Below are 72,089 nucleotides of genomic sequence, written 5' to 3'. Positions count from 1 at the left end.
AGATATGGGAATTCTCTGTACTATTTGCTTAATTTTTCTGTAAATCTAAAACTGTTCTAAAAATAAAGTCTATTAATATTTAAAAAACATGCACACTAACCACATTCACCGATTCCTGGTAAAGTAACTAAATTAATGCTGTGACATTTTAGAGGGATTCTAGACTAGTGGGTAAGAGAATTAGCATCAATTTCACAGTCCAAAGGTTCACTTCTCCATATTGCAAATTTGTATTAAAATGCCATACATAAAATATTGCTGTAAAAAATCTCTAGTTTTGTATTTCTATTTTGACACTTTCTGCAGCTTTCTGGTACAAAATCGTAGATTTTTATGTCAATTCCTTAGGTAAATTAAAGAAAAAGCCCCATTGTTTTCTAAGGGCCAGATCAATAAAAAAATAGCTTTCAGTTCCATGTTTCTAGAGGAACATTCTTAGAAATATTGTAAGTTTCTTTTTTCTTTGAGGGGGAGATACAGTCTTGACCTATACTTAGGAGCAAATTTTGTGCAGTTAAGCATTAGAGGTTGAGTCTTTTTCTTTGTCCAAACCCAAATTTTGCAGCCTCGGTATTTATATCTACAAGCGAGTTGCCGAGGTAGGGAGAGACCTTCATTCTCACTACCTTTAGCACAGGCTCCCCTCTCAATCGAGGCAGGCTTGTTCACTCTCCCTAACTGCCCTGGGGTACCTCCTTTTATTCACTTTCTCATGATGCAAATTCATATCCATCATTCATGCATGCTAAAAAAGAGGCAACAGTGTATTGCTTCTTAAATTGTATTCAGTCAACTCCTGAACACAGAAACTAGGACCCAGTGACACACTTTTGCCTAGATGTCCTCTAAGGAGAAGTCAGAAAGGTAAAGGACACCAACAATTATCTGTAAGATTCTACCAAGTGAATACAAAAGATTCTTGTCTTCATTTTCTCTCAAAATCAAACAGTGGGTTAATAAAACATACCTGACCTCAGCAGTAAAATACCTGTGTTTGGATCGAAGATTACCTTAGCATGTATTAAAAAGAGGTTAAGGAAATATTGTCAAAGAGTAGGCATCAGGAGGCATGCATTTTAGAAAAAGGAGTATTGTTGTATTGTTGCGTGGCGTTTATGTGAGCTGTGATGTTAGCAGTATGGGCCAGTGGACAAGAGGAGGAAGATGGGGCTGGATAGAGCTCAGGCTAGGATCAACAACTCCAGCAAGTGAGGAGTCGGTCTTTCCACACACAGGGTCTGAATGGGGTCACGGTCTTGTAGAGACGTGTCAGAGTCGGGTGGGGGTGTGCTGCCGCACCCCCAGTATCAGGAGTTTCTGGAAAGTGTGATATCTACAGTGTGATGGGTGGAGACACTTCATCAGTTTCTTCCTGTGGAACAGGCCCATCTCTAGGGATCAGGCTCCAGGGGCCAGTGGGGAACTGGACCACAGGTCAGGAAACAAGGCTAAGCCAGAGAATGACTGTATCTTGCAAAATGGAGGGTCTCACAACTCAGCGCATGGACTCTAGAGACCAGGATTGTAGCAGCAAGACCACATCCAGAGCAGCGCTCCTGCTTTGCCTGCAGCCTGTATACAAGGATTTTATGAAAGGGGCTGGGCAGAGCTTCGGAGATGGTGCCACGGTGTCCACAGGAACTGGTACTAACTACAGGCTCTAGTGATACACGCTTGCAAACATTTTTATGCTTTATCTGTTCCTACCCATCTATATATCTTGGTAATAATTTCGGATAATACTTTAACTTCCACAGATGTAATTAATCTGTGTAAGTTACTTCTGGAATGTCTACTTTTAAGTTTGTCTTTATTCATTCAACAAATACTTAACCAGCCCTCATTGAGTGTGGGCCCTGGGCTGGTCCTGTGACCCAAGATGAGTAAAAAAAGAAGGTCCTTGCCTTCCCAGAGCCTGTAGGTGTGTGTGTGAGAGACCTACACCAATCTAATAATGTCAGTCAAGGTACTTGCCACCAAGTGATTTTCAACTAAACAAATTCAGTTGAGTATGACCTCCTAATGACTAAATACCATCTTAAGAGCATGAAGTGGATTCTAATTAGGTCTCGTTGGTCATAATTAAGATAAGATTTCCCAGGCCCTGTGTCTCAGGAATAAGCTTCTTCAAGAGATATCAGTTCTCCTTCACTTCATACTTTAAATGGTCACAGTGTCTGCATGACCTTCAGTGACAGTTGGCACAGTAGAGAGATGTCAGTTGAGGGAAAGGTAGACTAAGTGATTCTTAACTTCTTATTTAATAATTCTATAGTCTAGCTATTCAGTAAGGCTTACAAGACAATCTTACAGTCTCAGGACTTCCTCTGATAGTTTACTCAAAATATATCCTATTAGTTAACAAATAACAAAACTACGTAAAATATTTCCAAGTGGAATGAAACACATACGGAAACGAGTTTAAAAATTGATAGCAATAAACTACGAACATCGGTGATGGTACTTTTCAGAATTAACAATGTAAGTATCTGGTTCAAAACATATTATCCTTTCAATCTTTAGTGCTACCTGGGAACTTTAAACCCAAATTCAGAAGATCGTGGTCTCTGAATTTAAAGTGGTCCATTTGCTTAAAGGTACGCACTTACACATTCTGAGAAACTGTCATTTCTTTTACAAATTGTCTGACATTTGCCATTTCCTTTATAATCTCAGAAAAAATAAAATACAATATTCTAAAAGTAAAAGTTGCTTGAAGAATTAAGTCCATATGTTTTTTCTTATATGCGCAGAGGAAGGAATATAATACATAACAAAACTAACACATTTTAAGAAATGGCAGCATATTTCAAATTTAGGGAAGCATGAAGAGCTGTGAAAGCACCTTTTTATGCAAAATATTTATATGAGTGTAAATAAAATATGCACTACAAAGTAAAATAAAATAGAGTGGGACATACAGAACACAGCCAATATGACTAAGCTTGCTGAAAAAAAAAACCACTGGATTTTTTAAAGCTTCCATTTCACAACAGGGTTGAGGGAGGGGGCATTGCACACCCAAAGGCTCACTTCCCTATGGCATCCTTGTAAGCTAAAGAAATGAACATGAGACTTCTGAGAACCCTTAAAATATGTATTTATCAACCTGGATTTGCAATTTTCAAATTGGCGGTGCAGAACCATAAAGGTGTAATTTTTGCGGCTCTTTCTGCACGCCTTTATCTGGAAGATTCCAAAGGTCTACCATACGGGTATTGCTACTTGAAAGAAATTTTCCAGTAAAACAAGATGTTACTTTTCCTATTCTTTAGAGATGTGAATAAGGGATGGCTTCTTTTGAAAAGGACCTGAGCTTTCCTCAATTCTGGTTTAAGATAGAAAACAATCGCACATAAGCCTTGCTCTTCTTGGCTACAGTTTTAATGTGAGGAGTTGAAATATTTAAGAAGGACAGAATTGGTAAACCGATTCGATTTTGCATTTCATGGATTGGAGACAAAATATTGCATTCGTCATTTCACTTGAGTTGCATTTTCACTGTGAATGGCCTATTTGCATACAAACAAAAGAGATTATTTTTAAAAGAGGTTTTCTTTGTTTTTGTTTTGGTCCTTTGGGATGATTGTGGTAAGAGGGGACCAAGCCATTTTCATACCTTGGATTTCAGATATTGTGTTTAAGTCACCCTTCATTTTCTCTTCCTCACCACCCACTTGCAATTTATTGGCCGCTAGTTTTGTGGTCTTCGTCACCTCTTATCTGGACTATTGCAATAGCCTCCTGATTGGTTCTCTCTCACTCTCCTTTACCCCACTACTCTTTTTCATCAAAAAGAATCTGATTACAAAACATTCTTGCTTTAAAGACTTGCTCTCTGTTCCTCATGGGCCAGTGGTCACACTTCTTAGCAAGGCACACAAGGCCCTTCATAGACTGAATCCAATTTTTCTCTTCTGCTTTTATCAATCAACCCATATAATTTACCTTCTAGTCATACTTGTACTGTTCGCTATTTCCTGACCCTTTCAGTCCTTTTAGACTAGGGGTCCCCAAACCCTGGGCTGCGGGAGGTGGCCTGTTAGGAACGGGGCTGCACAGCAGGAGGTGAATGGTAGGTGAGTGAGTGAAGCTTCCTCTGTATTTGTAGCCACTCCCTAGTGCTAACATCACTGCCTTAGCTCCACCTCAGCTCACCAGGCATTAGACTCTCATAGGAGCACCAGTCCCTGGTGCCAAAAAGGTTGGGGATTGCTGTTTCAGACTTTTTGCCTTCTTTGCTTTCAACAGCTGTTTCTTCTGCTTGGAATGCCTTTCTTGCCTTCTCTATCTGCAAAACTCGATTCTTCTTTTGAGATCCAGATCACTCCACAGTTCACAATTGATACCTTCTCTGCCATCATCCCCTCCTATTTTCACCATATCTGTATCTTTCTCCTTCCCAAATCACATTGTTTATTCTTCCCTTATAATAGTTTCCTCATTTGTGTTAAAGTTTCACTGCTCATGTGACTATCCTGTCCTGAGTTCCACAAGGGCAGGAAACATGTTCCACTCCCCTTTGCCTTCCTGGTGTAGTAACAGGTGTCCAGTAAATGTTAGTAAAGTTAATATCTGTTAGCAGATTGCTTATAAGCTAGGTATTCTGCTAAGTACTTCTAACGAATTACTTTATTTAACCTATACAATAAACATACAAAGTTTTACAGATGAGGAAACTGAGTTTCGGAGAGGTTAGGCCACTTGCTCGGGGTCACACAGTTGGTGACCTGAAGGTTTCAGCAGGATATAGAATTGAATCGGTTTTAATTTCTAGCCAATAATGTTATATAACTATCATTAGAATATCAGATACATGTCAGCATACTTTTATGGTGTACTTTGGCACTTTCTGAGTAAGTCTCTCCACTCTGCCCCTTACTAATTGTGTGACCTTGAGTAAGTTACTAAACCTCTCTAAACCTCAATTTCCTCATTTTTATTTTTCAGTGGGGGAAAACGATGCCTAGTTCACATGGTCATTGTAAGGATTCAAGGGCAACACCTATGTAAGATTCCTAGCCCCATGCCTGTTCATCACAGCAATCATTTATTCCTTACTACTCTGAGTCATGCAGTTAATATTTTTCCATTCATTCACTTAGTCCTTACCCTCTGAAAATTTGAAGCTATTAAAACTTCCAACAGATAAAGAAATTGAGGCTTAGAGATGGGTTTGGTCCAGTTACGAGGTCACCTTTCACCACCAAACGTTTTGCAGCAGTGGTCTATCTGCTGTCTCCGTGTTCTCAGCTCTCTGAGATCTACTCCTTCTTTTTAGCTGGGAGTGTTCTGCAAAGGTCATCAAAGGCCTCTGGACTGACATTTTCAGTAATTCTCCTACTTCACCTTTCTGCAGAATTTGATGCTGTGACTATCCTCTGCTTTGCATGTTTCTACGCCCAAATTTCCTCTTCTTTATAAACTCACCTGAGTCATCTTGGATTAGGGCCTACCCCAATGACCTCATTTTAATTTGATTATCTCTAAACACGATCACATCCTGAGGTACTGGCGGTTAAGACTTCAACACGTAAATTTTGGGGGACACAATTCAACCCTTAGCATTTAGTCTCTAGAGTCACTTTTTCTGTCATATCTCATGTGCTCAATGTAGAAGTTTGTCTTTTCATGGACATGTCCTCCTCTTTCTTGCATCTCTCTCCTCCCTTGGTTTCTATGACATCACTTTCTCCCGCTTTGCTCCAATATCTCTAGTCCCTCTTTGGTGTCTATTATGGACTTTTTTCCCTCATTTACCTCCTTAAATGTTAAAATTTTACAGGTACCAGCCTTGGTTGCTTCTCGCTCCACCATTGCCCTCTCCCTGGCGACCTCACTCACAACAAGAATTTCAACTTCAGCTGTATTTGAGCTGAAGACTCTTAATATCTATTCCAGCCCATACTTCTTTCCTGAGCTTTGCACTTGTATATCTACTTATCTATTTGCACATCACCATCTACCTGCTCCACAGGATCTCAAATTCAGCATGCTAAAAAACAAACTCAATTTCTGTTCTCTTTTTCCCCCTGGCCCAAACCCAACCCATTTCCTATATCCCTCACATTGTAAAGGATGTTACCATGTACTTAAATCTCTCTTTCCAAGCTCTACATCTGTCAAAACCCAAATCCTATCAATTCTAGTGCTTAAAAATCTCCCGAATGCATCCTCTCCTCTCCAATTCCACCATAATTACCCTGGTTCCAATCCTCAACACCTCTCCTTGGATTATACAATAGTTTTCTAAATGTTCTCCGTGTCGCCAAATCAGTTTTGCACTCTGCTTCCAGAGAAAATTTTTAAAGCAAATTTTATCATTACCTTTGCTTGTTTATGACTTTTCAAACTTAGGCTATTACTTTAGGATAGTCACGACAGGATGTCTGGGCTCTGAGGCTTTATTGTCCTGGTCCCTCTTAGTTTCCACCTTATCCTCTTTTATTACTACCTGTCAGGCATCTTCTGTATAGTTGCAATTCCCCCACATACCCTATTTGTCTATTTAATCACCTAGACCTTGGGTCTTTAAACCATGTTGATCCCCCATAAAGCCCACAGCTGGTGGTCTATAAAAGCCCCAGCAGTGTCTCTGACTCATCTCTTATCTCTTGCACTAGGTCTTTGCTCCCAGCTTTATCCCTATACCTAACCAGGCTCTTGGCTTCCTTAGCTCACTCTCCTCTCCAGCATTTGGTTTCCCACTGTGATGGAAGTCATTCCCTGTAAGTGGCTGGCCTTGTCCTTGGGCTCTGCCTGTTTCAGGTCAGCTCTCTTTGGAGCTCAGCTTGGGGTTGTCCTGACAGGCTCAAGTGTATTGAACGCTTCTGCTTGAAAAACCTACCTGAATTTTAGTCCTAGCATTGCCATCAAGTAGTTGTGTAATCTTGGATAAATCACTTTCTCTCTAAAAATCTCACAACCACCTTATGACAAGTCACAATTATCCCAATTATACAGGTAAGAAAATGAGAATTACAATCGTTAAGCAACTTGTCCAAGGTCACACAGCTAGCAAGTGGGAGAAACTGGGATCAAATCTCAACACTCAGGTTCCAAAGTGTGGTCACTTAATCACTACACTGCTCTTTCACTCAACATGCAGCTTACTCTAGAGCCATGCCATTACATTGAAAAATAAGGAAATGAGAGCTCCAGTCTCTTGCACGTGGAATATGCTATGAAAACAGGCCTATTAGGATCTAGTGAATTATGGGTTATTGGTTTATTTTTCTGAAATATCTAATTTCTTTCTGCCTACAGATGTAATCCAAGTTTAAGTAGTAGCACTGTATTCTGCTTTTATTCCCTTAAGCTAAACACATTAAGAATTGTTCTGCAGTAGAATTTTTAATGATTGCATGGCATTCCATTGTGGATGTTCTCTAATTAACCAATTACCTATGTTCAGACATTTGTTTGTAAGATTTTTCCTATTAGAAACAATGGCAAGAAAAACATCCATGTCATTAAAACTTTACAAACATATATGATTATGTGTCCTTATAATAAATTCCTAAAAGTTGAACTGCTTGGTTAAAGGGCATATACATTTTGAGGGCTTTACGTATCGTCAGATTATTGTCCAGAAAGATTATATTATCATCAGCTGGCAATGAAGGTATAAACGTTCCTCCCTCCTTAGAAACATGCAGGATTTTTGCTTGCTCACTTTTTAAACAAAGTATTTGCCACTTTGATAAAAGAAAAACATTTCACTGTTTCAATTTGCATTTCTTTTATTTCAGATAAGATTAAACATTATATACTGGCTATTTATATTAAAATTTTTTTGCTTGTGATTAATTATTAGGCATTATTAAACAAAAAGAATCTTAAGAAAAATATAGGCAGTGCCTGTGGTTCCATAGACATCTGGTAGTATTAACATAATTAAGTGGTACCACTTCTATGGTTCCACAAAAATTATAAATTCTGAAAAATTTTTTTTTCTTATTTATGTAACAATTCAAAATTCCACTGGAGGGAAAGGAATCTTAACTTGGATTTTCAATTCTAATCTTCTGAAATAAAAGCAGCAAAGCTATTTCCCAAACCAGTAAACACTAGGTAGATGAGAGTTACTTCGATTTTCAAAGAACAATAATAAATAGTGACTGGCCTCCCTGCCACCATCGAAAAGAAGGGTGGGTGTAACTCCTTTCAGTAAGTCACTGTCATGAGAACCCGGTGGGCATGGAGAAACCTTGTGATGTAAAGTGGCAAGAAATGTTTAAGCTCTCTCCTTATAAGCAGTGTGAACTTCGGCTGGTTTTTTAGCTTTAAACCAGAGTTACCTCATTCATAAAACACAATGATGATATAATCTGCCTGAGAGTCATTGTGAAGATTAAAATTCAATGAAGCAACACTAGTAAAATACATGCACATCAAGCATGTTCAATACCCGGTAGCTAGTTAAATTACTCTACTTCTTTCCACTACCTCGCTCTGCTCAGAAACTCCCAAAGACCTGTTTGTGACTCATTATCTGGGTTCTGAAATTTCTTCTTAGATTTCTTCTACCTCTTACTTTTCCTTAGCCTATCTTCTTCTACCTTCTCTATGCCATTATCCCATCCCCAGGCCAAATTGACCTTGAGTATACACAAAATTTGCTTCCTGTCAATTGTCATACGTGTTCAAACATTTTGAAATTTCATGATTCTTAAAACTAACAATTGCAACATTGAAATATTTGAAAGACAAATTTACAAAATCAAAACCAATCACTTTTTAAAAACCAACAACCACTATAATTTTAGGGAGCTCAATAATTCTCACCTTTGAGTGGCAGTCAAATGTCTTTGACAGAAATTTTTTAAAACTCTTTTCTGCCTTGGAGCTATGCAATCAACCTAGAGTGGATGCTCCAAGAAGAAGAGAATGGCTTTGGGATTTTAGCTAATGTTTTATAGCGTAGACCACTCTTTCTCCCTGGTGTTTCTACTTTTGGTTTCTGTATAAATATGTCTTTAATACATATTACCATTCTTGGGCAGGAAGTACAGAAAACAGAGCACCATCCTCAACTTTACCCTGCTGCCGAGGTCACTTAACTCAACATTGCCTTTTGAAGAATAAGAATGATCACTCACCATCTATGATCCATCTTGGTCACATCTACTGTTGGGCTAACAGCTGGGAATGACCTTGCTTGTCTGTCTGTCTGTGTTAGTCCGTGTCGCAGTGAAAGGAGAAGCAATCCCTTCCACGCCTGCCAAAGTCTTCCTCTTCAATGACTGTATACTCTGTGACTTTTATGTTCCTCTTTTGTCATATTTTGCTGACACGTGTGGAACAAATTTAACCCTTTCTTTCCATTCGAATTCGTTGACACAACACTAAGACGAGGTGGACTGAAAATCTCACCTTTGGAAATTCCTCCTAAAAACCTAGAAAATAAGATAACTAAAAAGAGAAAATGAAAATCACTGCATCTCTAAGACAGAATAAAAGAAGCTTGTATAGAGTTTGGTAAGACAATAAAAAGTGTGATTTATTATGAACGTGGATTGGGAGTGCTGTTGCAGGACATCTCCCTACCCACTGCTGATTCTTACCACCAAGATGATGAAGGATTTCACTGAACTTCAGGGAGGGGATGAAGGAGATGTCCTTCTGTGAAAGCTGCACAACCAAGGAGGCCAAACAAAACTACCGCTTTTATCATTTCATTCTTACTATAGCCAAAGATTAAACTGGTTAAAGAGAAGATTCCTGAAATAGATGTCTGAAAAAAAAAAAAAAGCAGTATTCTAAAATTGAGAGATGTACTTGAGAGAGAAACATAAAATTCATCAAACAGAAACTACCACCAGAGGAAAAGAAATTTCTGCACAGGAAGTAAAAAAAGCACTCTTAAGGAACTCAAAGGGTCAAGATTGTCAAAAAATATATATAAAAATATATTTTGGGGTAAATATTGTGAACATTTTAAATTTTAAAGGCAAAGAAAGCTATAAACAAAATTAAAAAGTAAGAAGACTATAGAGAAGGATACACCAGTTTGGTCTCTTACTCAACTCTAAATGTTAGAAAAACACAGAACCATATCTATAGAGTTTTCAGGTAGCATTTTCTATGCAGATAAGGTGCCAGTTAAATGTAAAGCCAATAGAAACATATTACCAAGCAGACAGGAAAAAAAGAACAACAAAAATACCACCACCAAGATAACCTTTCAAAATAAAGATATGCTCTAAAATAATAAGAAATAAATTAAAATCGAAAGCCTAAGAATGGAGGAGCTATGATTTCAAAAAAATAGTGGTGAGCTTGAAAGCTAATCAAACATATAACATTAGACTAGATAATTGTTGTAAATTAGTTTAGAAGATCAGAATGTTAAAAATTATTATAAATAGGTTGCCTGTATTATTTTTAATGAGGTTTGAAAATAACAGGTGATAGGATTCTGAGAAGATGGCTGAGTAGGAAGCACCAGAAGTCTGTCTTCCCACCTAGACAGTTGCATTGGCAGAATCTGTCATGCACTTTCATGTTTATTGCAGCAATACTCATAATAACCAAGATATGGAAAAAAACCTAAGTGTCCATTGAAGGATGAATAAATGAAAGAAAATGTGGCACACATACATGCTCACACGTTATTCAGCCATAAATAAGCAAAAAATCCTGCCGTTTTTGACAACATGGATAAACCTGGAGAAAATTATGCTTAGTCAAATAAGCCAAACACAGAAGGACAAATACTATATGATCTCAATATAGAATCTTAAAAAATTTTAAATAATTTATTTTTAATCACAGTTGACATATAATATTATACTAGTTTCAGGTGTACAACACAGTGATTAGACATTTATCTAACTTACAAAGTGATCACCCCGATAAATCTTGTACCCACCTGACACCATACAGAGTTATTGCACTATTATTGACTATATTCCCGAGGCTATATTTTACACTCCCATGACTATTTTGTAACTACCGATATGTACTTCTTAATCCCTTTCCCCTTTTTTCACCCCCCCCACCTCCTTCCATTTGGCAACCAAAACAATCTTGAAAAAGAAAAACAAAGCCCAAGGACTCACACTCCTGATTTCAAAATTTACTATAAAGCTACAATAATAAAAACAGTGTGGCACTGGCATAAAGGCAGACATATAGACCAATGGAATAGATTAGACAGCCCAGAAATATACTCATATATATGGCCAAATAATTTTTTGACAGGGGTGCCATGACCATTCGATGGGGAAAGAACAGCCTTTTCAACAAACGGTGTCAGGAAAACTGGGAATCCACATGCAAAAGATTGAAATAAGAGCCTTACCTAACACATTATAGAGAAATTAACTCAAAATGTATCAAAGACCTAAGTGTAAAACCTAAAACTATAAAAATCTTACAAGAAAACATATGGCAAAACCTTTATGACATTGAATTTGTCAATGATTTTTTGGATATGACACCAAATGTACAGGCAATAAAAGAAAAATAGACAAATTGGACTTCATAAAAATGTTTAAATGTTATGCATAAAAAGACAATATCAACAGAATAAAAAAGCAACCAACAGAATGGAAGAAAATATTCATGGATTATATATCTGATAAGGGATTAATATCTAGAATGTTTAGAGAACTCCTCAAACAATACCAAGAAACAATAACCCAGTTCAAAAATGAGCAAAGGACTAGAATAGACATTTCTCCAAAGAAGATACATAAATGACCAAAAGAACATGAAAAGATGCTCAACATCACCCTTAAAAATAGTCAAAATGGTAACTTTTTATTATGCATTTTGCTGCAATGACAAAATGCCACAGACTGGGTGGCTTAAAGAACGGAAATTTATTTTCTCACAGTTCTGGAGGCTGGAAGTCCAAGATCAAGGTGTTGACAGGTTTGGTCTTTCTCGAGGCCTCTCTTGGGCTTTCAAATGACCGCCAGCTTGTGTGTTCTCACATGATGCTTTCTCTGTGTATACCTACCCTTGGCTCTCTTCCTCTTTTTCTAAGGACAGTAGTAGTCCTATTGGATTAGGGCCACAACCTTATGACATCGATTAACCTTAATGACCTCTTTAAATGCTGCATCTTCAGTGATTTCACTGGTGCTTAAGGAGGTGCCTTCCTCAGATGGCTATTCATTGGAGACCTGTGTTCCTTGCTGGCTGTTGGCAAGAGTCCTCAGTTCCTCATCCTGTTTGTCTACTCACGATACAGTACCTAGTTTCCCCCAGAAGAAATTATCCAAGAAAGAGAGCTTAAACTACAATATCTTTTGTGATTTAAACTTAAAAGTCATATACTGGCCATTCTACTTTTCGTTAGAAGCAAGTTATCAAGTCTAGACCATACTCCATGGGAGGGGAATTAGATGCCATCTTTTTAAGGAAGAAGTTTAAAAAAATGTGTAAAAATATTTTAAAACTGTTACAGAAAGAGATATATTTCCAGAACTAGAATTACAGGATAATATAGTCATGAATATACTTAAGGTCCTTCACACGTTTTGCCAAACTAATATTCGAAAGGATTCTATCAAGTTATGCTTTCATGAGCAAAAGGAAAATTGATCGATTTCATCAGTCAGGGAAATTTTCTCTTTTACGAATTGTGTTGTATGACTTTTTCATCTCCCGAAGCACTTCTCATTAATTTGTGTGTGCTTTTTTACATATTAAAGATAATAATTTATATATGTTCTTTTCCCATATTTGTACTAAGGACATTTTTTGAAATATAGATATTTTACATAAAGTTTATATTTTATAATAAAAACTATGGACTTTTTTATATGACTTCTTCCACTACTCTCAAGTTTAGAAAAACTATTTTCTAACTAGACATATTTTTTAAATTCTTTTTCCAGTTTTTGAGATTGTGTTTTTACATGTAGCTACAATTGTGTTGAGAATCTAAATCCCTTTCAAATTTTCAATATCATTTATTTAATTCTGGTTCACTCTTCCACTGATTTGGGACATTTCCTTAATAATGAATTAAAATCTTATACGGGTATGGAATAATATACAGTTTGGGGACCATTATGTTCAATATTCTTTTAATACTATATTCATGTGCTCGGGCTACCATAACAGAATACCACAGACTGGATGACTTAAACAACAGAAATGTATTGTTTTCATAATTCTGAAGGCTGGAAATTCAAGGTCAAGGTACTGTCAGGGTGGGTTTTTGGTAAAACTTCTCTTTCTGCCTTGTAGATGGCCACCTTTTTACTGTATCCTTGCATGGCCTTTGTGTGTGTGGAAAGTGATCTCTGGTGTCTTTTTCTCTTCTTATAAGGATACCAATTGTATTATATTAGCGTTCCTTATGAACTCATTTAACCTTAATTAACCCACTTAAAGGCCCTATCTCCCAAAACAGTTACATCGGGGTTTAGTGCTTCACATATGAATTTGGGGGCACACAATTCAGTCGATAACAAATATTTTTAGTATTTATTAAGGCTATTTCTTTTCATTACTTTTTTTCCAAAATCTATAAAAGTCATAGTTATTATTCTTTTTACTTACATTCTGAAGTAATTTTGTTATATTTAAAGAGTAAATCCTTTAAGTCTTTAAAAAACTTAATCAGCAAATTTTATAGTTATGTTACTTTTATCATCTACTTTCACAATACATTGCGAACACAATATAAACACAATACATTGTTATTTTGCTTTAAACAATCAGTTATCTTTTAGCACATTTAAATCTAAAGAAAAATAGATTCCATTTTCTTTCATTTATTCTACTTCATTATTTAAATTTCTGTGTATATCCAATTTTCAGACCTCTTCACTTTTTCTGCCTAAAGTTTTTTGTCTTTGTTTTTATATTTTTTGCAGCATATGTATACTGGCAATAAATTCCATAAGTATTTGTCTGAAAAAGCATTTCTCTTGAATAAAAAGTATTTGTCTGAAAAAGCATTTCTCTTGAATAAAATCATTCTTGAAGAATATTTTTTATGAGCAAAGAATGTGGGTTAACAGTTTTATTTCCTTCAGCACTTTAAATATGTCGCTCCATTGTCTTCTTACATGCATGGTTTCTGGGAGAAAAAAATCTACTGTAATTTGTATATTTGTCCTTCTGTAGGTAATATTTTTTTTCTCTGTGTATATTTTCAAGATTTTCTCTTTGTTTTAATATTGATATAGACTGAATTATGTTCTCCCAAAGTTCATATGTTGAAGTCCTAATCCCAAGTACCTCATAATGAAATTGTATTTGGAAATATGGCTTTTAACAGAGAGATTAAATTGAAATGAGGTTGTTAAGATGGTTCCTACTCCAATATGACTGGTATCCTTATAAGAAGAGAAAGTTTGAATATGAAAAGAGATACCTTGGATGACATCCGTGGACAGAGGGGTGATCATGTGAAGAGACAGTAGGAAGGCAGCCATCTATCTGCAAGCCAAGAGAAGATGAATCAGAGGAAACTAACCCTGCTTGCACCTTGATCTTTAAATTGCAGCCTTCATTCAGAACTGTGAAAAATACACTTCTGTTGTTTAAGCTACTCCATTTGTAGTATTTTGTTATGGTAGCCCTAGCAAACTAATACAAGTATCATATGCCTAAGACTGGGGCTTTTGTTTTGTTTTGTTTTTGGTATTTATTCTTTATGGTGTTCTCTGAGCTTCAGAGATCTGTGGTTTGAGACAGGGCGTTATTTTAAGAAATTCTTGGCAAATATCTCTTCAAATACTTCTGTCTCATATTTTTCTCTTGTTCTTTCTGGGATTCCAATGACATGTATCTGATGCCATTTGATATTTTTCTTCAGCTCTTGCTTGCTCTGTTCTGTTTTTCCCCCATTTTATTTTTTCTCTTATCAGTTTATGAAATTTCTATTGACCTATTTTCAAGTTCCACGATTCTTTCTGTTGCTGTGTCAAGTCTACTGATGGGCCTCTTTAAAGTATTTTTATCTCTGTCACTGAATATTTTTTACTAGCATTTCTATTTGATTCTTTCTTATAGCTGACATTTCTTTGCTGAAATTATCTATCTAATCTTGCATGTTGCCTATCTTTTCCATTAGATCTGTTAACGTCTTAATAATTACTATTTTAAATTCCCTGTAAGATAGTTTCAACATCTGTGTCATATTTTCATCTAGTTCAGATTATTGCTTTGTCTCTTCAGATCTTGATATTTCTTGCCATATTTTATGCGTTACCCCCATTACATGTTAACATCTTAACCCCCAATGTGATCATATTTGGAGATGGGGCATTTGAAAAGTAATTGGGCTTTGATGAGGTCATGAAAGTGGGGCCTTCCTGGTGAGATTAATGCTCATCTGAGGAGAGACACCAGACAGCTTTGTTTCTCTCTCTCTCTTTCTCACCAAATGAAGACATAGCGAGAAGACAGCCATCTGAAAGCCAGGTAGAGAGCTCTCGTCAGAATCCAACCATTCTGGCACCCTGATCTTGGACTTGCCAGCCTCCAGAAATGTGAGAAATAAATTTCTGCTATTTAAGCCACCCAGTCTATGGCATTTTGTTATGACAGCCTGAGCAGACTAAGACAACCTCACAATTTTTTGTTCAAAGTCAGATATGTAATATAAGATAATAGCTACTTAGATAAATATGTTTTATCCTTAAAGATAAGCATGCCTTTCCTTCTGCTAGGCCCTTTGTAATGTTGGGTATTTGTGTTAATTTTATTTGGAGTTGAGTTGGGTTTGAAGTTTATTGTTGCTGTGGTTAACCTTAGTGCACTACAGCCTTCAAATTCTCTGGTGACACCCTAAGTGGACTATTTGCCAGAATGTTTCTCTCAGTGTCTGCTCTACACTTGGCTTCATGTCTCTCTGCTTTGTTTTGAGTCTTCCCTTTGAACTGCTCCTTAGAAAGAATCTGTGTTTTGCAGCTTTCCTAGCTATATTCCATTCTTATTTTTACTTGATGCTTATTATAGTGGTTATGGGGGTGGGGGTGAAGAAGTCATAGTTCTCTGATGTTCTCACTGCTTCAGTTTTAGTCAGACATTGTCAACCTGCTTCTTGTGAGCCTTCACTAGTGTTCTTGCCCCTCCTCCAGATCTAGTGCTGAGCCAGAACCTATTCCTGACTTTTTCCCTGGGGAAAATATTTTTTTTCCTGTTTTCCTCCCCTAGTGGCAATGGGCTCACGCCAGTGCCCTAAGGATAGTTTTTTGTGTTCATTATCCCTGCAGATTAACCTTTTTTGTTCTATAGGGGAGACAGAATAAATGGGTTTGGGCAGAGTTTTGGCAACAATTTCTTTCCCCTCTCATCCAGCCATCCTTGTGAGGAAATTTCCACAGGATTTTCTCCAGTTTTCCTTGTGAGCTCCTGGTGAGATTCTCACAGAAAAAAAAAAAAAAAAAAACCTGCAAAAAGGTGCAGCCTTCCAGGGGCTTCACTATGTACATTAGTCACACTCGGCCTTTAGCAATTTATTATAATTTTCCAGCCTATTATTGTTACTGACTTATATGGCATCTGGAGGCATCTGCCTCAGGTCACCAAATGTTCTGGGCCTGTTTTTCCATATAGAGTCTTGTCTCTCCCTAAAATTTGAGTTATGTTTTTGCCCTGTTAAGCAGTTCTCCTAAGAGTTCAAGACTCTTTATTAATTTGCAGTTTGTTCAGCATTTTCTTATTATTAAGGATGAGAATAACTCCTTATAGCTCTCTGTATCTCTGGGGTGAAACTAAAGTGAATCTATATAATTTTGCATTTCTATATGCAATTTCTGGGACTTAGCAAAAATGACCAGACATACAAGTGTGCTGAAAACAAGGTCAACATACAAAGTCAACTGAATGTCTATATACTAGCCACAAACAATAAAAAAAAATTAATGATATAATTTATGACCAAACTATACCAGTACCCAAAAAGGAATCTCATGAAGATGTGTAACATTTTTCAACCCAAAAAAAACTTAAAAAAAAAAAAAAACAGAGAGAAAGTGAAGAATATATAAATACATGAAGGTATATACTAAGTTCAAAATATTGGAAAGCTCAATAATGTAAAAATGGCAATTCTCCGCAAATTGATTTATCAATGTAAGACAATCTCAATTCAGATCCTACTAGATTTTTTTTTGTGGAAATTAGCAAGCTGATTTTATGTATGAGGAATTGCAAAAGGCTAAGAATAGTCAAGTCATTCTTGAAGAAAATGATGTGGAAGGACTTGCTCTAGTAGATATCAAGACTTGTTATAAAGCTATAATAATTAAAAGGGTGTGATATTGGCACAAGGGTTTGAAAATGAATAGACACATGAAAGAGAATAGAGAATCCAGAATCAGATATAAACATATATGTACACTTGACTTTTGGAAAAGCTGATACTGCTGAGTGTGGAAAGGAATTAATTTTCAATAATTGGGCTTGGTCAATGGGACATCCATATGAGAAAAAATGGAACTTCACACCCTGCTTCACACATTTCACACATCAACTTTATGTGGATTGTTGATCTAAACATAAAAAGTGAATTATAATGCTCCTAGGAGACATTAAGGGGAATATTTTCATGACCCTAGGGAAGGCAAGTGCATCTTAAATAAAACACTAAAACTTTAAGGATATTAGAGGAAAAGATTAATAAATTAACTTAATATAGACAATAAAAATATCTGTTTATTAAATTATATCATTAAGAGAGCAAAAAGGCAAGTCATAAATTAGGAGAAGATAATTTTAACCTATATAACCACAAAAAGGACCATATCCAGATCAGAAGAGACTCCTACAAATCAACAAGAACAGAAAACTGAATAGAAAAATAAGCAACAGCAATAGAAAAAGAACAGAAAACTGAATAGAAAAATAAGCAACAGCAATAGAAAAGTAAGCCAAAAGAAGGATATTCAAAAGTCCAATTAACATATGAAAAAGTGTTCAACTTCAATAATCATCAGAGAAATGCAAATTAAACCACAATGCAGTACCATTACACACCCACCAGTAGAGCTAGAAGGGAAAAGGCTGTCAACTCCAAATATTGCCAAGGTTATAGAACCATTAAAACTTTCCTATATTGGTGGTGTGTAGATAAATTTGAAAAAATATGTGGCATTTTCTACTAAGGCTGAACATATGCTTGCTAGACTGGTAATCTATTGCTGCATAACAGCAATATTGTTTTACTGACTTAAAATTGTATATTCACTCATTCTTTCTGTGGCTCAGGAATTCGACAGTAGCTTAGCTGTACAGTTTTTGGCTCAGGGTCTCTCATGAGTTTGTAGTCACGTCAGCTCCTCTGAAGACTTGACTACAGTTAGAAAATTCTTCTCAAGATGGCTCACTCATATGACTATTGATTCGCAAGAGGACTTAGTTCCTTACCATGTGGACCTCTTCCTGGACTGACTGTCCTCATGATATTGCAGAGCAGGCAAGGAAGAAACTATAACACCTTTCATGACCTAGTCTTAGAGGTAACACACTGTCACTTCTGCTATTCATTAGAAGTGAGCCACTAAGTCCAGCCTACACTTGAGAGTCATGGATTTAGGCTCTCTCTTTTGAAGGGAGGAGAGTCAAAGAATTTATGGATGTATATTAAAATTACCACTCATACCCTATAACCAAATAATTTGATCCTGAGTTATAAAAGCAAAAATAGGTGGGAGTATAGCCCCCTAAGCATTTACAAGAATGTATATAGCCTCATTATTCATAATAGCCAAAAAAGTAAAAACAAATCAAATGTCTATCAAAAATAAAATAGATAAATTGTGGTATATTCTAAGAATGGAATACTACTTAGAAATGAAAATTAATAAATTATAGATACATGGAAAACCACAAATGAATCTCATTAATATAATATTGAGCAAAAGAAACAAAGTCCAAAAATGGATACTATACCATTTCCTTTATATAAATGTTAAAAGAGGCAAAACAAATCTACACTGTAAGAAGTCAAAATGGTAGTTACCTTTGGAGAGGAGAAAAGAAGGAATGACTAAGAGGGGTTATGAGGAGAAGTTCTGAAATGGTGATATTGTTCTATAACTTGCCCAGAGTGGTGGTTGCAAAGGTGTATTTACATCGTTCATGATAATTTATTGAGCCATACACCTTTGATTTGAACAAATTTCAAAATTGTCTTATACTGCAAATTTGGAAAGTTTAAAAAGATACCAAGAAAAGAAAAAAAATACTCTTCAAGCAAAAACAAGTCTGTCTGTGTGCTAAATTTTGTTTGCAAATAGCTAGTTTGTAATATCTGCTATTGACCACAGTGGGTTAACACGATGTTTGCCAGGCCTCGAGGTCTATGAGTTATGGTAGATTTGGTAGTAGAATGAATCTATTTCTGCAGAACTTAGAATTGTATAATGTTGGTTCTGGAAAAGACCTCTGGATCATTCAATCCAGTGATTTTTCAAACTGGCCTCTCTGGCATGGCCAACCCCTTAGGTACTCCACAGAATACCAGGGCGTCTCAGAACACGATATGAAAACCACTGATCTTGTCTAACTTCTTTGTGTTACAAATAAAGAAACTGAGACTTAGTGAGACAGTGTTACTTGTTCAGAGTTACACAGCTACTTAATGGTAATGTCCTGAGATTCACTCCCATCTGACAGTCCCATGAGTATGTTACGCTGTCCTGGTAGAGAAGCCAGAAAAGGCAAGTTATGCATCTCAAGACCATGGTCTTTGGGATAGAAACTGTCTTACTCTGTCATTCAAGGTGGTAGCAAAGCCAAGCTACCAAAGAGAAGCTGAGATAGGAAATATGTTGAAAAATGTTCCATTTAGGGACTATCCTGGGGATGCCCTATTTGGTAACAAAGATGTGGGGCACTCTCATCCAGCTCACTCTTTAACTGTCTTCTCAACTCTGGCTGCATATTAGAGCCACCTGCTTCCTGGGCCTCCCCACGGACTAATTGAATCAAGCTCTTTGGAGTGGGCTGGAAAGAACTGGATATTCTGACCCTTATTGATAATTGAATTCATTATCTCTGAGGAGTGTAAACAGTAAACTGGGCTTTGTCACAAGAGGAATGAACACCAGAGAGAAAAGTAAATACCTCTGGGAAGCTGCAAAGAGGTTAGCTCATCCAGTTTCCCATTTGATAGATAAAAACATTCTTGGCCAAAAATGACTTAAATAATGTCACACTGGATGTCAGTGGAAATGTCCTGGCACAAACACGCTTGGTCTGATTCTACGCCAAGTCTTCACTCTTTTTTGTCTTGAAAGTATTTTTATTTACAAAATATGCCAAAGATACAGAAAAGCACATAAAATAGTATAACCGACACCACTTATACCACCTAAATTTAACTGACTTTACATTTTTAGTTTATTTGTTTCAGATATTTCTTAAAAAAATAAAATGTTACAGATTTAACTAAAGTCTCTCGCAACTGATTTCTCTCCTCCCTTCCTCTCTGGAGTAATGATGCTCTAAGATTGGAATCTCATTCCCCTCAATGTTTTTATATTTGTTCTACATATATATGAAACTTTCATAATACTATATGATATTGTTTTGTATCTTAACATTTGATGAAATTCTGTAAATAGTATCTTATAGCTTCTTTATTCACATAACATTATATTTTTAATATTCATCCATGATATAGATCTAATTAATTCATTTTAACAGTGGTAAATTATCTCATTCCAGTGATAAGCCCCATCTTATTTATTAATTCCCCACAACGAACATCCTTAAACATGTGTCTGCGTGCACAAGAATGAGAATTTTTATAGTGTGGAGACCTAGAAGGGAAGTCACTAGGTCCTAGGTTCTGTGCACTGTCAATTTTATAAGGTTTTGTCAAATTGTTCCAAAGTAGTTGAACCAATTTACACTTCTCACATCTTTATCAACACTTGGATGACTCAGACTTTTACATCTTAATCAATTTGCCAGATGTGAAATAGAACTTATTGTTTTAAACTTATGATTTGTGATTACTAGTCAAGTCAAGCACCTTTTAATATGCTTAATAGTGAATCAGATTCTCTCTTATGTGTTATGTGAATTGCCTGTTCATTTTCCCTACCATTGGGTTGTCTCCTATGTACTTTTTAGGAGATTTTTTTTATGTATGCTGGCTATATAATTGTTTTCCTTTTAAATGCATGGCAAATATTTGTTTTCCAATTTGCGGCTTGCTTTTTCACTTTGTATATGTTGTCTTTTGTTTATCAAACTTTTAATTTAATATAATCTTAACTATCAGTCTTCCTAATGAATTATTCTTTTTGTTTTTTGTTTAAGAATTCATTCTTTCTTTCAAGGTTATATGGGTATCCTACCATATAGTCCTCTAAAAGCTTGAAAATTTTGCTTTTAACATTTAATCAGTTTGGAATTGTGTTTGTGGTATGAGGAAGATACTGGGATACCTCCTTTTATTGTACTTGACTTTATTGTGCTTATGGATATTGTATTTTTTACAAATTGAAGGCAAGACCCACCACCAACAAAAATATTATGACTCATTCTATTGCAATACTCACTTTATTGTGGTGTCTGGAACCTAACCTGCAATATCGCTGAGTTATGCCTGTACATCTTATCTTTTACCATAACAAACACTAGTTGTCGCAGCATCCTTTATTGAATAGTTTATGATTGTCTCATTGAATTATAATGCCACCTCTGTTATATATCAAGTTCCCATCTATATGTGTGTCTACTTCCATAATCTCTTTGATGCTCCACTTGTCTGTATACCTATATGCAAATGCCACATTGTTTTAATTGCTCTTGCTTTATCACTTGAAGAGGCGAATTCCCCTCTTCCTCCTTATTAGTCTTCAAAATTACCTTGGCTATTTGCCACCCTCTAATTTCCATTTAACTTTAGGAATGGCTTGTGAAGTTCTGAGATTTTTCAGACTCTTGTTAGAAATATAGAGAATTTATTGATTAATTTGGGAAAAAATTATCATCCTCAGTGATACTGAGTGTTCTGATCCATGAACATAGTACATCTTTGCATTGATTCAAGTCTTTAAAACAATGTTAATAATTTTTCTATAAAGTTCTTCCATATATACTGTTAGGTTTATTTCTAGTTACTTTATAGATTTATTGCCATTGCAAATGTATATTTTAAAGTTGTGTCTTCCAAATGGATGTTGCTGGTATATACATATATACCACTGACATTAATATATTGACCTTTTTTCCAGCAACCTCTCATTAGTCCTTATATATAATTACTAGATTCTCTTCAATATTCTGTGTAATCATAATACTGTGAATAATGACATCTTTATTCTTCATTTTCAGCCTTTTAATTTTTATTTTCTTGCGCTAGTTAGAATATTACGTTGAAAAGGAATGGTAATAATAAACATAGTTGTTCCCAAAGTCCGTTCACTAAGTTTCACCTCTTGCTTTTAGCCCTACTCTAAGATGAATTATCTTGTTATATCCTACTAACCAAGAAGTAGGTCTGCCAATCTCTACGAACTTAGACTTCTCTAAATGGGTATGTAGCTCCTACCAATGTCAATCAATCAATTGCACTTTAAAAAGTTGTCAAATCATCTATAGCTGTTTCATTTGGATAGTCCACTGTTCTCTCAGGTACAATGTGTCTGAAGTGATTCAAAATCTTTCTATGTATCTATGTTCTTTAAAGGCATCAGCATCTATCCAGGCTCAATAGTCAGAAATTTATATTCTCTCAATTGCCACATCTAATTTATCATCAATTTTGTCAGTTCTAAATTCTAAATATCTGCCAAAGTATTCTCTCCTCCCTATTTCCAACATCAATGATTGGCTTGAGCCCTCAGTATCCCCCACCTTGACTATAGTAGCAGTTTTCTGTTTTCTCTGCCTTTCATCTCAATTCTCGCCTACTATTCTTCTCACTGCTGCGAAGTTTATCTTTCTAAAATGCAAGTCTGATCATGTTTGCCTGGCTTAAAACCCTTTTCTGGCTCCTCATTGTGTATTGTATAAAGCCTTAGCTCTCCAGCTGGTCATGCAAGCCCTTTATTCACCCTGGCAAGCTCTCTAACATATTTTCCTACCATTCTCAACCCTGCCCTATTCCTGGTGCCATGACCTTCTGTACATGCTAACCTCTCTGCTTAGATTACTCTGGCAAAGTCTTACTGATTTTCAAAGCCAGCTCACAGGTCACTTCTTCCAAAAACTATGGATAAAGGCTCAACAAATATTTATTGAACACTACCTATATGCCAGATACTGTGCTAGATGCCAGGCATACAAAGATGAATAAAATATACAGTCGTATCCCAGTATCCCTGGGAGATTGGTTCCAGAACCTCCCGTGAATGCCAAAATCTGTGGATACTCAAGTCCCTTAGTTGGCCCTCCAGATTTATGGGATTTGGTTGGTTGAATCCACAGATGTGGAACCTGTGGATACAGAGAGCCAACTATATTCCAAATATTTCAGCATCAGTTAGCTACTTTCATTTTTTGCCTCCCTTTAGCTTTAACTGTCTGGGGCATGATTTTCACTTACATGTTTCTTTTCTGCCTTTTCTTTTCTGCATTCTTTATAAATACACATATAGATGAACAAATATCACATTATTCTCAAATACAGACACACATACACATAGAAATGCAGTATTCCCAAATATTCATGGGCACAGTTTCAATTAAGAAGTATGATTATAAGTGATGAGATCTTAAGTTTGGCACTTTGTTGTTATACCCTGGAGCAGTCGACATAAAGAAGTACAATATGGCTAGGGCAGTGATTAAGAGTGTGTGCTCTGAAGGTAGACGGCCTGAGTTTGCATCTCAGCTCTGCTACTTAAAAGCTGGGGGAACCTGAATAACTTTGTCCCTTAAGTTCTTGAGCTGTACAATGAGGACAATGATAGTCCCTGCCTCACAGTGTTGTCGAGAGAATTACAGAAGTTAATACAAAAAGTGCTTAGACTAGTGCCTAGCTGAATATGTGTATAATACATAGTAGGTATTTTTACTTTGTATATGAGTACACTTTTATGTCAGTCACTATCAGCAGGTCAAGTGATCTTTACTTCTATATCTAGCAATGAAAGAACTGTTAGTTGTTCTGAGCCAAATGTGTACTCTTATTTAATTGTTAATGAACCATGGCACACATTGGCACAACAATTGGCTTAGGAGAGCTCATGGCAGTGGAATAAAATTTCTTTTGTGTAAAGCTAAATGACACACATGGAAAGAAACTGCATTAGCACCCACTGATAGAGTCAGCTAGCTATAAATACAGATCGAGGCATAGCTAAGTAAAGTATATGGTGAATAGCTAAGAGCACAAGGTCTGGAATCAGACTGCCTCACTTAGATTCATAACTCCACCACTTACTAGCTTTGTTACCTTGGGCAAGTTACTTCTTTGTACCTCAGGTTTCATATCTGTAAAATGGAATTTGTAATAATAGTTATTGTGAGAATTTAATGAAATAATGCATCTAAAACAGAACATTGCTTGCTACATAATGTTTAATAAAGTAAAGAAAAAAGATGCATGGAGCAGACAGAGAAACATGCAAATAAAGTTAACCTTCAATGTTCACTCCAAGAAAAGCAATGGAGGTAGATGTTCAACTGAATAAGTCCTTTCCAAGAGAGAATAAGAAAATTCTAATTCTCCCACACTTGAGAAAACCGTTGTTAAAGTCATTTTTTGTTCCTATAGAAATCTCCAACGTATCCCTCCAATTATGTTTAGTTTAGACCACCAAAATTTCCCACAATATATTCCAGGGAACATCTGCTGTGAGATATGTGTGAGAAAGAAAGGGTTTTGTGGTTGAATACTGCCGAGAAATGCTGTATGACATATTCCCTTGGAAAGTCAAATACACACTAGCACCCTAAGGGTTCTATAAGTCCTGAAAAAAAATGTTTTAGTTTAATCCAGCATTTCTTAAATTTATTTAATCACAGAGCCTTTCCCCCCATATACTATTTATTAACATTCCATGGAATGTTAATTCCATGGAACTACTGTTTCATGAGGAGAAAGGACTGGGTTGAGACTTCCTATCAGATTCAGGACAAGGATGATCCTCTGAGTGGAAGTGAGATGAGGGACACCAGTAACATCAATGAAGAGGACCCTTCGCAGTAGAGCAGGACAGGGGTACACTTAAGAGAAATAACATTTACTTCTAGGGTCAGTGACCAGAATGGAAATTTCTCAAGGAGCAGAAACCATGTTTAATGCATCTTTATAATTCTTTTCTTGGGAAAAAAGATGGTGGCTGGGAGGGAGGAGAATTGTGTTTGTTACAGAAGAGTGTACATGACCAAAATCCCTGATAACGGAGAGGTACATAAAATGGCTTGCTGTCTATTTACATTTACCAGCATATAGGTGATTTTTCAAGTTAATGTTGTTGGTTGGTTGGTTCCTGAAGTCAGGTGTGCCTTTTTCCTCTGTTTTCTTTACCTCTCCCTGTGGGTTCATGCCAAGAAAAGATGAAATTGTGTCCTAGGTGGCTCCGTGTAAAGAGACCTAGAATTTTTGACCTTGGGAGGGCTGAGGTCTGTGAAGGACTGCTGAGTTGCATGCAGGATGAGAAATAATAAAAATGATATATACCAACATTGACAATGCCTAACTATGGGTGGTGGGAGCAGGATTTTTTCTTTTTTCCATTAACTTACATTTTTCTAACTTTTCTACAATAAGCATATGCTGCTTTTATAATTGTGGAAAATTAAGTTTCTTTCTCTAGTTCATATCTTTCATCTTTAGTTTCTAAAAAATCTGAGCAGACATTATGTGTAAACTTCATATTATTGGGGGACGGGGTGTTTGTGGGGGGAGAAGACACGAATGGTTTTCAAGCATGTATAAGTGAATGGAAATATAACGCAGGAAATACTCCCTAGAAAGTTATATTTACATAATTCTGCAAAGAGATGGGGAGAAAATACCTAGGGGTAAGATTTCCCGAGAACTTCTGGAGAAAAAAGGTAACATTCTCCATAGGCCGAAGCGGCAGGAGACGGTGCTTCCTTGCGGGGAAATACCTGGCAGCCTACAGTAGGGGCGGTAGGGGCGGTGGCAGGTAGGAAAGGTGGCCGCGGTAACCTCCCGGACCGGGGGCGGAGCAGGAAACGGCGGCGCTGGTGCCGGAGGCGGAGCCTCGGGGAGCGCCGCAGGTGGCATGAGCCCGGTACCCGCTCGCCGACCAGGGCGGGCCCTCTCGCTGCGGGGCGCCCAGTGAGGGGAAAGCCGAGGGATTCCTGGAGCGGCAGCTGATGAAGAAAGTCGCAGTGCCCCAGAGTCACTGAGCTGAAAGGAGGTCAGAGAGGGGCTGTCATGGGCCCTGAGCCACCTGCACCCTGGCTGCTGCTCTTCACCTGGCTCCCAACAGGTGAGCCGTGGGGAAATGGTCCCAACCTGGAGCCCAAATAGACAGGAAGCCATTGTTGCCTGGCCTTGCAGAGTTGGCCACAGGCTGGGCAGCGAAGGCCTGGGCCGCGCTCCGGAGATTCTTGGCACGGGCTCCAGGAGGTGCAGGGACTGGATCGAGTTTCTGACTGTGGGAACCTGTTGCTTCCCTTTTATTAGACCAGGCCCTTCAAAAACAGGTACAATTCAGAAACCCAGAGCCTCTAGATTTCCCCTCCTGCAGTCATTAGGCACTCCTTGGTCTCAAAAGTTGAATTGACAGATGCGGTAACATCACTTTTACAATTCCTGTTTTACTTTTCCTTTCATCTGATACTTGCTTTTAGTATTGACCCAGAAATACTTTTATTTTACTCCTGGCAGATTATAATGTGTCCTCAGGTATATAACAGATGTTCGGTATGATTCAGAATCTATTTTACAGGACCACAACATGTAGCTCTTTGCTGACTATCTTTAGGGTCACTTTTACTTCCTCGGTGTCCACCTGCTTCCCTAACTACCTCCTTGCTCAGTATCTCCCCATCAGGTGTCAAAACACCCACCATCTCCTTCATTCTCAACCTCCATACCAATCTCCTGTCTGCTTTGGAAAGCATATGTGTCTCGGTTTTTATCTCTTGGGAATATGACAGGAGTGGTATCTGCATGAGTGAAACCAGGTAGGACAGGATAGCTGTGTGACGGAATGTTCAGACTCTTTCAGCCATTTTCAGTTAGGATGCAGGTGTGATCTTGCAAACAAGAACTATCATTTCCCTTTGAATTTCTGCCCTGTTTTATTTTGTTTTACCTGTCCCCCGCCTCCCTCTCCCCCCGACCTTCTCTTTTAAGAATAGCTGCCCTCTTACCTCTTTGTCAGTGGGAGGTCAGCTCAGTTTGCCCACAGACTAATTTCGAGTCTTATAGTTTTCTGAAGGAAAAGATGTAGTATAAAGATACAGGCAGAATTTCATTTTTACAAGCTTAGTAGGACATGAAAATCACTCAAATGTAACAAAATCTCATTCAGATATGATTCTGCAATAACAAGCTTAACGCTGAGGGAGGGAAGATTGCAAAAGGGTAGAAAAACTAGAAAACTGGTATCCCTAAGGTCCTCTAGCTTACCACGTTTTTTTCAGCATATAGGAGCTACAACTTATCTGAAGTTGGCAAGACTAGATGTTGGACACCCATGATACACGAGGCAATCGACTAAACCTCAACTAAATTGAAGTGCCTGAAATTCTACCAGAGCAGTCATCTGTTTAGACTATGAAAACGAATTCATAAAAACCTGTTTTCTCTTCTATGCCTCACATGTTCAGCTGAAAGTGCACAGCAGCTAGGGATTTCTGAAGTTGCTTGAGCTGCTTTTTTAAAAAAAATAGAAATCTACCCCCACCTCTGCTTCTGGTTACTGCATCCCCCAGAGTGCTGAGCTGAAAGGGGCCAGAGAGGAACTGGCATGGACTTTATAGCTAGCAGTCATCTAGGTCAATAGGATGAGAAAAGAAGTCTTACAAAAAATCCAATTAGGGTATAAACCCCAATCCGTAAATCAACAGCATAATATTTTTAAAACTATACAGTTTATATGAAGAATATTGAACACTGAACATTTTCCAAACACAGTGATGGAACCCAAGGGCATATTCTTCTAGTAAACAAATTGCTAAATGGACAGGGACTTCAGAAAGTGGCGCTCCAGGTGTTCTTGAACTGCCATGCAGTATGAGTAGCTAGGAGGCTGAAGTGGTAAAATAATATAAACTGCTGTGTTTGCCTGGCACTCTTTAAATGGAAGTCTACCTGCATGACACATTTTAGAACCGGAAAATGCTGAATGCTGAAAAAGCCCTAAGCGAACAGCTGATATCACTTTTATTTCATAGGTGAGAAATTGAGATTTTAACTGTTTTGACTAACGCTTTGAGAGAGAAATAGCTCTTTTAGCAGATGTTTTCTCTGAATGTGTGTAGGAAATGTAATTAAAGCTGCATTCAGCTATTTAATGTGCATTTGGATTTTGCATCCACAATGTTCATCAACTTACTGAACTGCTGAAAGCCTCCAGTAAATCGGGATGATTATAGTATATATCTCAAAGTTTCTGTGAGGATTACATGAAATGAAGGTTTTAAAGCACTCAACACAGTGCTTGGAACAAAGTGAAGGCTTAATAAATGTCAGCCATGGTGATAATGGTAATAACGATTTAGACCCAGGTAGGATTTTTTAAAGATAACTTTAAAGAAACAATTTAGGCTTCCCTACTCCATTCCCTACAGTTATAAAACTGCAATTAATAGTCAGATGACCATCAGCTTGGATTTCAGAATCTGCCTCTTACTAGTTGTAATTTTGGAGGAATCGTTTAATCTCCCTTCATCTAGAGAATAGGAGAAATTCTTGAGAAGCCCTCTTCCCTTCTTGCCCTCCTCCCTCCCACCAAAAAGGCCAACTCTTGTAGGGTGAGTTAAGGTCAAGCACAGTGTCTACAAATGTGGTGATCACTCAGGAAACACTGGGTCCCTCCCACTGCCCTTCTTTATTTTTAAACCAAACTTACTAAAATGTTTCTAAGATCAATCTGGTGAAGATCCGTTTCCACTCTCACTCCCAGTATCTACCAAAGTGGTGTTTTTCAAACTTTTTTCACAGCTCCTAGTAAGAAATACCATTTACACTGTGACACATACACAAATATATAAGATTTGTAAACTAGAAACAAAAAATTCTCTCTCTCTCTCTCTCTCTCTCTCTCTCTCTCTCTCACACACACACACACACACACACACACACACAAAACCCTGTTACTATATTGGATATAAGAATAAAAAATTGACATCACATTATTTTAATAGTATTTAAATACATAGGAAATATTTCCCAAGTTAACAATATTAAATAGAAAAATCCAGTTAGTTGATTTTCTCAAGATCCACTGCAAACTGCGATATGAATTTTGTAAAACCCTATACTAGAGTGTGTTCATTTTGAGCTGTCACCTTGTTTACTCTGTTTCTAAAGAGAAGTCAACCCAGTCTTCTGATTAGCATCCAAGTTTCTGCAATTGCAAAGTGTGGGCAATTAGTGAATTATGTCAGATTTGGTTACTTGCTGGTTGCTGAGACTTGGGGCCCCTGACGAAGCCTCTGAGGTCAGGGAGTCCTGGAAAGTTACTGTAGTCCCTGTGCTCTGAGTTGTGGAGAGCTCAGTTGTCAGAGGCTCTTTGTTTTGTTTTGTTTTGTTTTATCTTTAAAAAGAAATAAAATTTTTTATCACACAAGTGATACTTTTACCTTAAAACAAGACATTAAGAGAAGGCTGAAGTAAGTACCTACAGCTCTTTGTTTATTGGCTAACAGCTCTGGTTACCATCATTCAACCTCAAAGTTTATTCCTGAATGAAAATTCAGTCCCCCCGACTCCCCACCAAATTTTAAAAGGGTATGTGTCATTTTCACTTCTGCAAAAATTTTTTAAGATCGTAGAGTGGTGTTAACTTATAGACCCACACAGCTATCAACGTGTAATATCATTCTTTGGGAAATCAGACAGCCGACTCCTAAGGGACAAGCATCTAGAACTAGTAATTTTCACTCAGTGGTGGGGATGAAATACAGAAGACTTAATGGCATCCCAATCCCTCACATAGTAGATAGTAAAGTGGAGCTTCTGAGGGTGAGGGGGTATTAGTGGTGCACGGGTGGTGTATGGGCCGCCCACTCGCCTCCTTCCTTGTCCCCATGGGGCCACCTGAAGTACCTCCCTAGAATCCTAGTGCTCTGCTGAATACCAGTAGAAATCACTCCCAGTCCCCATCTTCCCCTTCCAGCCAGTTTTACAGATAAGAAAATGTGTATCCAGGGGAGTCATACATCTCAGGTTGACAGAGTGGAGTTAGTTTAAAAGCTGGGACCAGAACCCTGGCATTCTCACTCTCAGTTTGTTGTTCTTTCGCCTGTTTCGTGCAATAGAGCAGGTTTGTTTTGTCTAGTTGAGTCCTGGTTTGCTGCAATAGAAATAGGTTGCCTCCAGGATGTCTAACTAAATGCTGCTTATTAAACATCTTGCCACAACAAAAATGCAATAGAATGACATGCTAGGTGATTAATGTATCATCTGCCTGGATTTCTTTCAACCTAGTACTTTGTTTCCTCATTTGAAGTCCTTGGGGGATAAATAAAATTGTGTTTTAAGAATTGGCAAGACGCTGATCATGTCATCTTTCTCCAGTCATTACTTTTGTATCTTCTGATGTATAAATCTTTGGGTAAGGTGAAGTCAGGAAAGCAGTTTTAACACTTTCTTGCTTCCCAAACCCAGTTAGTTAATCACCAAGTTCTGTTGCTTAATCCCAGGATCTTCACCCTCCCCCTTCTATTCCAGGTGACAAACATCACAGTAGCCTACTTTAAGCATTTTAACAATCTCCTTGCCTCTTTAACTGCTACCTCTCTGTCTAGTTCCAACTATCCTGTACCCAGATGATAGATTAACTTACCTGGGTCAGTCTTTCCTACCTTCACTTTAATCCTCCAAGAACCTCCACTAGATCCTCATAGTTTATAAGAGTGGGTTAAAGCTCTTTGTTTGGAATTCAAAGTTCACTCATTCTGGCCTCATTAACTTGGTTAGCCTTGTCCCCACCGATATAGCACACTCTTTGTACTCCTGCTCCTAACACATAGCCTTTTTTAAAATTTTTGTCTGGTTATACTACAAATGGTCAACTTTAATCATTTATTTTTCTGTACTCTCGGAGCACTTAAAATTTGTTCTAAAAAGTTTAGCCTGTCTCATATGAGTTATTTCATTCTTTTATTCAGCAAATGTTTAATGCAGTGGAATGAGATGCTGCATAATGAACCAGCAGGTGTGCTGGCAGACAAAAGCAGACATGGTCCTAGCCCCATGGTGCTTAAAGTCTAAAGGAAATACAAGCAAATGTAGAAAAACAACTATGACAGGAACCATGAAAAAGAGCTATAAGGTACCACAAAAGTGTATAATATCTGGATTTTGCTCATTTGAGAGGCCCTCCCTGAAGAAGTGATGCTTGGATTGAGAGTCGAGAATCATTTCAAACTAAAGGAATAGAAGACTACTGGATAGAAGCTCAGTGAGTACGAGGGGAGGGAAGAATGTCAACGTGACTGAGTGGTGGAAATGAGGCCAGAGGAGTGGGTAGGACCAGATATGCATGGCTTCATGGGTCATGGTAGGAGGCTTTGTGTTTATCCTAAGAACAGCTTTTGGAGATTTTTAAAGAGAAGAAGTTGGGAGACTGACAGCAGTGTGAAATCCACTTGGAGGAGAACTGGACTATGTACAGGTACCAGTTAAGCTGAGACAATAGCCAGGCTGGAAGTACTGGTAGCTTATATGGAGTGAAGGTGGGAGTGAAGATGGATAGAGAGAGAGAGAGATTCCAGAAATACCGAGGACATATATAAACCAAATTTGATATTAGATTGTATATGGAGAATGAGGGAGAGATGTCAAGGATGATTCCTTCAGTCTTGGCCATTTGCTGAGATGGGAGACATTGGAGAGGCCCAGGTTTGTATGGGAAGATGATGATTTAGATTTGGGGCTTGATTTAGAATTTGAAATTACCAAGAGCTATCAGGAACATTTGGATGAGTGTGTCTGTCTTGTCTCTTATTGTACAGTAGCAGGATTTGATATTCAAAGCTCTAGCAGTTTCTGAGCAACCCTATAAAACTTATCCATGAAGTACCTTGTGTATGTGTTTACTTGTTTATTGTTGACTCTCTCACCAAGAGTATAAGTTTCAAGTGTACAGGGATATTGCATAGTGCCTGGCTCATAATAGGTTCTCAATAAATGAGTGAATGAGTGACCTCTGAAGGCCCAAGGCATGAAGAAATTTGTCATTCTGGTTAGACCCAATTTGCATGTGCTCTGATATTAGCATGTGGGGACACGGATGAGTCACTGATCTGAGTGACTGACATTGGGAAACTCCGAGCATCTGCCTCTCAGCCAGATTTTGTCCTCTACCCCTAATAACCAAAGGAATATTAAGTTCAAACCACCTGAGTGGCTATTTTTTCACCTGGTAGTTTATCAAAAAGTTTTTAAAGATTGATACTTTCCCCTGTTGGAAAGATTATGATGAAACATAGGACTGTCATACTGTTGATGGGAATATAAATTTCTTCCCTGAAGTTTCTATTAAGCTATAGAAGCCTTATTCCCTTTGACCCAACCATCTCACTTTGATAAATATCTTACTGGAATGCATGCATATGAAGAGATATTTTATATAAAGATATTCATTTCAACAATTTGTTTCAGCATTATTGATGAAAAATCAGAAACAATCTAAATGCCTACCATTAGGAAAATTGATAAATAAATGATGGTTCATTCATGTAGTGAATTTTCATGCAGCCAGCCACTAAAATAATTAGATCTATAGGTACTGGTATAGAATATAATGATATATATCATTAGTTTAGAGAAAAAACAAAGTTGAAAATCAATGTACATAATATGATCAATTTTTTTAAAGACCAGCATAGGAAGAGATGTGGAGGGATATACCCCAAATTGTCAACAGTGATACCTCTGGAGAGTGGAATTCATGGTGAGCAAGGAGGAACTTTTTACTTTATTGTTTGAAGTTTATTATTCATTTTATATTTATAAACAAAAAAGCAAAAATGGCTAAAATAAATTTGTGAATGTTCCTTAAATTTGTGAATATCCCTTAAAGTGTTAAACATCCACCATTAGAAAACTTATCGAGAAGACAGTTGGTACAATGGAAACAGGATAGGCTTTGGAATTTTAGAGGTGTAAATTTAAGTCTAGGTTTGCCATATACTAGCTGTGTGACCTTAAACCAGTCACTTAATCTCTCTGAGGATTTTCCACACCTAGGAAATTGAGATAAATATAAAGCTTATCTCTTGGGCTTTTTGCAAATGTTAAATGAGAAACCATATAATAAAGCACCTAATACTGTGTCTAACAACATGTAAGGACTCAATATATGTCAATTTCCTCCCTAGGGTAGCCATATCCTTAGTGCCACCCCAAGCCTGGCACTGTTGAGTAGTACATGCCAGACCTTTCATACATAGACACAATTTCTCCCCTGCTATGTCCCTCTTCTCTTTGTCCCATATTCGCTTCTCCTAACTCTGGATCTCTTACTTCTTGTCTGTACTTATTGCTGGTCCCTCTTCTCCTTCATTGTTTTCATATTTGCACTGTTATCTAAGGAAACATAACAAGTACCAATAGCAAATATACTTGGGGAGATAGCTTGCTCAGAGATAAACTCTGATAGGATTAGACCTGTGTACTTTTTGTTAACCTGCTTAGTGGAACAGAGGTGCCTGGGTGCCTGAAAAACACTCAGGAATCCAGACTTTCCACCAGAGTCAATACTCAGCAATTGCCCCTTGCCAGGAAAGACCACGCTCCCCCTCCCTGCCTACCACCCCCTTCTAATTAGGACCCTTCATGCGGAAAGGAGGGGAAATGCCATCCAGTCTTCTGAAAACAGCTTTTAGTTGAAAAAGAAACCGTGTCCCTGTGCTGTGTGGATAATATGTTTTAACTGTAAAACATCTTGCCCAGTTTGAGTCTAGACAGGGAAAACAGAATGAATAAATAGATATACAAAAATATGCATGTATTTGGGAACACATGGCATTTAGTTGTAAAGATACTCTTCTTTTTCGGTATGTTTTCCTTCCACTTTAACGTCAGATGGTAGTCCCCACTCTGCACAGCAGCATGGTCTTGGAAAGTACCTCATGGCGGGAAACAGAGAATCCCCTTCCCCTTCCTTCTTTCCCAGGAGCCCTGGTATCTTATCTGAAGTTACCTTCCCAGCTGCAAAAGATGGGTTTGCCTCCCTTCCTCTTTCACAGAGGAGGCAAATTGTGAATGGATTTGCAAGGGTTCAAGGCCACACAGCTTTCAAAGCCTTATATATACTAACTCATTCTGCAAAGAAAAAACAGTAGTGATGGTTTACATCTCTATCATTTTAATTCTTTCAAAATGCTTTTACATGCTGGTCTCACTTGATCTTAGTCTTTTACGGTAAGCAAGATGCCTACAGATGAAACAAATGATAGCTATTGTTTATTGAGTGTCTAGTATGTGCCAGGCTCTTTGCTAACTGCTGGACATTTGTTATCACTACAGCTCTATCGGGCAAATATTAGCATCATCCCAGTTTTGCATATAAAGAAACAACTGGAGTTTGGAAATAACTTGCTAGGTCTTTTAGCTGATGGATGAGTGGACGCAGAATCTGAACTCAGAAAGTCAGCTTCAAGAATTACAGTTTTCAAGAGAAAATGATAGATAGCTAGGAAATTAGGAAATTTAAGAATAGAAAGGAAATTTATGAATTTGAAAACTCAAGTTTAAAAGAGCAAAGATGCAGTCTATAAACAGGACATTTACCTTTTTGAATCTGTTCATATTTTCAGCCCAGATTTTGCTGCCTTTGGCCTCTTCTTGAAAACTTTATCTGCTTAGTAGCGTGCATGCCCAATGTGGTTTAGTTTTACAGAGAAGTAACAGGCTCGAGTAAAAGAAAGATGGGAGGTTTTTGCCTTTGAAATGGACTTGCTACTTCCTTTCTCCTCCTGTCGATCTGAAGAATCCTCCCACTTTTCGAGAGTTCAGTGCCTGACTTTCACTTAGAAAATCAAACTTGCCCACTTGAGAAAGATTGGGTTTTGGTGTCAACAAGACCCAAGTTCAAATCCTGAGGCTGAGAAGGCTTGGCTTATTGTCTGAACTTTGGCCCACAGAGATGAACAGGGCTGATCTCACACTAGGGGGTTTGTGAGGACTAGAGACAATATTATGTACCTTGCCCCTCGTACAGTAGATGCTGAGAAACCTCTGCAACAACTGAGAAGAGAGAAAGGTTTGCTGGTTGCTCAATACCTTTTGTCCTGGGACCCTTCCCCACTTTCTGTGTGTGAAGGTAGTGTGGGCAGAGAGTGAAGGTCTGGCAACTGTACAGGATGCTATGGGGCTGGCAGACCCCTGGAGGGAGTGCAGGTGAGATCAATGAAACTGAATGCAACAAATGAACAGGACAAACACTCATAGACACGGACAAGAGTTTAATGGTTACCAGAGGGAAAGGTAGTGGCGGGGAGGGTAGATATGGGTAAAGGGGGTCAAATGTATGGTAATGGAAGGAGATTTGACTTTGAGTGATGAATACACAATGCAATATACATATGATGTGTTATTGAATTGTACACTTGAAACCTTTTTAATTTTATTAACCAATGTCACCCCAATAAATTTAATAATAATAGAAAATCTGGGAATCTAGCATAGTTTAAGGCTTGAAATTTACATAAGAGATGAAATCGAAGAGAGGATAAAAGAGTATTGCCCACGCGGCAAAGCCAGTGCTGACATTGGTAAAGGTGAGTTGTGTGACCCTAGGTGTGGTTTGCCCACAATAAGAGCATTCATGGATGGATTGCTGAATGGGGATTTGGTAATGAAAGTGATCACCCTTGTCCTCATGTCCTCCCTTGGAATGTCAGATTCAGCAATCTTCAAAGCTACCCCAGAGCAATTTCTGGCCCTAATCAAATTCCCTCCTGTGACTCTCAGGAAACCCACCCTACCTACTTCCAAATGTCCCACCTCTATGCAAATAATGTTGTCTGGAGTCTTTTGGATAAACTGCTATTTATGTTGAATTACCATTCAGCAAAATAAAAAACATGTTGGTTACTAATTATGGTATCAGAAAGAGTGCTTCCAATTGTATATTAATTATTGTTCAGGTAGCCTGGCCCCATGTTCTAATTATTTGCAAGCTAATGAATACCAAATATCTTCCTTTATTTAAAGAATAGCCAGGCAGAATGACAAGGGCACTGCTCAGGAGAATAATCTTGACTCATATTCTCTTACAAAGTGAATGACCACAGATAAGCCACTTACCTTTTTAATCTCAGATTCACTGTGTATGAAATAGGCTTAGCTTTTCATTTCCCAGAGATCATATTTAGTGTCTAAAAGAAAACATTTGAAAGTGCTATGTGACCCTAGGATTTTGTTTAGACCACAAATCAGTGTTTTTCTATTTCAATCCATATGTGTTATTGTACAAAATAAGCTAGTGTTGACAAATTCATTGTCAAAATTTTACCTGTAGTTTCTTCAACTGTTCAGTTAAAGCTGTGTTGGGGAACTCCAAAGTCTATATCAGGTGAGTTCTGGAAAAAAAAACAAATGGGTGGTGAGGGTGGGGGAACAAACATAAAAAAGCAGTTTACAATATAATCCATGTTAAGTTTGAGATGCTGGTCACTGGCTCTTCCATGTGGATTATACTGATTTCCAGGAATCCTACAGCTGGTAGAGACAGCAGCTATTTTCCCCAAACTACTGAAAGCTTATTTTCAAAATGATGTTCTTTTTCCATTCATAGCTGAATAAAGAAGTTATCCATCTTCCTAAAAACATTTTTATCCTATTTATTCTTCTTCAGAAAAGTGTTCAGTAATTACCCATTAAGTAGAAATAGACATTGGAGTGTAATATAGACTCTCCTCCATCGCCCCAACTCCCAGTCACCACCACCAGCCCTTCCTTATTTATCTCCTCTGTCTCCTATAAAGCCAGAGATGGCAGCCAGGTTCTCCAAATAACTGCCCCTTCCTGGTCAGGGACTTTGCGCACTTCTTTTTCTGTCCCAAAACAATTAGTTTCTCTTCCTGATCTCTATTTCTCATGTGTAATCTTAATTCTTCCTGAGTCTTAGAATCTAACTTAAATCTCTTCCTTCATGAAGCCTTCCCCACCCACAGGTCTTTCCTGCACTTCTGCAGACCCTCTTTCCAGCATGGCTGTCACAGGCAAATCCTCATTACAGCCCAGCCCTAGAGATGGCTCAGGTCATTTCTGGGGGCCAGAGCCTATCCTGAACAGCATTCTGTTCTCTCTCCATGGATAAGAGAATTTGAAACCTTCTTTGCCATGGGCCAATTTGCTTTCATTATTTGAAATTCTGTAGGAGATACTGGTAGCCTAAAGCCAACTTGCACTCAATATACCCAGTGTCCAGGGCTGTGTCCAGAAGGTGAGGCAGAACCCAGAAGCATGTGGCGTCAGCCATCGAAACAGGCCCACCCAGCTGCTCTGTAAGGGGGTGGCTATATTTGTTTTGTTTGTGGGAATGACTCAGTCAAAATGAAAGCAATTTTGCCCGAGAACCCCAGCTCGAACCACTTTCTCCTTGGCCCTTATAATAAGAGGAAGAGAGTTACATAAACCCTCTCTGTTATTTTAAATCTGGTCTAGATCAATGTTTCTCAAAGTGTGGTGCCCAGAGCAGTAGCATCAGCATCTCCCGGAAATTTGTTAGAAATGTGAGTTTTGGGGCCCCACTCAAGTACTACCTAATCCGAAACTTCTGCTGACATCCATCTGGGCTGTCACAAGTCTTTCTGGTGTAAGCTCAAGCATGAGTATTCTGCTCTACGCTAACCCTCCTACGAGAAGATCCCCTATAACCCAGCCTAGAAACCACATTAACATAGGAACATTACAAGACACCGATTATGTGTGGCCCTATGACAGTGCCAGAGTCCCACCTGGTATTTCTGTTCCACCTGGTTCCTCATCAAGGTAGATCTGGAGTATGTCTGTAGATTTGGAGGGTAAAGGGAGGAAGTTTCTAAAATGAAAAAAAGAAAAATTTAATTCCTTCGCATCTTTCCTGATAAAATGTGTCACGATCTGATCATTTTTGTTTTATTTACTTTATGCTTATGTTGACATGTACTGCCAGTATCCACTGGTTAATGCATTCTTGGTCTTTCATTTCATCCTTTATTCAACAAACATTTATTGGGTGCCAAGGAGGTGACAGCACAGTATGAGGTGCTTGTGTTTGAACAGTGAGTTAGAGACAAACTCAGTCTGCCTTCTCAGAGCCTACAGTAAATAGGCCTTCACCAAGAAGTGTGAAAAGTGCTTCCTGAGGGTAAGATGAGGCTCTTTGAGAAAACAAAGGTAGGCCCGTCTTCCCAGACGAGCAGTCAGGGAAGCCTTCTTGAGGAACTGAGGATGCAGCTGAAGACCTAAGGAATAACTAGTAATTAGCTTAGTGAAGGGAGTAGAATGGTGGCCCCAGTGATAAAGAAGAGTGCTCCAGCCGAGAGAGTCACATTTAGGAATATTTGGTGAAGACGGCAATCCTAGCATGGAAAGGACCAAAGAAAGTTCAGAGTGGCTAACGCTCTGAGTGTAAGGTAGAGCATGAAGAGAAATGAGGCAGCAGTAGAGAAAGGCTGAAGACAGATGTGACTGGTCTCATAGACCCGGTTGTGGGGGTTGAAGTTTATCCTTAGGGAAATGGGAGAACATTGTAAAAAGAAAGATATGTGGGGAAAAAAAATCTGTATTAGCAAGGCTACTCCAGTGCTAATATGGCCTTATTTTAATGTTATTTCATTATTGTTGCATGCATTGTCCACTGTTGATGGACTATGAGCAACTTGGGAGTTGTCCTTGATCTTTTTCTTTTCTTCACTATCTTCCCATTGTCTGTGCAGTCTCCGCCTCACACGCTACCCAGGCCAAGTAAGAATTGGCAGTCTGCCTGTGAGCTCCCAAGTAGTCAGGCAGTGTGTTTGCTCATTTGCATTGCTTTTATTACCCCACGAACAGAAATGGGTCACCTCGCAGAGAACTGGTTTGCCTTCAGCATTGTCTCCTGCTCTTGGCTGCAGGGTGCCTGTCCTTGCTGGTGACAGTCCAGCACACGGAGCGCTATGTCACCCTGTTTGCCTCTGTCGTCCTCAAATGTGACTACACCACCTCTGCCCAGCTTCAGGATGTGGTCGTGACATGGCGCTTCAAGTCCTTCTGCAAGGACCCCATCTTTGACTACTACTCTGCATGTGAGTGCTCTCCCCATTCTGGGTCTGCCTGGGTCCCTTTGTGACATAGTGCCATTAGGGTGTAGGAATTATTTAGAATCACAAATCCTTGTAAGTGAGAAGAAGCCACAAAGAGCACTTAATCTCTTCCCCTCATTTTATAGATAAACAAAATGAGCCCAAGCAGATGTACGTCAACAAGATAACCTTGTCGAAGGTCATGTACTATTTTATTTATTTTAAAATTTATGTCCCACCTTGTTCTAAAAAGATTTAAGGCAGCTCAGACATTAAGTAAAAGGCAGAACAAGTCCTGCCTCCTAGTACTTTCCTGGTTGCAAGCCAGCACACTGAGATGAGGATGCAGATCTACCTCCCATCACCCCACCCTTAGAATCAACACAAGAAGACTCCTACACCCTGCAGGATGCATGAAGAATGGTCATTTGTGAACCTCCCACCCATTACAAGTTCCTTTCTCTGGCCAGCCTTCCTGGTGGACAGTGATTCCTCTGCTGACTGACTAATCACTCGGTAATGGAGAGCTCACGGCCCCCAGGGAGCACATTCATTGTTGGACACCTCTTAGAACTGCAGAACTCTCCCCTGGTTAAGCCAAGTCCCATCTCTCAGTAACAGCTGCCTCACTCATGTGAGTTCTGCTGTCGGGAATCAAAGCTTTTCCTAACTGCCCACCTCTGCCTCTCTCAAGGAATGAAGGAACCTTGATCCTTGCCATCAGCCTGGGACAATTAAACTTGTGGAAATTTGGAGAATAGAAGTAAACACTGTTTGTAGGCAGGAAGTGAGATTCTTAAGATGAGGAAAAAGAGAGGGAGGCATCAGCTTTACTTCTTGTAGCCTTCACTAATGTCTGACAGTCTGAACCCCAAAACATAACTGTCCGCAGAGCCTGATGTTGTTCTCAAAAGACCCCTCTCTAAATCAAGGCATCGTCTCCTGGGGGCTACTCTTAAAATGCTCAAGTTAAGTGGGAAGTTGGGAGACTAGGGTAGTAGGCATTTGCCCCAGCAGATTTAACAGCTCTCAAACTTTACAAGGGCAGGTGGATGAACCCTATGGAAGCAGAGTCTGGGATGATTGAAAACAAGATAAAGGAAATTGGGATGGGAGACGGATGCAACCAGGATTTGGAAAAAATGGCCTTTCAGGAGGGATCTGGAGTCTCACTGCTCACAGTGTGGTTCATTAGTATCACCTGGGAGCACATCAGAACTGTAGAATCCCTGCTTCTCACTCCAGACCTACAGAATCAGATTCTCAGGAGATGCTTCAGCTCAGGAGAAATTGAAAAGCTTCACTGCTCCAGGGCACAGTAAGGGCACCTTTCTTCTTGGGACTTCCCCATTGCTGTGTGACTTGGGTGTGTCCTCTTTCCTCAGCATACCAGGCAGCTTTATCTCTGGGCCAGGACCCGTCTAATGACTGCAATGACAGCCAGCGGGAGGTTCGTATCGTGGCCCAGAGGCGGGGGCAGAATGAGCCCGTGCTGGGGGCGGATTACCAGCAGCGCAAGATCACCATCCAGAACCGTGAGTGGGGAGGTGGCAGGGAACCAAGAGTGGCAAGAGGTAGACACCAGGCCTGGAAGGCTGAGTCATTGTGGGGATTTCCCCTTTATTTATTTATTTATTTATTTTCTGTCTGATGGTCTACTTGGTCCTGCTGTTTTTGAGGAAAGTGCCAGACACACAGAATGTGCCTCAACGTCTGAAGTCACTTCCCTGAAAGTTGGTCTCTAAATGAGAGGATGTCCTACAGCTTTGGCTAAAGGTCTGGGACTAGGTAGTTTCCTTCACATCCCTAAGATTTGGGGCTAAGGTGTGGATCAGGGTCCTTTCATCTCTTCCATGCATTGCTCTCAGGGCCTGCTAGAACCCCAGGCTCCTGAGTGTCTCTCTGGCCAAGCCTGTTGTACATATCTAAGAAAATAGAGGCTTCCAAATAGATGGCCGCCTTGAGACCATCACCCTTCACTGGTACACAAAAGAACGTTGGCCTTAGAATCAAAAGACCTGGCCAAGTATCCCTTACTTCTACTTGCTGACTCAGTGACCAGTGGCAGATATTTTCTCTGGCTTCTGTTGCTTCATCAGAAACATGGGCATAATGGTCTCTGCCCCTACACTGACATGAATATCAAATGTGACATCTGAAAACTATGTCTAAAGTGTATCTATTCTTTGTGCCTAGTACAGGGAGTGATGGTTTGAGCCCTCACTCGGCAGTCAGACTCCGGCGTGAGTCCTCACTTTGCACTTATAGGGTGTGTAAATTTGGGCAGTTTTTTAGCCTCAATTTCTGTAAAATGGAACTTGTCATAGTACTTATCTTCTAGAGAGTTGTCAAGAATAATTGAGATGGTATGTATAAAGCACTTAGCAAACAATAAGTGTGCAGGGAACTTTAGTTATGATCACTCGACATACTTTTAAATGGATGGGTTAGCACCTCAAATTTCAGTCTCATAATCCAGGATTAGTGTGATGGGTTATTGGCACAGAATTCAGAGCCTGCTTCAATGAGCTTTGTGTGCTATGTTAAATAAACATTTACTGGTTAAAAAGAAAAAAAGGGGGTGGGGAATACATCCAGCAGGCCACCCAGGGAACTCATAGCAACAAGGTGAAGACAGAAGTGACTATTCTATGACCATTTCAAGATAGGTCGTTTAAAGAGGGCCAGTTTAACAACTGCCTCCAACTTTGTATCTAATACTTTGTAATACTTAAGTCTCATTCTTTTACATGAACCTCCGATTTCCCCCAAGCAGTGCTTAAACTCCTGGCCTTAGGGAACACTGTCCTTTTCCCGTCTCTAGGAACATCCTTAGAGATTCAGGTGGCTCTATTTCCTCCGGAGCCCACAGAATTAGCTCTGATCTGACTCCAGAATTTAAAGTCTCTTTAATTAGCAAATCTCCTTTACAGTTTTTGAAGAATGAATATTCCCAGAGGTGATAGTCCCTGCTTTTCTCTCTTTTTTCCTAATTTTGAGCAGCGCTGTCTGCCATATCTACTCCTAACCACATTGGGTCAGACTCTGCCTCTTTCTTATTCCCATGAGAAAGTGGTATTTCCCCTTGGTTTTTATTTCTACTTCTACCCTTGTAACTTCCTGGAGCCCTTGTTTCTGACACTTTTATGCCCATGTTTGCATCCTCTGAGATGACCCTCTCAAATCAGTTCTTGGATTATTTAAAATGTTAACATATTTGAATGCCTTCCTTACTCTAACATCCCTATGGAGACATCTCCAGTGAGGATTGAGGCAGATTTATAAGACACATTAACCTTTGCGGGGGAATTTCCCCCAAAGCATTTTCACCATTCTTCCAAGTATGTGGTAAGCTGTTTCTGGGAAAAGGTAGTGGGTTTGGAAAATCATGGGTAGGAAAAAAATCATAGGGATTGACGTAAAAGAGAAGGAAACATGTGACCTCACATTTTTGTTTCATTTCCTCAATAAGAATTTTCTTAACAAATAATAAAGAATTACAGATATACAGATAACGGTTACTAGACTTATCATGGTGATCACTCTGTAAGGTATATAAAGGTTGAATCACTGTATTGTGCACCTGAAACTAATACATATTATATGCCAACTATACTTTAATAAAATGAAAATTAAAGAAAAAAAAAAAAGAGCTGCAAGTCTATAATGCTAAGTTCTTTAAGAATTAGAAGATGTCTTCTGGCACTTACTGTGGCTAAAATAGTAGGGATGTGGAAGCTGCCCTGATGCTCTGACTGGACTTTAAGCCCTTTCAGGACAGAGATGGGTCTTATTTCTCTTCATATCTCCCACAGTGTCTGATATAGTGCTGGACCCATAAAAGGTCTTCAGTGAGACTTTCCTGCATTTCCTGAAATTGAACATATTATTCATCTATCTTAACAGAGTCACACACCACTGGTTTTCAGAAGAACTGAATTTTTTTCTTGAGTGACATTTACTCTTCAAATATTGGCATTTCGTCCCTATTTATTCAAGTTCATCTCATAACCTATCCCTTCAAGGTCCAGAGGTATCTGTTCAGAGATGGTGAGGGACCCAGGCTGTGGCATTTTTCACCCAGTTTGGAGAGGACATTAGAGCTTAGTGGTTAAGAGCACCAGCATTGAGACAGAGAGACATGGGTTTGAACCTACCTCTGCTAAGTATTCTCGCTCTGTAGTTAGACCAGTTTCTGAGCATCCTGGAAAAGGCTAAGGCCTGCTTAGTCTCTTGATTTCTTCATCTGAAATGTGGCTAATAATTGTACCCACCATGTTGGGATTAAGTTTGATTGCGTGTAAGCGAAGGCCTACAATATTAGTGACTTAAACAATAAAGAAGTTTATTTCTTCTCGGGTATAAATTTGAAGGTAGACAATCCAGGACAAGTGTGGTGGCTCTATTCCATTAACTCCTAGGGAACCCAGGATCCTTCCTGCTCACTAAGAATGTCATCTTCTTCCTCATGGTCTGAGATGACAGCCATCATGTTTTCTGTCCAGATAAGAGCAGAAGAAGAGATGAAAAACAAAAGGGCAGAGGTGTTGCCAAACTGTTTTTAATAAAGTTCCTCAGAGTCATCATTGACACAACTGCTTATGTTCTATCCACCAGAACTGAGTTACATGTTCATATCCATCTGTAAGAGAGAATGGGAAATATTGATTTTATTCTGGATGGCCACATACATGACCAAAAATTCTATGACTGAGAGAAAGGGAGATTAGATACTGGGAAACAACTGGTAATATCTGCCTCACCCACTTAGAGAGTTATGATGGGAATTAAGTGACATGATGTATTCAAAATCCTTTCAAGATATGTAGTAGGGCTCAATGAATGATCAGTTTTACCACCATTATACCATTTGGAGGAGGAAGGTCTCAAAAAGAAGGAATTGAGCCTTTCTTTGAACTACACAGGGACCTCTTAGCATGGGAAAGGACAATACTAACTAGGGTCCTGAAGCAACCATAGATCAGAAACCAGTGTCCTCTCCTTTAACTAGTGGCCCTTTCTCCCACCTTTCTTGCAGGAGCAGATCTCGTGATTAATGAAGTGATGTGGTGGGATCATGGAGTATATTACTGCACCATTGAAGCGCCAGGGGACACATCAGGAGACCCAGATAAGGAGGTGAAACTCATTGTCTTGCGTAAGTACTGCTGGAGCTTTCTATTTGTCTACCCCACCAAGATACTTTTTTTCATACAGAAGAAAGGAAAAACAGAAACAAGCAAGTCCAAGCTATTTTTGGATCTCCAACCTCTGAAGTTCCCTTACCAAAGCTAAACTTTTTTTTTTTTTTACACCAGTGTATGCTGAAACTTAACCTGTAGGTCAAGACCTATATTTATTAGACCTCTAAATTGTTAGAACTGGAAGCATGCCTGAGCATATTTAGTTTAACGCCTGCTCGGCTTCTCTCCTGCAGACTGGCTGACAGTGATCTTCATAATTCTGGGAGCTCTCCTCCTGCTCCTGCTGATCGGAATATGCTGGTGCCAGTGCTGTCCTCAGTATTGCTGCTGCTATATCCGCTGCCCTTGCTGTCCCACCCGTTGCTGCTGCCCTGAGGAAGGTAAGAGGGGATGGACAAGCATTGGAGCCTGGTGCTCCTCCATTACCTTCTCTCATCACAGGCTTCTTCCAGGTTCTCCTCCATTACCTTCTCTCATCACAGGCTTGAGGGGCTTTGGCCTCCACCCAGAAAATTATACTTGGGCGAGCTATATAGTCAAGTGGGAGGACTTTTGCCTGTCTTCATTCTAGCCTGCCTAAGGTCTCCTTCAGCTGGCTCTGCCTACTGATGGCATTTCCTCAGTGGCCCTGATGTGCCTGTGCTCCTAGCACCTACCTTGCTTGAACAGGAGGTGGCTGGAGTGGTTTAAAAGTAGCAGTGGAGTCTGCTCCTTAGAGATGACTTGAAAAGAGCAGGTAAAAGGAGAGAGAAGTTGGAGCAGTGGTTCTTAACCTTAAGAATCACCGTGATGGCTTGTTAAAGCTTAATTGCTGGCCACACCTCCAGAGTTTCTGATTTCATAGGTCTTGGGTAGGCCCGAGAATTTTTTCAAAAGTTCCCAGGTGATGTGAGGCTTCTGGTCTGGGGGCCACACTTTGAGAATCTCTGTTTTAGAGCAGGGGAAGAGAGGGAGCAGAAGATCTTGATATTAATGTGATCTTTCTTTGAGCTGAAATTTGACCTTTTAAAACAGAATCATGATATGCCCTAAATAATTTGGCTGCAGAATGCATGATGGAGGGAAAAGAATAATAAATTAATTTATAAAGATCTTTTGTGAGTAAATAGATGAGTGGAATCAACTTCTTTAAATGGAAAAGGTTTTTGTGTTTTTAAAATCACATTTTTTTTTCCTGATGATATAAGTATTATACTGTAGAAAATTTGAGAAAATGTAAAGATTAATCTTAGCACCCAGAGATAACCGCTACAATCATTTTAGTCCATTCAAAGGAAAAAAAAAAATTAAAAGAAAAATAAGGAATTGCCTAAGATAGAAACAAAACCTAATCTACGATGCCAAGAAAGTCAGTGGTCTGAGTCTGGTTTCAGGCCTGTGTTCCGAGGCTGCTGTCTTACAGGAAAAGAGAACTAACTGTTATTGGCTGTCTGCTATGTATAGGTCCTTTGCATATATTTCCCTATCGAATCTTCGCAACCCTAGAAAGCAGGGATCATCACTATTTAATATGAGGAGACTGAAGGTCAGAGAGGTCATATAGCTAGTAAGTAGTAGTGGCAGTACAGTATTGAATCCATGTTCATCTGACTTATGAGAGCCTGAATTTCCCACAGCAGTGGCTGCCACAACCTCTATGTGTAGATTATGATGGGATTGGCTGAGATACCAATGAACTTATTAAAAAGAGGAAAAATAGCTGAGAACTCAACACCGGGCCATGGTGTTCCCTACATTTAAGGGGCCTCTGGAGAAATGCCGTGAAGAAGTCACTGTTACTGGAGTAGTAATATATAGTAGGAGATGAGAAAAACCCTTCTAAGATGCCTTCTGAGAATCTCTACGTCAGGGATACACTCAAAACAGGCAGGACTGGGGACAAATGCTGCACAGATGATAAATGTATCCACTGTCAGTCAGCTGAAAAACAAGCTCTGGGGGAGAGTAGTTCCTCCTAAGTGGTTAGAGTTCATTTGGAAGAACAGGTAAACTAAAGAAGTGCAGGCCACAATTAAAAGTCCTTAGACTTGAACAGATGAGGTCACTTTCAAAATGAGTCACTAGGGCATACTGTCCTGAGAAGTTTGGTGACGAGAGGAGATTACATGGAAGGGACAGAAGTTGTTAAGAAAAGGTCTTGGATGCGGAAGGGAGTATATGTGACTGTTTTGTGTGTGTGTATGTGTGTGTGTGTGTATGTTTTCCAGAATAAGCATATTTGTAGACAGAGAACCAAGGCCAATGGAAAATGAGTAAAGTGAAGCATTATGGAGTGAGGTGATCACTGAAGAGTGATGAAGCCAGTGGGAGTGACATCAGGCTTACAGTGAAAGAACTACCTTTAGAAAGGAAAAGAAAAACAGCCTTACCTCTAAAGAGAGAGGAAGTCATTAAAATGTGGAAGATGATTAAAGTATAAGGGAGGAAGCTGAGGGAGCTCACATCGGCCTGTCTCGATTTTAGCAAATCAAAATTGTAGACGCAGAAAGGAGCTTCAAGAATGAGGTCAGTGGTTCTTGAACTTCTCTGACCACAGCCTGCCTCCCTCACCTGCTCCCGTTTTCTAATGAGAGTTAATAGAGAACCAGAGGGAAGCAAAAGGAAAATGATACTAAATTTTAGTGATTCTTGAAAATCACTTAGTGCTAGTAAGCAACCCACAGTAGAGCTTAAAGATGAAAGTGATTGAAACTGAGCCTTCTTTTTTCTGGGAGAACTGGAGAAACAACATTCAGCTCTAGATCAGTTACTGGCCCTCCTCCCCACAGAAACCCTCGGCAAATCCTGCAGCAGGCCACAGGCTACACTGAGAATCTCTGATCAGTGCCCACCCCCCACACTCCTCACAGTACACACAGCTTGTTAGTTAGTGGCAGGGCCTGGACTAGACCTAGGTCTCTTAATTACATGCCTAAGGCTGGTTCCTCTTCCTCAGCAAAAGTGCTATCATCAACTGAAAGTTCATGAGCATGGGAAGACATGAGAAATGGGGGATGTTTAAACTGCTGTCCTGGAGGAGGGAAGTAGGGTCCACAGATCAGTCAGGGAAAGTCAGACTGGGAGGAGGGTTATTTGAGGTCAAATGCCCAACAGTATAGTCAGCTCTAATAGTGTGGGGACAGGAAGCATCTGCTGGTGGTTCCCTAAAGCTGAGATGGTAAGAGTTCAAAGGGCGTGGGATTCTGGAAAGGTCCTGAAGACATTGCTGAAATGACTGGCCGGTCAAGTCAGAGTGGACTGATAGTATGGGAAATAGCAAAAGCACTTCATGACCGTGGGTAGAAGAGAGAAAAGAATGAGTTCTGCAGGCATAGAGTGGGGGTGGTAAGGCATGGTAAGCAGTTATGAGCAGGTACAGTTGGAGATCTTCAGGGGCACCACAGATGATGTCCACAGATGGTGCTGGCTGCAGGGGACAGGAGGCGCAGGGCTCGGGAGGAAGGGGAGATATTGAGCGTCATTTCTATCATGAAGAAGACATCTTAAAGAATATGTCCTGAGCTTCCTTAGAAATGAAGATAAATGTACCTTTGGTGGTTTAGTCTCTAAATATGTACTTTTGTCTCCTATGGGATCTAAGGCAAAAGAAGTGACTTATTATAACAATTTATTATAATAATGAGAGCCACTATCCGTTGACTGTCACATATTAAGCATTTCATCTGTGTTACCTCATTTAACCTCAGCAACCTTGTGAAATAGGCATTATTATCCCCAGCTCACAAATAAGGAGATTCAGCCCAGACCCTCTGGAAACTCACTCAAATCACACAGCTAGTACATGCGGGTATTCAAATTGAACTCCATCTGACTCTCAAAGCACCCCCCCCTTTTTTTAAAGAAACTTATCCCTGAGGACCATATTTCTCAAAAGGTTGTTGAGGATCCTCAATAGTCAACTCCAGTGTGACTCCGTGCATTAGAATCAGAGAGCTCATTGAAAACACAAATTTTCTTGCCCTGCGTTAGACTGAAGGAGAGTCTCTGGGGAGTGGTATCTAGGAATCTATATTTTTAACCAGCTCATTAAAAGTGACCAAGGCAGACTTTACTCCATGGAGATTCAGAGGTGACTTAGTAGGAGTCTTTTGAAGCTTTGTTACTTTCTTCATGTTTCTTGTTTTATTGCCTGTCTGATTCCCCATTACGTGAGTAGCAGAAAACCCTGATAGTCTAGACATCCCCATGGGGCTATTTCTAGGGACAGGAGGATTGGGGGAAGCTCAGAGGCTGTCTTGTTCTACTCACATCTCATCAGTCACAGTGTATCAGGGAAGGGAGAGGTTGTAGCAGCTAGGAAGGGAGCAGGTGGCTGAATCTCTTAGAGTATGTGAAAATTCAACAGGAAAGCTTGTGGAGGATCTGCAAGGGTCTCTTGGGAGTTATTGGGCAGGGGGTCCTATTAATTTAAAAAGTCATTTGGGGAGCAAGTAGTAAGCTCAACTCTTCCTTTCCCTTCTCTTAAATTGGGAGAGTAGGAGGAAGGAAGTGGCCAAAAGGGGAGATGGTACCCTCTGGAGGAAGTCAGGATTCAGTCAGACCGGTGGGGATAGGTAGAGTTGTTCCTAATGGAATCAGATGTCACTAGGCCTTGGAGGCAGAGACTAATCCGAGTGGGTTTTGAAAAGTGTGGAACTGAGTTGGAGATCAATTAAGTGTGGAGGTACTGCTGGGGAAAGGGGTTTTTTTTTGCTTCAGAGAAATAAAGGAGTCTGTGGACTCAGTGGTTTGGAAGAAGGAACACAGGCTTGGGCATTCAGACAGACACAGGGTCACACCCAGCCTCTGCCAGTCATCTGCTGTGGGACTGTGGGCTGGGAAGGTAACCTCTTGGAGCCCAACTTCCTCGTCTGATTCCCTCATTGAGAGATTTTACTGACTAGTTAGCTTCTATAAAGTGACTGGCACATTTTAAGCAGGGCATCATGCATGCTGATGGTGGCATGAATAGGGAGCTGCGGAAGGCATCTGTTAGCAAGAGGGAGTGGAAAGTGCTGAGCCGGTGGACTTGTCTTTGGAGGGTCTGGAATGCTGTTTGCTGGCATGAAGGTAGGGCACCTGTGAGAGCTGCTTTAAGTTTGCATCTGAATTCCTCCAGGCTGGGCTGTGACTCTCCATCAGGGCTGGAGCTACAACTACTGGGGGGTCTGCTACAACCACTTCTTGTTGCGCTGGAAGTTTGTTTCTCACTGGAGACATTGAGTAGCCATCCAGATGGTCCCTTAACTGTTGGCCTCACCAAATGGCCCACCCGGTGCAGCTGGGTCCAGAATGCCTGCTTCTGATCTCCCCTACTGTGGCAAGAGGAAGCCTCAGGCAGAGCCTGCTGCATTAGGGATGGCCACAGGGCTTGGAGAACCCAGGAGGAGGTGAGAGTGCCAGGCCTGGGGCCTGAGGCAGGCACTTCCTGCACTTAAACACACAAGTACATTTCCTTCACACATGGGTGGGCAGGGACTTTGGGAGACATGTGGCACTCAGTCACAATTACCGCAAAATAGAAATTTATGAACGAAAACTCAATGCTCCTGTTTTTAACTTGCACTCACTGTGGATTATGAGCTTCAGACCAGCTGCACCTAGGGGACTAGAATGACATTTCCATGGATCCCTTGTGCTGCTTTTTTAATATTATTTCTTTGCCTTGAAAGGAAACGGTATTTCCCTTCCCTTTTCTCTGCCTCCACCTCACCCCTTAGAGATTCCCCCTACTTAGGGAAACCCCCAATACTTAGTAAGGTGAAGAGAAGAGTACAAAGTGTCCACCGTATACACTTCAGCTTTTTGCCTTCCTCCCACTGGTTTTCGCCCACCCTGGGCTGGCATACCAGCTAGAAACATTCTTTACCAGTTATTCTGCCCTTTGATCTCAGCATCTACATCCTTCTCTTTTTCTTTTTCCACTCTGAGCAGGCAGCCCTGAGCTTCCCGGGCAGCCCCTGACTCACAGCCTCCTCTGAGCTCTTTGTATCTTGTACCTTCTATATTCAGCCTGTGGCTGAAGGCCTTGTTGGCTTATGGCCCAAGGTTTCATCGCCAGCTAATTATCCAGGTATCTACCTATAGATTTTAGGTGACCTTGGAAATGGGCAGGATGATGAAACGTTTTCAAGATTAGGAAGTCAGGCTTTAAGAGTATATATTCCTGGGGTGTGGGAGTTGCAGTCTTGCTGAGGGAATTTATTCCCAGTTCCTTCTCAGAGGAACAATTGATTCAATACTCCTTTAACTCTTACTCCCATGCCAGATAGGTCATAATTAACTTTGAGAAAAGAAACTGGCCTCTTGGCAAGGCCACTGGGTGGAGGCGAGTGAAGTGGGAGTTGTGAGCCTTGCCCCGGCTGAGGGTCTGCATTTTTCCTTTTTCTCCTGCAGCCCTGGCCCGCCACCGCTACATGAAACAGGCTCAGGCCCTAGGCCCTCAGATGATGGAAAAACCCCTGTACTGGGGGGCGGACAGGAGCTCCCAGTTTTCATCTTATCCAATGAACCAACTGCTGCAGCGAGGTAAACCTTGCCAGAAATTTAGGGTGGGAGAGGGCAAGGGTATGAGCACAGGCTGCCCTGGGGCCTTTATGACCATGAAGTAGCTTTATGGCTGAGGATGGGAGGGGATGGATGCAAGCTAAATAATGTGGCATTTTAGTGCCCCAATTCTGAGGAGCATGTTTTGGGCCAGTAGTTGTGCATGTTCTTATCCTTGTTTCCATTCAGATTTGTCCCTGCGATCCAGCCTCCCACAGATGCCAATTACCCAGCCCACTGCTCGCCCTCCCATCACCAACGGTGTCCTAGAGTATTTGGAGAAAGAGCTGCAGAACTTCAACCCAGCCCAGCCTCTGCCTCCTGGCCTCAAAGCCATATCTGGCCAACCCCTCAGCATGCTGTCCTCCCTGGGCTCTGAGGTCGTAGAACGCAGAATCATCCACCTGCCCCCACTGATCAGAGATCTGCCATCTTCGAGAAGGACCAGCAACTCCTCCCGACAGCAGTGGCTCACCCCAGTTTCCCCTGTACCCTGGGATCTGAGGGAAGAGAGAAGGCAGCACCACCTCTTTGATTTCCACGAGGAGCTCCAGGACCAGGAGCCTAAGCGCTGGGCATTGGAGCGAAGGGAGCTGGACCAGCTGCGGGGTGGAAGGCATCGCAGCTCCAAGCTGAACAGGTCACCCATGCCCTGGTCAGACAGGGACAGCCTCAGCGATGGCCTTTCCTCCAGTGAGGACCGCTGGCGGCCAAACCACGCCCCTCTCCGGAGCCGCCACCCAGACAGACCCCGGAGGCCCAGCCCGCGAGAGAATGTCCAGCGGCACCAGCGGCGTAGGCACCGCAGCTACTCCCCTCCCCTGCCGTCAGGCCTCAGTTCTTGGAGCTCTGAGGAGGAGAAGGAGAGGCAACCCCGGGGCTGGGGGGGCCCCCGCCGCCACCGCTCACACTCCCCGAAATGGCCTGAGGAGAAGCCACCCAGCTACCGCTCATTGGATGTCATCCCAGGCAAGAATGGCAGGAAAAAAGGGAGTGTGGAGAGGCGTTCGGTGAGCCTGGGGCATCCTGCTGAGGGTAGGGCATGGGCAGAGAGGAGCCTTCAGCGAGGCTTGGCCACAGCTGACACAGGCCACCTCACACCCCACCGCTGAGGGTACCTCTTCTCTGTTTTGCACAGCTTGTCCTGTGAGCTTGGTGAGACACCTCTTGCAGAGCTAGAAGTGACCTAATGAGTGCAGAGGTTAGAGGAGGTGCTGGATGCTTACAAAGTGCTTTTGCAACTTCAGGTCCCCCATTTCACAGATGTGGAAATGAGGCACAGAATAATTAAGCACAAAGTGAGCAGTGCAGCGAGGACTTAAATGCTGGTCTTGACCGCTAAGGTTTTACTTCCTGTCATAGCTGTCTTGCTTTACTTAGCAACCATTATTTCCATACCCCAAATTAGAACACGTGGCCTGACAGAGATGTATATGCCACTTCTGGGTGCTGCGAGTCAGTGCACAAAGGCCCTGTTGCATTCAAGGATTAAGTCCTCTGAGATCCCGCCTGGAAAGGATCATTTAATACACACACACACGCACACACACACACATGCACACACCCCAAATATGGGTCCAAACTAGGATTCTGTGAATAGGCAAGGTGCCAATGGGTACATGCGAGTCAGCTTATCAGCCTGAAGGGATACAAAGAGTGATGTAGGCCTTTCGGGCCTCCAAATATAGGCCATTTTAAAATATAAAGATGTTACTTTAAAAAACCATTTTATAACTAACGTACCCAAATGATGATATTCTTTTAATGTCACTTTGCAAAGTTATTCCATCATTGCTGAAAAAATATTCATGAATTACCTTCAGAACCAACTTATAAACTACCCAGAAAAATCTCTCTATTTGACTAAAATCCTTTACTGTTTTGATTCTCATGAGATAAAAGGATATTTAGTCAGCTAAGAGAAATTTCCAGAGTAGAGGCATATTAATAGGAACAAGAATTTTAGTCTCACACACTTCGAAGGATACAACTCTCATTTGGAAATGCAGGTTCTGCTGTGATTTGTTTGAAAACCAGTCACATGCATGCATGGCATGTGTATAGGAATAGGCACCTTACGAGAGCTACAGCGCTGGTCTTTCTGGGGAAGAATCTTGGTGCAAAAGGAATTTGCAAAGAAAGTAACAAATACCCTCTGGCATTTCTGAAATAATTAATGTCAATATATATATTACATCATGTTCTCACAGATGTCCCAAGAGAGGCAAAGACCAGTACTAATAATGAAAATTAGTAGTATCCTAACTATGTGGAACTGACCTATGGACGTTTATGCTACATTTCATTTAATGCTTACAACACTGTGAGATTTGTACTATTATTTTCATTTTACAGTGGGTACAACGCCTTCTTCCATGTTACCAATAAGAAAATTACATCCTGAAAGAAAACACAGAATCAGTTAGAGCTGGGACAACTGCTATTAGTTTAATTATACAGTGTAGTGCAGGAGCCCCAGGCCAGGAACTTGCACGTAGGTTTTAATATTCTGGAAAAACCACCAGGAGGACCAGAGGGTTGCTCATGAGGCCGGGAAGTTTCAGCAGCAGGCCGTTTGTTCAAAGCTGCAGGAAGAAAAACTGCTGCTGACCAAGTGCAAGCAGTTTTTTATGCCCACAAGCAGAAGGAGGGGTTATCCCACTGGGGGAGTAGCCTCAGGCGAATGGGAGCAAGATGTGCTGCTTGGTTACAGGAGCAGATAACATCCAAGGGAGCGGCAGAAAATGTCCAAGGGAGCAGGCACTGCTGAAGGCTCTTAGTGTACAGCCTTCCTTGGCTGCTGGCCGGGCAGCTCTCAATCTTCTGAGCATGTGGAGTGGCTATGTTCCGAGTTAGCCCTACATATAGTGACTAAACAGTCTTTTATTTTCATTTTAATGGAAAAATGTAATTTAAAAGCCAGTTTTGGGCCAAAAATCTAAACCCTATTTTCTTCTAAATTAAGTTTCTTCTTTATTTTCTTCTTTTTAAGAAATTATGTGGGTTTTTTGTAAGTGAGAGAGGGGCAAAAGGAACACCAAGTATATTACAGATAAAGGGGTAAGCCCTTTCCAGGTTTATTTCATTTAATCCTTACAACAGTCCCACAGCCATTAGGGGGCAAAGCCAGTATTTGAACACAGTTCTCTGACTCTAAAACCTGTGCCCTTTTCAACGAGTTATTGCCTCATTAGAGAGAAGAGAATTATGTGGGGCAATAATGTTTTCTAGTGACTTTATTTCTTCATTCTCTGAAAGTATCACAACTTCTTTTATCATGAAATGTACACACCAATAATTCTACCACAAGCAAACCATATTTTCAGTTGTAAAGTTACTAATGAGATGCAAAAATTTCACTCAAGAGCATTTAAAAAGCCTTCATTGTTTTGGATCTCTCTGAGCTTATCTCTCAAAGAGCTATCACTTTACTTTATCACATTCAACTGTCCATTCATATTCTGAATGACCACAGGCCAAAGAGCAAAACTTGATTTGGACAATTGTTTGGTCTGGAGGGCACAGTGTTTTGTTTGTAACTTGAATTTTGAGTGCCTTTAGTGGGGCCAAAGTCTCCAGGGCCAAAGTCTTATTCTTCGCTCCTCTCAGTTGGGCTGGATGCTTCCCACGCACCTACGTGGCCTCTGAAGTCCTTGGAACTTGCAGCTCACTTTAGAAGTTATAATACAGTTGGGCCACTAGATGGTGATCTTTAATTGTGTATAACTTAAAGTTTCTGTTTACTCCTTGAGTTGATAGAAGATGTATTACTATTTTCTTAAATCGGGCTTTCAGCAGTTATAACTTTGCCATAGCTTTTTACAAAATACTTATTAGAAATACTTTATTAAATATTCAGAGCAATATGAATTAATCAAAAAGTCTTTTGGCTCACATGTAACCTTCTCTTTCAAGAATAATGTTTAACAAATAGATACCGACAAACAAGGGCTTCCATATAAATAATCTCATGGGAATGCAAAATAGAACTATTCCCTGCATGAGAAGATGGAAGTCATGTTGAGTCATCTCTCATCTGACTCCAGAACTAGGACTCCAGCCGAGATCTTCTCATTTCAGGTCTACTGGTCTTTTCACTCCTCCAAAGGCTGCAACTCAGCAATATAAGAAGCAGTATCATCAAGCTTTAAATCCCAGTCGTTTCAGACTGAGTGGCCCCTGTGTTACTGGCCTCCTTCACATCAATTATTTTTCTTTCCAATAATGTTCTATCAGAAAAGGCTTCTCAAGGCATTTCTGGTTTATTCTGAGCTTGGGTTACTGCATTCTTTCCTCTCCAGGCTAATCTCGAACTTTCAGTAGAGAATCCAAGATTTTTTTTTTTTCCTTTTTCTTGACTCTTTAACTTAAAATAATGTATTTTAGATCAGGATCCTTCATAGTCTACTTTCAATAAAAGGTCTATTCCTTGATAACGTCCAGATTTTTCTTCAGCAAGCCCTGGACAAGATTTTTTTTGCCCCATTTTGTTGCTTTCCTTTGTGTCAGAGAGCATTCATCCCACAGCATTTTGATTAGAAACCATGTCCCCTATAAACTCACTTTCCTGATAAAAATGGAAACACACAAACATTTTTAAAGTAATAACATGAATATACATACATATATAATGCATTTTGCTCAGTATGTTTCGGTATTATACCTTACGTTGCCATTTCAGGTAAGATAAGAAAGGTCACATTCATGGACTACGGCTATAGATACTCAAAGAAAACAATCTGTACAACACAAAGTTAGAGAAATATGAGAACTATAAATCATAGTCTTTGCCTTCATAGAGCAAGTTGAAACAGCCTAATGATCAAGTGGAATAACATCTGAAGCAAAGCCACTGAGTTTGATCAGGAAGAGGTAACTAGGGATCTTCGAAAAACAAGAGAAATACTAAAGTATGAAGCTAAACTTTTTAGATGAGGGCTGAGAAAGAATAGTTCAGGAGAATAAAAATAGGAAAAAGAACTGGGCCATGTCTTCATGAGCGGGTGGTAGAACGATAGACTGATGAATGGAACAGGGTACCTTTTTATTCAGTCTAAGGGAGGTTTGACTATATTAAAAATCAAAAGGCAGAGTGAATGGGACTGTAAGAAAATTTCAGAAATTAAAGATGTTTGAGAGAAGCTCCAGAGAGGTAGGAAAGAAGAGAAACCTACCCCTGGGTGGGGGTTGGGAGAGGTGGAGAGACTGGCTTCATGAAGAGTTAAGAAATATTTTTTAGACTCAGATCTGCTGTCCAGCCACTGCCCACCTAAGATTTGCACCGAAATCAAGCACACCTTTGTGCATTGTATGCATAGACAGTAGAGTCCAGCTGACTGGATTTCTTTTTTGTGTTCTTCTATTCCTCAGGAGAGAGACAACTCCTATAGTGGAAAAAGTGTGGTCATTTAGTCACCGGGCACAGCACTACTCTGTGGCTACTTCTCAGCTCCTGCATGTCATCAGCATCACCTAGATTTCCAAGTGACTTGGGAAGGACACCGCAAGTCTCTATCTAACAGTTTTGGCTTAGAGTCTGATAATCATATAGAAGAATTTTAAAAACAAGAGTTTGAAAAATGAATGACTTAATTTTAGCCTTGGTTTACACTCTCTGCGTATTGAGATAGTCTTTGACTTGTAATGGACCCAAATGAGATGTGATCCCTCAAGAACTTAGTAGCTTAAGACTTCTACTATGTTACATTACCCAGAACCATAAACATTCTTAAAGTGAGAACTCAGGAATCTTTAAGAAAAAAATCAAATGTGTTTCAGGAGAAGGAAGTCTATGGAGTACTATAGGGAAATTTCCATGGGAATCTGTCTCCCTCTATGGCATATCTAGTAGGTCCCTCCATTTTAGGAGTCCACCTTATTCCCCCCATGCTCGGTCCTGGTGCTCCTGAGGGTCCAGTCAGAGATGGCACAGGAAATACTCCAGCAATGTACTCTCTCATGGCCTATTTATTGCAAATGTAGAAAATTACAGAGAAGCAGTTTTGCACAAGCCTTACTCCTATCTCTTGTTTTCCTCTTGCTCTTTTTTTTTTGGCCTATATCTAATTTATATTTTATATTTTCTTATATAGTATGTATTCATTAAAATCACTTTAAATGGTTCTTAGGAATGACAGATCATATAAATAAGAAAACAATAAAATTTACTGGCTTGAGGATTCTGCCCCAAATAAATACCTATGTTGATGCACTTGTCTGGATTAAATCTTCTTCCTGACAAGAGCTCAGAGAAGAGCTAGGCCAACATGGGTAGTTCTGAAGCTGCTTTTCTCTTGGCACTACATAGCTTTCCCAAGCAGAAGCTTCCAGGCAGGTTTTGCCACTCAGAGCCCCAGGAAAGAGGCCTGTGCCCTCCCTATAATAATCTCTGCCACTCCCTCCTTTTTTCTCCAGCTCCCTTGGTGGCTTGATGAATAAATTTGTGTTTGATGTAGAGACCCTCCTTGAGAAGATTGGAAGGAGATGGCCTGGAAAGGAGGTGTGTGTGTGTGTGTGTGTGTGTGCACGCGTGCATGCGCATGTGCGTGTGTTCCTCAACAGTATCTTTATGGGTATGGCCTCAAGCTCAGTTTAGATCCTGTTGTGTTGACATATCTATTCCTCCTCCCCTCATCTCATTAATTACATGTTGGGAAAAATAGATTAAATGCCTACATTGGACAAAAGTTTACTTCGGATTTTTTATATGTGTAATGTAACTGAGTCGAAATTAGCAAAACAGAAAAAAAATTAAAATTTTAATGAATAGCGACTACATAAAACTCAGTAGGTAAGGGACTTCTGGTCTGGACAGGATGGCATAGAACTTTTTCTCTGCTCTTCTCTGCTCAGCACAACTTTGTAAACCCTGGAAATGGCATAAAAATAAGCAAAGGAAAACCAAAGGGTGCTAAGAAGAAGGCAAGCTGGTTTGGGAACCTAGGACCAGAGGAACAACATAGAAGCAGGTCATCTTGCATCCTCAATCAACAGAGGGGGACCAACCAGACCTGGCATTTTCCAACTTCCCACCTAGCAGCAGAAGGTAGCCCAGTAACTCATTATTCTCCCTGGATCTAGTGGGAGTCCCTCTGGAAACCAAGGCAAGGGAGACCAACCGGGAGCCCTGCCAAAAATAAGGAAATCATTCTCCTTTGCTGGGCCAGAGAATCCTCTTTTCCATGGAGAGAGACTGAGGTGGGTAGGAGGAACCAGTAAGAGAGACCTAGGGAAAGCAGATGGCCCAGCTGGGGACGTCTCTTTGTTTCCAAGGGCTGAGGACTTTGTTCCTCTGACCAGAGACACTGGGGCTGACTGGTGGAACTAGGAAAAAGGACCTGTCACAGCTAACAGCCTTAAAGCTAGCAGTCTGGTCCCAGAAACCACTTTGTCCCCCTGGAACTTCAATTCTCTTTCTTGGCTCAGAGAAACCTGGGTAGCTGAAGGGTACCAATAAAAGAATTTCTCCACACCCCTCCCTTACTAAAAAATATCTGGCAACCAGCCATAGAAAATTCCTCTCACCCACTCAGGCAGCATCAAAAGAGACCAGTGCAAACTCTAGCAGCACTGAATACATCAAACAGACCAAAATAATACCACAAAGTCTCTGAAAATCAAACTGCCATTGGAATCACAGCCCACAAAAGTAGGCTAAAAATTGTGTGTTAAACTTAAGTAACTCCCTGTAAAATAAAATATTTAAATAGGACCGAGTGTCCTAACACAATAGACAAAATGCCCAGAATATAAACCAAGAAAATCACAACTTAAAGGAAAAATGAAATCAAGTCATGCCAAAAATGAGATAAATCAAATGTTGTTATCAGATAAGAATTTTAAGGCAGGCATTATAAAAATGCTATAACAATCCATTAAACATTCTCTTAAATGAAAAAGGAGAAAATCTCAGAAAGAAATCAGTTATGAAAAGAGAAAGGGAAATTATAGAACTGAAAAATACAATGGAAATTAAAAACTCACTATATGGGTTCAGCAGTAGTATGGAGACAGAGGACAGAATTAGTGAACTTGAGGACAGAACCATAGACTTCACCCAGTCTGAACAGAGAGAAAATAGACTGGGGGAAAAAAAAAACAGACTCAAGGACCTGTGGAAAAATAACTAAATATCAACATTCATATCACTGGAGTTCAAGAAAGTAGAGAAGAAAGAGAAAAGAAGAATGAGCATTTGAAGAAATAATGGCTGAAAAGTTCAAAATTTGATGAATGACAATAACCTACAGAACCGAGAAGTGGAATGAATCCTAAACAGGATAAACCCAAAGAATCTGTGCCAAGACACATCTTGAAAACTAAAGACAAAGTCCTGAAAGCAGCCAAGGGGGGGAAAATGCATTCCCTGTAGAGAAACACCAATTTGAATGGATTTCTCGTGAAACCATTTGAATGGATTTCTCATGTGAAACCATGAAGAATAAAATGAAAAAAAACTATTGACTTATAATTCTGTATCGGACAAACTATCTTTCAGGAATAAAGGGAAAATAAAAACATTCACAGATAAATAAAAACTAAAAGATTTTGTGACCAGCAGAACTACCCTCAAAAGACTGGATAAAGGAAGTTCATCAAACAGAAAGGAAATTGTAAAAGAAGGAAACTTTTGAGCATCAGGAAGCAAGAAATATGAGTCCGTACATATTTGATTATTGAAACAAAAATTATAATGCCATCTAATGTAATAGTCTAAACAATGATGTTTAAAGATGGGGACTGTAAAGGGATCTGAGTGGAAGTGATGTTTTTATACTTCCTTTGAAGTAGTTAATGTTGATACTAGTACATAGTTATAAATAGCACCCAGAGCAAACACTATGAAAATATACAAAGAGATAAACTCAAAAGTGCTATGAGTAAATCAAGATGGAATCCTAAAACATGTTCAAATAACCTGCAGAAAGGCAAGAAAGAGAAACCTGAGCAACAAGAATTAAACAAATAGAAAATAAATAATAAAATAGCATCCTGAAGTGCAAACATATTAATAATGAACTAAAATGTAAATGGCCTAAATATACCAATCAAGAGATATTGGCAGAGTGGATTTAAAATCAAAACAAAATCCAAACACAACTATATGCTACATATAAGAAACTCACTTTAAATTTAAACACAAGTAGATTGAAAGTAAAAGGGTAGGGAAAGATATACCATGTACACATTAATAATTTAATAAAAAGAGCAGAAGTGGCAACATTAACATTTCATAAAGTAGACTTAAAAGAAAATTACCGGAGACCAAAAGGGACATTTTAGAATGAATCCAAAAGGATGAATCTTCCAGGAAGACACAATATGCTAATGTTAAACCATAGAGCCTCAAATACATGAAACAAAAACTGATAAAGCTAAAATGAGAAAGAGAGGAATCTATAATTATAGTTGGGAATTTCAACACTCCTCCCATTTAGCAACTGATAGAACAATTAGGCAAAAAATCACAAGGATATAGACAATCTAGACAACACAAACAATCAACAGGATCTAATTAACATATGAAACAACAGATCATCCAACAGAAGAATACAATTTTCTCAACTGCCTGTGGAACATTTACCAAATAGAAAAAAAAGAAAAAACTATAAAACATACCATAAACAAACCTTGACAAATGAAAAAGAATTGAAATCATCCAGAGTGAGAGCTCTGATTATAATGGAATCAAACTGGAAATCTATAACGAAGACAACAGAAAACTCTGAAAACACTTAGAAATTAAGCAACACACTTATAAATAAATATGGGTCAAAGAAGAAGTCTCAAAGGGAATAAAAAGGCACACAGAACTAAATACAAATGAAAGCACAACATATAAAAATTTGTAGGATTTAGCTGAAGCAGTGATGAGAGGGAATTTTATAGCACTAAATGTTACATTAAACATGTGGAAAGGTGTCATATCAATAACAAATTCTTACCTCAAAAAACTAGAAAAAGGAGCAAAAGCTAAAGCAAGCAGAGGAATGAGATAAAAAAAAAAGAAAAGAGCAGAAAATAAAGTTGGAGATAGAAAAACTACACAAAAAAAACCCCAAGGAAACAAGAAGTTCATTCTTTAAAAATATCAGTAAAATTGATAAGCCTCTAGCAAGACTGAGAAAAATAGAGAAACCACAAATCACCAATATCAGGAATGAAATAGGAGATATTCCAGATACTGAAATCATTTAAAAAAAATACAGAAGGGAGTACTACATGGAACTTTATGCTCATAAATATGACAACTTAGAAGAAATGGAACAATTCCTTAAGAATCACAAAATGCCACAATTCAACTAAGTTGAAATAGACAATCTGAATAGTCCTATAACCATTAAATTGAATTTTTAATTTAAAAACTCTCCAAAATAAAATCTCAAGGCACAGATAGTCTCTTTAGAGAACTCTAGAGATCTTTACAGGGTAATTAACACTAACTTTTCACAAGCTCTTCCAGAAAATAGAAGAGAAAAAAACGCTTCACAACTCATTCATGAGGCTAAAGATATTACAAAAAAGTAAACTACAAACAACCCTCCTGAACTTAGATGTAAAAATCTTTAACAGGATATTATCAATATTTTAATACGTAAAAATATACACCATGAACAAGTAGGATTTATTCCAAGTATACAAGGCTCTTTCTCAGAATAGTCGAAAGAATCTTGAAAAATAAAATTGGAGGATTTATACTGTCCAATTTTAAAATGTATATAAAGCTACAGTAATTAAGATAGTATGGTACCGATATAAGGACAGACATATTGATCAACAAAACGGAATTGAGAGTCCACAAATAAATCTTTATATTTATGGTAAATTGATTTTTTAAAAAGCTGTTTCAGTAGTTCAGTATCAGAAATGTAATCATTTCTACAAATGGTGCTGGGTCATTGGATAGCCACATGCAAAAAAAGTGGACTTAGACCTTTATTTCATGCCATTCACAAACAATTAACTCAAAATAGAAAATAGACCTAAATGTAGGAGCTAAAACTGTAAACCATTTAGAGAGAAGGAAAAAGAAAACCTTTGTGTCCTTGGATTAGGTAAAGAGTTCTTAGATATGACACCAATAGCATAATCCTTAAAAGAAAAAATTTATAAATTGTACTTTATCAAAATTTAAAATTTCTGCACTTCAAAAGACACCATTAAAAAAATGAAAACATAAGCCACACACTTAGAGAATATATTCACAAATTATGTTTCTGATAAAATACTTCAGAATGTATAAAGAAATCTTACAACTCAATAAGAAAACAATTAAATTTTTAAAAATAGGCAAGATTTGAATAGATTTCACCAAAAAAACCATAAAGATGGCTAATAAGCAAATGAGAAGATGCTTTTTATCATATCATTAGTCATTATGAAAATACTAATTAAAACAATAAGATATCTCTTTAAACCCACTAAAAATTATAATAAAAGAGACAATAAGTGATGACATAGATGTGGAGAAATGGGAATCCTCATAATTGTTGATGAAAAATGTAAAATGATAAAAAAATGTAAAATGATGTAACCACTTTGAAAAGCCTTTTGTCAATTTAAAAAAACATCAAACATAAATTTACCATATGACCCAGCAATTTCACTCCCTTGTATCTACCCAAAAGGAATAATAATAACCACATAAACATATATGAATATTCATAGAAGCTTTAGTCATAATAACCAAAGAAAGTAGAAAAAAATTCAAATTTCCATCAACTGGTAAATGGATGAACAAGTGTAGTATATCCATACACTGGAATTCTACCTAGTAATAAAAAAGAACAAATTATTGATACGTGCTACAATGTGGATGAACTTCAAAAACATCATGCTAAGCGAAAGAAGCCACCTACAAAAGACCGCATATCATAAGATTCTACTTATATGAAAAGAAGAGAAAAAGCAAATCTATAGAGACAGAAAGTAGATTAGTGGTGCCTGGGACTGGAGTGGGAACAAAAATTCACTGCAAATGGGTAAGAGGTTTCTTTTTGAGATGACGGAAACATTCTAAAATTGGATTATGGTGATGTTTGCACAACTTTGTAAATTTACTGAAAATCAATCAATCATACACTTATAATGAGTGAATTCTATGATATATCTACCATAACACAATAAAAATATTAAGTATACTAGATGAACATCATTCCCAAATGTTTTCTCTGCACACACCTATAATGAATGATAGAAATTCTTTTAAAATGTGTTCACATGAATTCTAGTTTTAATTTAAAACTTTTTTCTACTTTACAGTAACAGAAGAAAAAAAAACTGAAGTGAAACTAAATGTTTTAATAAACTTCAAATCTTTCATTTCAAGAGATTTTGTTTTTGAAAAGAGCCCTTGCAGATTATGAAAAAAGACAAAGAAAAACATCGAGCAGTTGGGGTCATTGGGCTTAAAAATCTTAGGTTTCAAATGGACTTCCTGGTATAAAAATGAGAATGCTGAAAACTCATATTTCCTCTAATCTCTCTGCTCGTCACCTCCCAACTTAGTCTTGTGGTCAAACAAATTTCTGTGTATATTTGTTTTAGGAAAACTGAAAAAGACATAATTTTTATTCAAGATTATTTTCCAGTGTCTTCAAAGAATTCCAATGGCCATCTTGAAAATCAAAAGCTGTTCTGGTCTCATAATTCTGTAGAGTAAAATGCTGCATTGTTCTTGGCATAGAGTTCATGGAGAATAGAGTTTCATGGAGAATAGAGTTCATTTTAAGTTCAGATACATCAAGACAAACTAGCCAGGCCTTGGATTTCTTTTCATTATCTCAAACATATTTCACAATTTTCGACAAACATAAAGATTTACATTCCAGGCAGTTTAACAGCACAAAAGTCTCAATTTCTTTACCTTGAATAGCAAGAATACAGCAGAGAAATTGTAGTTATGATACAGCATTGTCAAATTTTGTATTACTGGAGATTGCATCTGAACCTAAATTGGTTAGGAAACAGTCTTTTTTAGATACTCTGGTCATGAATATACCGTACCCTCTAGATTTTATTATCAGAAAAAAGTAATTTACAATATAATGTTTAAATTTTAAAAGAGTACTTTTAGTAACTGTTACTAATTTTGTTCAGTTTCTTTTTAAGTTAAAATTGATGCCCTTCTTAAAGGGAGGCTCAAATTTTGGTTTATATCTCTTATTCTTAATAGGTGAGCTAGATTATTCTGTTTCCATATACATAAGTATTATTTTATCAAAGTTTATATTTATAATCTGCTTTATAATCATCATTCTCATAAATACTCAGTATTATATTATATTTAACATAACTTCTCCATTCCCAAGTTTTTTATTTTTATTCATTTTTTCTTATTTGGATTTTGTCATCACATAGCTTTTGTAAGAGAGTCTCATAAAGGCAATCTTCCTGGAGTTTGTTCATGCTTATGAAAGCTGCCAGGGGCCCTAAAGTTTCAGCCACGTTTTGGTATAATTTTTTCTTTAGAATATTGTAGCAATTGCTCTATTATCTTTTGGTATTAAATATTGCTGTGGAAAAGACTGAGGACAGTCTGTAGGGGTTTTTTTTTTCTCTCTCTCTTCTCTGTAGATCAGTGTTTTTTACCCCCCAGCTTTATTGAAATATAATAGACAATTAATTGCTCATATTTACATTGTACAATTCAATGAGTTTTTTTCAATTATAGTTGGCCTACAATAATATATTAGTTTCAGTTGTACAGTATAGCGATTAGAGCTCAAGTGATTGTCCTACTAAATCTAGTACCCCTTTTCCTCCTTACATATTTATTACAACATTGTTGACTATTTTCCTTATGCTACACTTTATATCTCCATGACTATTTTGTAACCATTTGTATTTCTTAAACCGTTTGTCCTTTTTCACCATCTCCCCTAGCTCCTTCCCATGGAGTAGCCCTCAAAATATTCTCTGCATCCATGAGTTTGTTTCTATTCTTGTTGTTGTTGTTATTTCATTTTTTAGATTCTGCATGTACTTAAAATCATGTGGTATTTGTCTTTCTCTATCTAACTTACTTCATTCAGAGCAATAACCTCTAGGTCCATCAAGGCAATATCTTTTTCCATTTCCTTCCTTTTAGTCTGTGTGTGACTTTTAATCTGAAGCGAGTCCCTTGTAGGCAGCATATGTAGGGGTCTTGTTTTCTTATCCATTCAGCCACTCTATCCTTTGGTTGGAGCACTTAATTTTTTTCCATTTGAGATACTCATTGATAGACATGCAGTTATTACCATTTTTTATTCATGATTTTGATACATGTATTTTCTTTTTAAAGAAGTCCCACCAATATTTCCTGTAATAGTGGCTCAGTGGTGATGAATTCCTTTATCTTATTTTTGTCTGGGAAGCTCTTTATCTGTCCTTCAACTCTAAATGATAGCTTTGTTGGATAAAGTATTCTTGGTTGTAGATCCTGGGTTTTCATCACTTTGACTATTTTGTGCCAAGCTCTCTGTCTTGCGTAGTTTCTTTTAAGAAATCAGCTGCCAGTTTTATGGCTGCTCCCTTGTAGGTAACTAACTGCTTTTCTCTTGCTGCTTTTAAGATTTTCTCTTGTCTATGGTCATGCTACCCTGAACAACAAGCCTGATCTCGTTTAATCTCAGAAGCTAAGCAGGGTCAGGCCTGGTTAGTACTTGGATGGGAGACCACCTAGGAAGACCAGGTGCTGTAAGTGTAAAAAGTAGAAAAAAAAATTAAAAAAAAAAAAAGATTTTCTCTTCTATTTAATCTTTGGCATTTTAATTATGATGTGTCTTTGGCTTCTTCCTTCTTGGGACTCTCTGAGCTTCCTGGGGTTGTATGTCTATTTCCTACACCAAGTTAGGGAAGTTTTCCATTATTATGTCTTCAAATAGCTTTTCGACTTCTTGTTCTCCCTCTCCTCCTTCAGGTACCCCTAGTACACAGATGGTTTTACACTTAATTTTGTCCCAAAGACTTTTTAAATTATTATTATTTTCTTGGCTTCTTTTTTCTTGCCATTCTGATTGAGTGTCCTTGGCTTCCCCATTCTCTATATCAGTGGTTTGATCCTCTTCTTCATCCATTCTGTTGATTCCCTCTAATCTACTCTTCATCTCAGATAATGTATTCTTCATTTCTGACTGGTTCCCTTTTATAATTTCCATTTCCATTTCTTTAGGGTTTATATATATATATATATATATATCTTTCTTCGAGTTCTCACTGAGTTCATCTACACTTCCACTAAGTTCATTGGGCATTTTTATAACCAGTATTTTGAACTCTGTATCTGTTAGATTGTTTGACTCCATTATTCCTGGATCTCTGTTCTTTTCTCATATATGATTTCTACTTCTTTGTCTTCCCATTTTGGCTACCTTTCGGTGTCTGTTTCTATGTACTAAGCAAAGCTCCTAAGTCTCCTGGCCTTATTAGTGTGGCTTTGTGTAGTATGTGTCCAATGGCACAGTCCTGAGAGGGGTTCAGTAGCAGGCCAAGTTTAGCCACAACCTGTGTCTCTTCAAGGCCTCTTGTTAAGATTCAGCAAGCAATCCACAGGTGCTGTGCTTAAAGTTGCCTCAAGAAGTCATGGCAGAAACCAAGGTTAGCTGCCACCAGTGTGGGTTTTAGAGCTTAGCAAGTTGCACAAGACTCACCGAGAACACAACTGGATGTGGCTTTGGAAGGGCCGTGAGTTGGGGGAGGCAGAGTTTCAGGGAATCCTCTGGGTGAAGTGACCTCTGTTATCCAGTTTGATGACTTCTCAGCTATAGCAGTGCCTGCGTCTGCACACTGGGATGGGGTAGGGCTCAGCAGAGGAACAATAGATACCACCAGCACTTCTGCCCAGGAGAAAGCTTCACCTCTTGCCTTCATTCTGACAACTCAATGTCCCCTGTAAGTCTCTGGTCCCCTCCTGCTCCAGGAGCCCACCCGGTGCTGGTGCTCAGAGCAAACGAGTCTGCCACCGTAAAAGTCCAGTCGTGGACACGGCCCCTTTAAGAGGCATCTGCAGCTGCTGTAGCCTCTGTCTCACTCAACTGCTAGGGATGGAACAGCCTCGTGTCTTTGCCCCCTCCTACCTCCTACTGTTGCAGCATGATTTCTTAGTTCTCCCTCTAGTTGTAGGGTGTCTGTTCATCTAGACCCCACCATGTTTCCCATTTGCTCCATGTTTCTGTCACAACTTTGATGTGGTCGCAAGAGCAGATGAACAAATTCTTTATCACTACGCCATTTTAGATCAGTGGTTCTTAAAGTATGGTTCCTGGATCAGCAGCATCAATATCACCCGGGAATTCGTTAAAATGCACATTTGCAAACCCCCATTTTACAACTACTGAATTAAGAACTTCAGGTATAGAATCTAGTAATCTGTTTTAACAAACCATCCAGATGCTTCTCATGCACACTAAAGTTTGAGAACTGATTAATTATTTACTTTCTTCCTGAATACTTCAAGATTTCTTACTTTGAAATTCAATAACCTAATCCAGGATATTTTAGAATTGAGAGCTCTCTAGCAAAATTTCCCGAATTCATTTTTCAATGTGTTCTCTGTCTAGTGAAGGATGTATAGTGAACAAATTAATCACTTGGCTCTCATGACTGAATGACTATACATCTCAGAATAGTTTTAATTTATACCTGTTGTCCCAGAATATTTTTACTAGTGCCTCCTTTCACTCTCAAGGCTTTCTTAGTTTGGATGATACATGGTTAGCCTATTTATGCCCAGTGAGTCCAGTGGTTTGCAAACTATCTGTGACTGATCACGATGCTGTATAGACTCTGTGGAAGCCTTGATAGGAGATTCAGAGTAGAAGCCCATAGGGTTTTGGAGAAAAATCATTCCTGTTTTGAAAAGTATCCTCATTTTGGGAGTTAACTCTTGGCTTGATATTGGGCTGTGGTAGAGACTAAACAACTCGCTTGACTGTGAAATACCAGCTGCCCCATGTGAATGAGGTGTCTGACTTACCAAGTCACAGAGTTGCACATGCCCCACAACACTCCTTCATCATGTGGTACTGAGACAGGACATGATCTGAGTTAGTGTAAATTGGACGAGCAGGTGGCTCACTCTTGGTGTCCCTACTTCTATTGCACTGCCATCCCACCCTCATTCTGTGCTTAAGCCACATGGAGCATTCTCTCTGGCCAGTTGTCTGAAGAAGAAATCTGAGCCAGTTTATACATTGTTTTGCATGACAGCTGGAGATGACTTCTGCAATGCTGCAGCCCCACAAAGAAATGGCCTTGCAGTAAAAGAATAGGGAATTCCTTCCAGTGGGCAGAATTTTAAACAGTACTTCGTTGCCCATTTTGCCCATGGGAAATCTGGCCTGAGGAGCAGTTCAATAACAATGTATGGATACGGGCTAATGATTTGACAGGACAGTCTGGGACATGAAAGAAATAAGACATGAGGATTAGTAACAAGTTGGTCTGGAGAAAGAGGTTTGTGAAGGGATCTCTCAGAATGAGCTCAAGAATGTCAGAATATTTGTATTCTATGTGAATGCTCACCAAAGGGCCTTTACTTCACAGAAAGTTTAAAAAGTGTGTGTGTGTGTGTGTGTGTGTGTGTGTGTGTGTGTGTGTGTGTGTGTGTGTGTGTTTGGTTTTTTTTGTTTACCCAGGTAAACAGGATGATACCTCTATTTGAACACTAGGGACTCTATGATCAATTATTCAACCAAATATTTCTATGTGTCGAACTATTATGATTACTCTACCAGCCCTCTACTTATTAACAGCCAGTTGTCTTTGGTAATTCAATACCACTTAGTAGTCTCTGCCACCCCGAGATGTCATCATCCTTACTGAAACCATAGAACCTCATTCAATATCAATATTCTCCACCTTTATCTCTGACCTACAGAAGACAGCCACTGTTGTGCTTTTTAAATATGTTGATACCATTTTCATTAATGCATTTCTCAATGCTCTTACACAGGTATGTCCTCAGGATTAGGATGGCTGGCCAGATAATACATAAATCACTCTAACATTCTCATCTCCCTAAATCTTTCTATTTCTTCCTCTACAAGGGATTTCTGGTATCTCAACTCAGCACAGGCCAGAAGTGAATCCAATTTTCAGTCTACCAACAACAAAAATAAAAAGTAATTAGAATGCTACCAACTGAGCATGATAACACGTCGAATCCAGAATCTCTGATATGTGTGCCTCTATAATAATTTCAGCCTAACTGAAGTTTATTTTCTTCCATCCCTGGTCTAGTACCTTCAAAATTCATTTCCTTGTATAACTCCCGGGTTCTTGCTGATAAACATCAGTACAATTTTGAAACTCATGCCTTGCCAGCTTCTTACTCCCCAATTAGACTTGGTAATTGGCCCCATGGGCATTTTAGGATCTGCCTGTAGTTGTGGATGTGGAAGCCAAGAAGGAGAGTTGAGCAGAGCATGGGGAGAATTTGCACACACTTGCCACGTAATCACCTCAAGTGGGGTCATGACGGGGTCTTCAAGCAAGACAGGCTCATCAACAAGGAGAGGTAAAGAGGCTGCTTCTGCTGGCAACAGAAGCTCTGTGGTGTTTGCAGTTAACAGATACTTGAAGTCATCTGAATCCATCTAGAGTGACTATTCCAATTCTTGAATCCCATGCTTCCCCCATTTGATATCCTGTCCCCTTATCTTCCTCATATTTCCCTGAATCTCTATTCTCTTGTTTTTGTCTCTTTTTCTTACTCTCTTTGTCTCTCGTTCAAGCTGTGTGTCTTCACACCTCAGCTTTTCTCTTTATGTTTGCTCATCTGTCCTCTGCTGATCACATTCTGTTACAGAATTCTAATTTTACTCCTGTGTAAATTTTGCTTACACAAAGTTGCCATGGTGCCAACACCTCTCCCCCCAAACAACCTACACACCCTTTAGTTTAAGTGTCCTACAGCATCAGACTGACTCTCCAAACCTTTGTCTCAGTTCTAAATTCTTGAGAGACTCTGATGGGTCTACTTGGGCCAGTGTCCACCTCTACCTCAATCTCCAAGGATGGCAGAGTCACTTAGTATCTAGGGCTTTCCCTTTTCTGGGTTGTAGCTAGAGATGTTCTCTAAGAGAGAGGTTTGGGTAAGGAAGGTCCTGTGGAGAATGTAAAAGAAATATTAGATATGGTCCTTGTCTTTAGGAAGTTTAATACCATGAGCTCAGAGGCTGTTGTGCTTCATTATTAGAAAACTAGTTCCTTTTGAGTTACTATAATTGAATATTTCAGAGATTATAAACGGAGTTAGCTCAGAGTGGGTTTACAATGATAAAGTTCTTACTTACTTAAAATCTGAACTTTCTTCCCTACTTATTAAACTTAACATAGTAGATTGGAGTATTTGTGGAGTTCCTACTATAGCCCCAATTCTTTGCACATATTATTTTATTTTATTCTCTTAGAAACTCTATTAATAGTTATCATCCTTTATCCAGGTCTTAGAGAAATTAATAAACCTTGCAAAAGGATGCGCAGTAGTAAATAGAATAAAGATTCAAACTAGAGTTTGCTACTCCAGAGTACATACTCTTTCTAGTAATGATACAAAGCTGTCTCTCTAACCAGAGTAATAAGGAACTTTCTAGAAGTCCTAGTGTCTCAGATGGCACCAGAGCAATTCAGGAAACAAGCATGTTAAAGGATTGTATTGGCCTGGCTTTGTATGTTATGGTCTAGCCTAGGAAATAGGCCACATGCTACTACTCAAGACACATGTGGCAGCACAGCCCATGTACCACTATACAGGCCTCATAATTTCTCAGGGACCATGCAAAACCTTATAAATACTCCCTGGCTGCCATACTAAGCATTGCTCTCACCCTTACAAAAGTTTCTATAGTCTATGGAAGAAAGAAATGGTCAACAAAACAAAAATTACATTCTTTGGGTTTTGGGAAAATAAACCCAGAGGAATCAACCTGTTTAAAAAAAAAAAAAAAAAGCTGTGCAGCAGTAAGTCATGACCAAGAAAAAGTGAGATTTATAGATTTATCTATAATGCATCTTTAAGACTAGCTTAGGATTTCTAGTTCTGCCAAAATGGAGTGGCCCCATTTCTTCCTAGTCCTCTTTCTTACTACTAAAACATCTTGGACATAGATAGCATGACAAACATAGAATGACTCTGAAAGGTAGAAAGAAAAAGGTGGACTGCCTAGGTTCTCAGGATATGAGAAATTACATGGTGGTGAATTCCCTGGGTCTCTTTTTATTTCCAATATATATCAGGGTGCTAGAGAAACCTACAACCTGGAACTACTAACAGATGCAACCAAAAAAGCCCCCCATAATGGCTATTCCCCTTAACCAAAGAACTAGAAAAAGAGCAGCTTTGCACAACAGACAACATTTTTGACAATACCCATCCCACTTCAGCCAAACACCAACAGAATAACTGTCTCCCAACTATAGTTTCTGTGAGACTGATCAGGGAGCTGAACTTTCATCTCTCAACCAGTGATAGCATTCTGAATCCCCCACCAAGGTGGTATCTGTGGGGTCAAACAGTGATAGCAGAAGTACTGTAATTTCACCATTGGGCATTGGGGTAGCATCAGCATGACCAAGCTCAGTTTCCAACACTTACCCAGCAGATAGGCAGCAAAAGGAGGTGGATCAAGGTGGTCTAGTCAGCTCTCTTCTTCCTTTCCTCCCCCATGTCAGCAGGATATGAGAAATTACATGGTGGTGAATTCCCTGGGTCTCAGGGGGAGCTGAGCTTCTGCCTCTACCGGGCAGGGCAGCAAGGAGATGGAATGAGGTGGTACACACTGGCTCTCCATTTTCTCCACCCTACTACTTTCCCATCCCCAGATTAAGTGGAGTTCAGCAGAGAGTTGAACTTCTACATCCACCTAGTGGCAATGAGCTGATGCCAGTTGGTGCCACAAGACCCAGTGAGGGGCCGAACATCCATCTCCACCTGACCTGAGCACTACATCTAAACAGGGTGACTTCTTGCCAAAAAAGAAAAAGATTAAATAGCATTCAGAGTCTAACAACATAATACCCAAAATGTGTAAGATACAATTGAAATTAACTCATCATACTAAGAACCAAGAC

At 39.2% G+C, this 72,089-nt stretch overlaps 2 protein-coding genes and 1 pseudogene across 2 annotated transcripts in view; 2 read left to right on the top strand and 1 right to left on the bottom strand.

Moving 5' to 3' along the window:
* The window catches only part of CD86 (CD86 molecule), a 60,157-nt gene extending 50,929 nt beyond the window's left edge, over positions 1-9,228 (bottom strand). Inside the window, exon 1 of the mRNA XM_039843174.1 lies at positions 9,102-9,228. Within this exon, the coding sequence (XP_039699108.1) occupies positions 9,102-9,115 (14 nt within the window). The 5' untranslated portion in view covers positions 9,116-9,228. The remainder of the gene's footprint in view (positions 1-9,101) is intronic.
* A 16,829-nt stretch (positions 9,229-26,057) lies between these two features.
* Positions 26,058-57,026, top strand: ILDR1 (immunoglobulin like domain containing receptor 1). The gene is made up of 8 exons (XM_039843168.1): positions 26,058-26,342; positions 39,139-39,309; positions 40,692-40,841; positions 44,345-44,464; positions 44,744-44,890; positions 50,886-51,017; positions 51,225-52,045; positions 56,406-57,026. Exons 1-8 carry the CDS (start codon positions 26,288-26,290, stop codon positions 56,445-56,447), a joined length of 1,638 nt encoding a protein of 545 aa, XP_039699102.1. The 5' UTR covers positions 26,058-26,287; the 3' UTR covers positions 56,448-57,026.
* An 8,573-nt stretch (positions 57,027-65,599) lies between these two features.
* On the top strand, positions 65,600-65,721 carry LOC120586830 (uncharacterized; annotated as a pseudogene).
* Positions 65,722-72,089: the final 6,368 nt, after the last annotated feature.

Source organism: Pteropus medius, unplaced genomic scaffold (assembly GCF_902729225.1).
Source record: "Pteropus medius unplaced genomic scaffold, Ma_sr-lr_union100, whole genome shotgun sequence".
In the NCBI taxonomy this organism is placed as follows: domain Eukaryota; kingdom Metazoa; phylum Chordata; class Mammalia; order Chiroptera; family Pteropodidae; genus Pteropus; species Pteropus medius.
This window is presented reverse-complemented; position numbering and strand designations above follow the sequence as displayed.

Excerpts from the sequence above, each read along its gene's own strand:
- ILDR1 (XM_039843168.1), top strand. The coding sequence starts at position 26,288 with ATGGGCCCTGAGCCACCTGCACCCTGGCTGCTGCTCTTCACCTGGCTC. Across the intron at positions 44,465-44,743 it reads GGTGAAACTCATTGTCTTGC|ACTGGCTGACAGTGATCTTC; the intron begins GTAAGTACTGCT and ends TCTCTCCTGCAG. Across the intron at positions 51,018-51,224 it reads GAACCAACTGCTGCAGCGAG|ATTTGTCCCTGCGATCCAGC; the intron begins GTAAACCTTGCC and ends GTTTCCATTCAG.